The 72,089-nt window shown below is 45.8% G+C and overlaps 1 protein-coding gene across 1 annotated transcript; it reads right to left on the bottom strand.

The window, feature by feature from the left end:
* Positions 1-16,495: 16,495 nt before the first annotated feature.
* Positions 16,496-63,622, bottom strand: LOC119395804 (glutathione S-transferase B). Its single transcript, XM_037662811.2, has 4 exons — positions 63,381-63,622; positions 41,155-41,368; positions 28,401-28,592; positions 16,496-16,796 (listed from the first exon to the last, which is right to left on the bottom strand). The coding sequence occupies exons 1-4, from the start codon at positions 63,476-63,478 to the stop codon at positions 16,605-16,607; spliced, it is 696 nt and encodes a 231-aa protein (XP_037518739.1). The 5' UTR covers positions 63,479-63,622; the 3' UTR covers positions 16,496-16,604.
* Positions 63,623-72,089: the final 8,467 nt, after the last annotated feature.

Raw genomic sequence — 72,089 nt, 5'->3', positions numbered from 1 at the left:
CTTAACTGTGACTACAAAAACCATTCTGATTTTTGGCACCTGAAAATGCTTTTTAGGTCACTCTTGTGATATTTAAATTTACAAGCACGAAAGTTTGGGCAATTGAATTTGTGGTAGCAGCACTGTCTTCAAACTAAAGTTTGACTCATAAGCGCTGCAAACCGAACAGTGTTAGTGTAGTGCATGTGCATGCATTACGAAGCTCATCACGGTATTTACTAGATTTTTGCAGCACACCATATGCACTTTTGAGCGGACGTAGGAACAGTAGGACGCCAGCAGGCAGAAAAAAAAGGTGTTCTAAACTTTCCGCCTTGGCTGCGATCGGCACTAACACTGGCACACATGTACTCAATGACGTGGACGGGGAGACGACCGCCGCTGTAGCTCGAATGGTAGAGCACCAAACGCCTAATTCGATGGTTACAGGTTTGGTCCCGGCCGACAGCAAGTTATCTTTTCGTCCGCTTTATTTTCTTCACATTGTATCATAATTACTACAAATACCAACCATTGTACCTTCCTTGGCATTATTGTCTGTTACTCCTCAATATTATTAGGAGCCTTGGCGCTAACCAGGTAGTGCAAACAGAGCCGTCCACAGCGAATGTGCGTAGGTCACAATAGACCCCTCCTCTTTTGTTTGTATCGAGGCACAGTTTTCTGAAAATCAAGGACCTAGAAAGCTTATTCCCCTAATCCATGCTTCAGAAAGTAGGCCACAGCTGGACGGCAGTTCTTACCCAGCTGCCGGTTCTACCGCGACAAACCTGAGAGCAACGGTGAGCGTAGTGCGTCGCTTTGTCGGAACCTACAATTGTTCAACGATTAGTGCGTTTAATTTGCTAACAGGCCTACACACAGTGGCTTACGAAATATTGAACTTGGCAGGTTCCTTCCGACTCCAGAAAAGTTTACCACAGTCACATCAAGGTGCTTTCTTCTACATTTTAATGTACCCCTACAACTCTCCCGGCATGCACGCATTGCATGTTTGTTCTGAGGGAAAAAATCTATAACTGAGAATAACAGAGAGCTGACCTAATTAGTAATATCTGAACATCTAAATAGCGCGAACTTCAGGGACGAAAGACAGGAGAATGCGACACACACAAGCGCTAACTTCCACCTGAATTTTATTGAAGAAAACACATGAATATACAGGGTAACACCACGCCTGCGCAGCTTCACATCCACGTAAACACATTCACTCCTAAGTGATAAGATTTATCTCTCTAAAGGGACACCACCAGTTACATAGAACAAAATAAAAGTTAATAAATCACATACCACTATCTTGCAATATGCCCAAAAAACATAGTTCCTTTGCTGACAGAGCAATGGAAGGCACGCTTATACAATGCCTAACATCCTTGGCCATCTCTGCTGCTTCTACTATCTCTCGCGTTTTTTGGTCATCGTGAGCGAACAGTACAGCACATTTTTCAAATTCCGGCGTACACCCGCAGCTTCGGCAATGCGTCGCCACGTGACCTTGCAGACCTCCCCGGACATTGTACGCGTGCTCCCTGAGACGGTCGTTTAAGCAGCGCCCGGTTTGTCCCACATATCTGCTGCCACATGTTAAAGGAAATGAGTAAACCACTGCTTCTTTACATTCTGCAAAGCGTACTCGATGCTTCGTAGAACACGTGCGCTTTTCTTTGGCCGTTGGGCAAGTTATCTTGCAAAGGCCTGACAATTTCTTGGGTGCCGACATGACAACCTTGACATCTGCGTGCTGCCCACCTTCTTTAGATTATGGGAGACACGGTGAATATACGGAATTACGGCTAACCTTTTATTTTGACTTTGCACAGCTTCCGCGGTGGTCTGTCTTCGCGTGTTCTACGAAGCATCGAGTACGCTTTGCAGAATGTAAAGAAGCAGTGGTTTACTCATTTCCTTTGACATGTGGCAGCAGATATGTGGGACAAACCGGGCGCTGCTTAAACGACCGTCTCAGGGAGCACGCGTACAATGTCCGGGGAGGTCTGCAAGGTCACGTGGCGACGCATTGCCGAAGCTGCAGGTGTACGCCGGAATTTGAAAAATGTCCTGTACTGTTCGCTCACGATGACCAAAAAACGCGAGAGATAGTAGAAGCAGCAGAGATGGCCAAGGATGTTAGGCATTGTATAAGCGTGCCTTCCATTGCTCTGTCAGCAAAGGAACTATGTTTTTGGGGCATATTGCAAGGTAGTGGTATGTGATTTATTAACTTTTATTTTGTTCTATGTAACTGGTGGTGTGCCTTTAGAGAGATAAATCTTATCACTTAGGAGTGAATGTGGTTACGTGGATGTGAAGCTGCGCAGGCGTGGTGTTACCCTATATATTCATGTGTTTTCTTCAATAAAATTCAGTTGGAAGTTAGCGCTTGTGTGTGTCGCATTCTCCTGTGTTTCGTCCCTGAAGTTCGCGCTATTTAGATGTTCAAATGGAGTACCAACTAGCCCAAACATGCACCTTGCTAATTAGTAAGTATTCATTCTAAAAGACAGTGTTTGCAGACGCAGACACAAGAAAGAAGTAAAGACACCACAAACGCCGATTAAGAACCGAAGAGGCGCACAATGGCAGAAAGGAAAGAAGACGCAAAAACTTATCTGCGCATGCCTAGGTAATAGGCAAACCTATCAATCCAGCACGTGTAAGGTTCAACGTGAAAGATAGCTGTTAAAGCATTTCATTTCTTCTTTATGTCAATACTCAGCATGCACTAGCACTATTATCGATATGCCATGTCTCAGTCGTTAGACGCACTTCTTCATTGCTGCGCCTGTACAAAACTTATCATTCAACGCATTTTGGAGTGCACTTACGCCCTCGACAATGTAATATCAGAAGGTGAGCCTGCGGTTAGCGATCTCTTATGTTCCAATAATCTCTGGTTAACACAACGGCTCATCTATTCTACGTAGAAGCGGCCGCAGCTAAAAGGAACATTGTACACCACACCTGTACGGTAATCAGTTAAATTGTTGGTGTGTTTTATGAAACAAATATCAGTCGGCATCTTGTCTATTACTCGCTCATTCTTGCTCTGTGCTGCGGCGCAAACCTTATTGCTTAGCTTATTGGCAGATCGAGAAACAACATTAATGCCATATCTGCTTCCGACATTCCTTAGCCTGTCAGATACGACTGTGAAATCGAATGCCTTAACAGTGAACTTTCATCACGTAGACCCCCACGCGTGCCGGATTTATAGGTTCACCTATTACCCGGGCATGCGCAGATAACTTTTTGTGCCTTCTTTCTTTTCCCCCACTATGCGCCTCTTCAGTTGTCAATCGGCGTTTGTGCTGTCTTGTCCTGTTTCTTGTGTCCGTGTTTGCACGCCCCGTCTTTTAGATGCGAATCAGCTTTTGCTCGGGGCTGCGTCCGCCGGCGGTGGTGGCATCCGCGCTCCACTACGCATGCGCCTACTCTCTCTCCCTCTCTCCTCATTTACGGAGGTGTTCCGTCGCCTTCTGTCCTCTCTTCCCCCGCGCTGCAGCCGCGGCGCTACCTCTCCTCCCACGTGATGCAGCCACGCTGCAGCCACATACAGCCTGCAACCCACTCTCTCCTCTCCATCCCCCATTTCATGTGTCTTAAGCGCGTGCGCTTGGTCGGCTTTCGTCATTCTCGCTTCGCTGCCGTTCAGACGAGTTGTAACGTCAACGTCGGCACCACTCGTTCAGTCGGCGCTAACGAAAAGCGACTCACAAACACAACTTAAAGATAACACAAACACTAAATACAAACCTCACACACTATGGGAACGCCGAGTGGATGTAACGGAAACTTGGTGTGCGCCCCCAATGCTGGTTTGCATTCTCTCATGGTTCTCTTGAGTAGGAAATGGTGTAACTTTTTTATAATAAATATCTACAATGGCTGCTAGAAGGGCCCGCAAATATACATGTAGAAAGGTAAAATGATGTAGTCATGGGCTGCAGTACTGGCACCTGAATATAAACTTGACCACGTCGTCTGTGACATAGATCATATCTACAGGTAAACCTGCTAGACGTCGGTACGTGTATATTTAAGTGGGTGCTCTTTCACGGGTGCGTTTCTTCGAACGATAAGGTGTACGGCAAGAAAAAAAAGGCAACAATACGTTTTATATGAACATTTTCAACACTAAAGCTATATGGAAATACATAAGGTCTGTGTACGTGTGCAACGCGCACGCGTGCGTCTACGCTATACCCCAGTCAAAATCTCGCATCGACAACCAACCTATACGAGACAGGCACCGGCAAGCACTTCAGCTATGCCAACAATTTTTAAATGCGAAGCATTTCTTAGCGAACCTTTTGCACTTTGAACGTTTCTATCTACGTATCTATCTATCTGTCTATCTATCTAGCCGCCTACGTCTGGGTGCTCTCATGATCACCTCCTTAACTTGGTGTAGACCAAAATTGGCATGGGACGGTAAGGAGTTTTGACGAATATGACTGTCGGGTCATGACACGAATAACGCGAAAATCCTGTCGTGTACGTCGTCAAACCCTTTCCTTTAGACACGTGTGGCACATACCCGTTTGCCACTGCCCGTGGCGTACGGGTATGCGCCACAGGTGATTGACAGTTTACATCTACCCAGGAACGGCGAGAACAGACATTCGTAACTTAAATGGGAGAGCGTTAGGAAAAACCGAAATCGGAAGCGTTGACCCGACTAATGGAAAGAATGAAAATTATGATCCCAGCAGGAATCGAACCCAAGCATTCTGCGTGGCAATCAGGTATTCTACCACAGAGCCACGCCAGCCTACGCAGGCGTAATGGCGGTGCAACGTCAATTATGGTTATGGTGCTGGCTATCCGACTTTGCAAGAAAGCTATAAACATTACATGATACTCCTACGATACAGGCGTCATATCAGATTAACGCCTGTGGCTCCGGTGTTGGGTCCGTTTTTATTGCAGTCTAATAAACATTACATTTGCATTCCTATGATTCAGCAAGCTATATTGAAGCATTGCTCGACCCCGGAGGAATACATTAACGAAAGTTACGTATGATATCCACACCATCGCACTGTAAAGTGCACTTAGTCCGCCAGAACGGGGCAGTGTCCTCTTCATTTCTTACGAGGCTGGGCGATGGCCTCATGCTGACCGAGGATGATGCCAGATTGACTGACAGTCTCTTTGTAGACTAGGCTACGTAGGCCACATACGCCCAGGTAGTCTACGAATACGACAAACGCCATCCACTGATATTGGTCTACGTAGCACTATCCAGGCCTACCTACCTCGACCTCACCAAACCTCACCAAAGCTAAGGGTGACTTCAGGTTCCGACATGTCGCCGGCTCTATCGACACAATTTGTCGAGGAAATGACCGAGGCATGCACGATTTCCAACAGCCGCACTATACTCCTCGTCACCGTGATCACGACCAGATGCAATAACAAGTCACGACCAGCTGTTGTTGCTCGCTGACCACGGTGATGATACATTGTTCAAGAACTGTGAGGAACCTTTCCACACATGCACACGGAATCGTGAAACGCGGGTACGTTCTCCGCCATAAGGACAAGCACTACACATCAGCTTACTGCTTCTGGTTTTATAATGCCCACGTTGCCGTTGGCAGCGTTACCCAACTGTAAACAACTGACTATATAACACATATGCGGCTCTTCAGCGTATATATATGCGTATAAAATTTATACAAATCTTTAGCGTCACTTTGTAACGTTTCGCGCAGTACAAAAATTACGCTACAGTCACCTTCGCGCCGCATGCTTCGCATAACATCGACTCTCACGGTACGTGGGATCTGCCGAATTTTTTTATTAGTACATAACATAAATAGTTATAACCACTTTCAAGGTACCACACAACTATAGTTGAAAATAAATGTACGGCACACTACCCTGCCAAAGCGTAGGCAGAACCAGGATAGAAGCCCTGGATTTTGCCATAATCGCTTCTCCAATACGCCTGCACTTTCTTGGTCCTCTCAAAATCATCTTCGCTTTTAGGCGAAACGTTTTAGCAAGGCTGATGGCCAATATAGCCTTGCAGTAGTCCTCGTATTTTACGAATGCGAACACTTGTTTGTGCTCACGCACACCGACCGACCATGACACCATGGAACGACGGCCGCTACAGGCTACAGCTTCGTCTCGGAACGGCTGCGAATAGCTTCATCCGGTCAACACAGAGCACAAATCGGAACCAAATGTGTGTGAACAATGCCCTTCGTCCGATCTAGAAAAATAATTTACGCAAGTGACAGAAGCATAATGACTTCAGATTTATCGCATGTTTAAGAGAAACGAGTTAAATACTTGAAGGAAACATGGTTATAAATATTTGCAGAGAAGATGTCGTTTGAAAGGCCGGTGTTGTTGTTGGTGATGTTGACAAAAGCGAAGTCAGCGTGGGCGTTTATTGAATTATTAATGTAATAAATTGGGCAAGATACTGCCGTAGTGTAGCAAGTACCGACTGCAGAGTACGTGCTAGATGCTGATAGAAAAACGTACAAACATTTCTTCGTTGTACCATACGCCTGCTTGGGGTTGGACGTTCAGGAAGCGACATGCTGTGAAACGTACACTGACAAATTAAATCTAAAAAACATTTTGCGCGTGTTGAGTAATTGGTGTGCATGTTTGCCTGACGTACTACCTTTTAGGGAGTTATTACGCACACTGAAGTGTTAAAATTTTCGCGTGGCATTATGCGGGGGAACAGCAACAAAACAGCCAAGAGACACGCAGCAAATAATTTGTACCTGACAAATTAAACTATGCTTTTTGGCGGTTTGCCGTGTGCACGATCGTTTTTAAACCTTGCCCCAGACCAGGTACTGTTGTCCTGAAATAGCAATGCGAAGCAAAAGTGCAACGTCAGTGCACTACACGCACGCAAAACAATCGCAGTATATAATCGCTAACAGAAGGGCGGAAGGCGGGCGCGTAGAATTGTGTTGGGGTCGATCATGCGAGCGTTATCGCGCGCATGCACGGAATATTACGATTATTTCTTGCGAAAAAAAGTTCCCTTATTCTCGCGAATGGCAGTGAATGTAGCAACATGTGCTGCCCTTGTCTTCTTCACGGTAGCGCTTGGCATACAGCTGTGCAGGGCAAGCATATATGTTACGTACAGTTTCGAACTATATATTTCACGTTCGTTTTCAGCGCTGTCACATTTGATTCGGTCGATGGCGCACGCATTGCGGTACGCTGTCCATCTCCCGGTAAATGCTATCTATTTCAATCGCCTGCATAGGCGCCATATTGCTCAAAGATTTTGATGCAATTCGAGCAGTTGTCGCGTCACATCGAGTCACGCACACTCTGGGGTGCTTAAAATATTTTTCTGAGATGGAATCAGCTTATGGGAAGTCTTATACCTAAAGCTTTACGGGGCATCAACAGCAACAACCAACCATTCGAGGGTGGTGTGTCAGGACATATCGACCCTCCTTCTGGATATACCCGCGGGCATATGTTCCGCGCTGCAGATTGAAGTGCGAAAATCACTGTTATGGACTACAAGTCAAGCCTTCGATTTCGGAACATTGCTGTCTACACAAGTATTCAATTCAAACAAAGGAACATCGTGTTGACGTCTCCATCCATACATATTGCCGCCGACCGTGCTTTTGCACGTACGTACACATGTATGCAGTACGTGCAGAGGAACGGGCGGCGCAGAACGAATGAGTAAATAATAACCTAAACAGAATTCTTGCGCTGTGCCGGCTGGTTATTATTTTTATTCAATTATGGCTTTGTGCCCTTCGCTGAAGGCGCGCCGTTACTGTCAGAGCAAAGACATAAGGCTGTAGGGCTGAAATTCCGACATGGTTATGTTTGTGGAGATGCAGGGTACGCCTGGTAAGGTCTTTGGACAAAAACTGCGGGTCCATAGCACAGATAAGCTGTACAGCAAGGCCAGCTGCCTAATGTTACCACGTATCTTCAAAGCGTTGATTCAAAGTGAGCGTTCACTCTACAATCTATCCAGATGGTATGTGTATCTTTTATATCCATGCCGTTTTAACACCGTAATGAGCAGTAGGTGTTTCGCGCCCTAACCAAGTACATTTTAGTTAACCAATAACAAACGCAAAAACACTTGCAGCCGTACCATCTATTTATAGTCATTGCAGCGGCGGAAAGCTATGTCGCAAACCCACCCCATAAAACGGCGCAAGGTGTGCTTGTATCGCGACCAGTTCTTTGAAGTACCGGCGTCAAGTTTTTTTACAAACGAGTGAAGGACCACGCCGCAGCTACATCAAGTGGTGCTAGCACAAGTTGCTGCGACGCAGACAAAGGCTCTGTAGACGCTACGACGCCTAGTGTTGTACACAGCGACGACGACGGTGGCCGATATGCGTCCATTCCAGCGTAGACAGCGATGACCACTGTGGCAGTGACAGCAGAGCATTCTCAATGAGTGACGACTGGGAGGAAAATTGTGACGAATACTGCACTTTCGAGGATGACGGCGGCGATGAGGGCACACCAGAGGATGAAAACGACATTTTACCTCAAATTTCCGGCTTCAGCCAGCAAACCTTGCCCGGCTCCCAAGTAACCAAAGCCGGTGCAACTGTAGCGGTCATGGCATATGCCGTTGCCCATGGACTGATTTGGACCGCACAAGGCGATCTGTCTAGGCTTATTAACTTTCTCTTTGGTGCCAATGTCTCACTGCGGAGCGGTTAGATGTTTCGGAAACTGTGGACGAGAGAGACACAAGAAGTTTTGCAGTACTTCTGCGTCTGCGAAACATGCAGCAATGTAATAACAACGGAGGGCAAAGTGGAGAAGTGCGCATTATGCAAGTGAACTGAAAGCTTTCAGTCATTCAGAAAGTGAGGTTTATATTTTATCATCCTCTATGTCCACGATCAGCACAGCTTCCTGCTAGAAAAAAAATCAGAATCAGAACCAAATTTGGCAAAAGTGCAACAGCCTGAAACAACAATAACTGATATCACGAATGCCCAGTGCTATAGCAATCTGCAAACAAGACAACTGGGAAATGATGATTAGACCTTGACCATTACCACTGACGGTAGCCCAGTGTTTAAATCCTGCAAGACGTCTGTGTAGCCCCCACAATTCATTTTGAATGAGCTTCCATCAGATCTGCTAAAACATCCAGTCCCTGCAGGACTGTGGTTTGGGAAGTCCCATCCAAATATGCAGCTTTTTCTAGACAATATTGTCCGTGAAGTCAACAGTGCAAAGCAAGTCCAGTGGGTTTATAAAAATAAGGTTTCCATATCACGCCCTTTTGTGTTGTGCTGCTCTGTGGACGAGCCTGCGAGGGCAGCTGTTCAAAACATGGTGCCCTTCAACGGATAATTTGGGTGCCCATGGTGCCTTATCAGGGGCGAACATGTTCAAGGTGAGCAATGTATCATTTTTTCGTTTTATGTAGAACTAAGTGAGGGAAAAAAAAGCTCTGTGGAGGTGAAAAAAAAATGGTAGAGGCCCGTGTACTTTGTGATGTCAGTGCACATTAAAGAACACCACAGGGTCGAAATTTCTGGAGCCCTCCACTACGGCGTCCCTCATAATTATGTCGTGGTTTTGGGACGTGAAACCCCAGATATTATTATTATTACTGAGAAGAAAACTGTTTTTGGAGGATGAAACCAACAGATATTGAAGCAAAGGAAGGTATAGGGGACCTTAGTTCTCGTGTTCTGTGTTGTAGTAATTACCATATCAATGCGTAGAAGGTAAAGTGGATGAAAGGGCAACTTGCTGCTGGTAGTACTTTTCGTTCTGTATCAAGACTGTAACATGTCGGCCTTCTTGCATGGGCCCTACTTTTATCTCTAAACTTCCATAATTATAGGTCATTAAGCGCTCGGATTTCTTTGTATCAATAGCAGAATGCTGGAGACTTGCTGGAAAGTCCACATGAAATTTCCTTATATATATGAAAGTATATATGTAGTGTTAAAATGTTGCTACCCTGATAATTGGTTGCTTGAATATCATACGTAATATCAAAGATTAAGAGTGATAACGGAATTTCTCACATGATAACATGGAAAAATTTTTATTCAAATGCAAGCATCATAAGTACCAAAAACCAGATGGCCAAACACAAAGTTGCCAACAGTTGCATTTGGAGAAAAACGCATGTTAAAGATAAATTTCAAGGCTTTTTGATGAGGCAAGGACATGCCGTTATCTCTGGTTCTTGTTCCAGAGGAACTTGACAACCATGGTTGTTTTGAGAACATGAATTTGGTGAAATCACATGGACCACAATGGGAGACAACGGCGCTGTGTTGGCAGGGAGACTACAGACAATGTGCACTTTCGATTTAACGCGACCTTGCACTTTTTAAAGGCGATATTAACAAACATCCAGTTTCAATTCGACTTTGATATTTGTTGTCATCAAAATTGAGAAGCTGAGCGTCATTTCTTAAGTTCAGGATTTTTAAAATCCGTTAAGGTTAAGACGCTCATCTGCATTTTTAAATTTCCGGATATTTCTAATACTGAAGTGAAACTATCTACCTGGCTGGGAGAATTTTTTATCGACAGTGTGCTACACGTAGAAGGACACAACTGGTATAGTTTTGACATTTGACTGGAATTTTCTTGTTTGCTTGGGCCATAGTGATCTGCGGATCTTACACCGAATTAGAGAATTCTATTTTAAGATTTTCCGCTTTTTATTTTCTTCCACATTAGGCTTTTTTTGGCCAGTGGGTTAAGTCACATGAAATATTTTTTTTTCAAGGCTTTGACCTCGTGAATGGTATGAGTGTGGAGTACATGCATTGTGTTTTCCAAGGTGTCGCCGAACAGCTCACGGAGACGATCCTGTCTTCTTCGAACTCCAACGAGCGCTTCTATGTTGGTGATGTAGCACTTCGAAGCAATATTTTTGATCTGGCATTTTGAAGTAATATGCAGTTTCTTTCAGTTTACTTATTCATCGCGGGGCTATTAGAATATTTGACTACATAGCTTGCAGTGCAACATGAATGCCCAATTTTGAGAACTTCTGAACACCACTGATGACACATGTGCAATATGCAAGTACTGCAGATTGCGCGATTTGGTGCATTATACTGTCGTATTGCTATAGCGCAACTCAGTTTGAGCATGAAGAAAGAGGCAAAAGCGAAGAAGAAAATGACAGAGAACTGGACGAGCACTAAACTTCCAACATTGTTTATTCATTGACCCTACAGTACATTATATGGCTTGCCTTACAGCACGCGTGACGCCGCACACATGACCAAAAACAACAGCGAAATGTGTGCCGCAGCACATGTGACCAGAAAATGAGCTTAGGCAAGCACCAAATTAACACGTCAATGTGACAGGCGGTCAAGATGTGTTCAGGGAAGTGCTTATGTAGATGAGTTTATTTGATCATTGCCTAAACTGCGTTTTCTGGTCCCTTGTGATACACAACACGGTTAGTTCTTGTTTTTTAGGCCATGTGTGCGGCGTCACGTGGGCTGTAAGCGAGCTATATAATGCTCTGTAGGCTCATGAAATAGACAAAAATTGGAAGTTTAGTTCAATTTTGCCTCTTTCATTTGTGCTCAAACTTAGCTGTACTATAGCAATACAACATTATAATGCAGTATGCAGTGATGCCTAGTGCGCGAAACAGAGCGCTCACTACAACAGCTCTGAACTCCAAGGTTCCAGTTCGTTGGGTACTGCTGCATCTTACTCATAATCACCTTGAAATATTTTTTCGAGGTATACAAATGGATCATGAGGTGGTTCAGAGGAACTTATTATTTTTGTTTATTTCATTGTAAAAAAAATGTGGTGAACCAAAGGCAATAAGGCACTACTGCAGCGGCAGACAGGAGATGAGGGGGGAATTTTACATCGACTGCTAACACATTTCTAGGAGGCCAGTGTGAGAACACACACTCATCGAAACACATTAACAAGTTTGGATTCCAAAGGAATAGGAAAAGCAATGTGCTATATATGGTTATTTAAGGTAGGTCTAGTAATTAAGTGTACACGACTGCTCAACGCTTCCCTCTAGCAGCACTCATGCCTCTTGTACACATTTGCCTCCCCAATTGGTCAGTGCAGACATTAGATTTTGCTGTACGGTAACAAAGGACCGATGTAAAACTCCTGGCAACTTCTAAGCACGCTCTTGGAGCTATTGTGGAACATGCCATGAACTACGAATAGCATTGATCCGTTCGAGACTACACAAGTTTTCTGATTCCTGCTCTTGAAGTTGTAATAACAGCACTAAGATGGAACAAACAAAGGGAAAGACGAGGAGCTGCACTGACTATAAACTGATTATGTACTTGAAAAGCACTGCATTATATAAGGGGATGGTTCAGAAATTTAACACACAAAACCTATTATGAGGCGACAACTCATGTGACTGACATTTTGTATGGTATATTCTTATTGAATAGTTCTAGAGTTGACACGCGTGCAATGCTCACCCCTTCGCTGATAACCAGTGCCTTTCATGGTTGTGCTTAGGGATGGGAACACCACTAAAGGCTGGGGTGCAGCCGTACATTGTGTGGTGCAATGTACTAGTTTGCAATGAATTAACATACTCTCTAAGCCGATCGTTAATGCCGACCTCTCTGGCCCATGCATACCCTGCCCTGTAACCTATACAACAGTACATCAATGAGAATATTCCTACCTCCTAAAATGAGCATCCATAACACTAAGGGTGGTGCAGAAAATAAGCATGGGTAAATTTTCCATATGTACCTAATTTATTAAAGTGCTTGCCTATCAAACCGTTCTCTGTCCTTCTAGAAGCCTGCATTATATTAGATATAACACACGCACAAATTAATCGTCTACTCCATGTAGAAAAAGAAGTTGTCTTGATTGAAGTGTTTCGAACAAACGAGCATATCATCAGTAGCTTTTTTGTCAGTTCCCAATCCACGTTGCTCTCCGTTGTGCCCCATATGTTTCTTGAAGAAACCGTGAAACGATGCACTGCTGTCTTGCCACTGCAATCACATGTATTTCAATACAGAGCTAAGATCTTGCGACATCACTAATTTCATTACGGGTTTGTGGCAGAGTGGCGACATTTTAAGACTTCTGCAGCGGTTTCACAGCATGCTTTGCTTCAAGGTTGAACACTAAATATGCTGCTTACACGTGCTCCGACTGGACTGGAGGCACTCAATTAGAATGACGACCTTTTTTTCTTATTGCAACACACATTGCGCCAATGTCGTTCAAGAACTGAATTAAGAAGGCAAGTACACGTGTAGCCATGTACTATAATATACATAAATTACGAGAAATCAGGCTCACAATTTGACTTGGTGTCAAGCAGGTATGTGCCGCCTACCTCAATGTAAGCACAGTGTCTAGTCACATCTGACAAGTGCAGCAGGAAACAGGTAGGTAATAAATTAGTTCTTTATGTAAGCACAGTGTCTAGTCACATCTGGCAATTGCAGCAGCAAACAGGTAGATAGTAAATTAGTTCTTTTTGTAAGCACAGTGTCTAGTCACATCTGGCAATTGCAGCAGCAAACAGGTAGATAGTAAATTAGTTCCTTATGTAAGCACAGTGTCTAATTGCAGCAGAAAACAAGTAGATAGTAAATTAGTTCCGTGTTACAACATGGTGTTCAGTAATTTTTTGGTAGAGATAATTTACGCAACTATATTACTCTTGGCAGGTGCATCTTCAATTTTGCTAAAGTAGAGCCGCGGCTGCTAGCCATAAAGCCCACACACTGCGTGACCAGGTTGCCACGACCATTGAAATATCGTGGCCACTGGAAGGCATCAGAGTGGAGGCAATGGATTCTATGCACTCCTTGCCTTCACAGTATCCTGCGCCCCGGATATTGGAGGCACTTATCAATGCTCTCGGAAGCAATCCAAATCCTTCTTCGGGAAGAATTAGACCCTTGAGAGATCGACAAAGCAGGCAATTTTGATCCTACACTAAAATTCGTAAATATTGCATTGACATGGAACGAGCTGGGGAGTTATCTTGTACACGTTCTGTGATAGAACAGAACGAAACATCACAAGAGGACGAGAGCGAGCAAACAGCCAACAGGCAAAGGGCGAGCGCCCTGGAGGAGCGCATCACGTCTTCATCGTCTGCAGGGAGAGTACAGAAACGTATTAAACGCATGAATATATACATAATTATCTGACTGAATATTACTATCGGTGGGCAATGTCGTTCAAGGCTGGAAGCTGAAGAATGTGATGACATTAACACTTCATTTGCGTTAGTGGTTGATATAGCGCCATGTTGTGTCACAATCTCACGAGACATTCGGTGGGAGCACTGTCGCGATTTTTCGCGAACTATTGGCAAGGCACTGGAGAAAGCTAGACACAAAGCAGGCGAATTTGATTCTGCGGCCCAAGCGCTTACGTTTCAATCCAATTGAAGCCGCCCGGAAACCAATCTGTCTATTCTATCAAGCGAAACGGTGTCTTCATTCATTCTGTCTGTTTTGTGCCAAAATCATTGGCAGCGCTGCTCTTTCAGGTGCTGTTCTCGCGTCCGACCATCAGAGCCTCGACCAAATCCGCTTGGCGCGATGTCTGCTTGCTCACGTCCTCTCACAATGTTTAATTCTGTTCTAGCACAGATTGTGTAAAAGAAAGCTCCCCTGATAGTTTATTCTTGAACTTGGATAAAATCTAGTTACAAAAAGCTCCAAGCTGTCAAAAATGCGGTTTTGTACCAGTAGCATCCTTCGAAGTTTACAGTGCGGCATGCAGGTGTAAAGCTTAGTAATTAAGATGGATTGCAAGACATGTCGACTAAGGCCAATGGAAATGTAATCATAGAACAAAATGAAGTATGTTTGTTCTTCCCATCATATTTGCCTCATTTTAAGGTGCTTTCTTTTTTAGAGACACTCCTGGGTAATTTTGTTTCCCCCTGTGAGACACTACGGTACGTCAATCATGATGTTCAATGTGCACGCCTTGCAACACTACGGAAATTTTGCTCTGTCACTTGGTCCACTTTGGGCGCATTCGACCTGTGTCTTTGAGGGAGGAAATGGAGGCATAGTGCGCCTGGTGTCTGGTGCACATGAACTGCCACAGCAGATCACTGAGCGTGTTATAATGATGCAAAAGCTGCATCAACTTGTCGAAAGTTCTATTCTGTCCTCACCGGAAAAAGAACCATCCAAAACGCTCATTATGTACCCACCACTGAAAAATGCACTAAATGCGTGTAATGCGACTTTGCTGGGGAAGGGAAAAAGTGAGCTCTCAATGCTAGTGAGAGACACTTATGCAATCTTATGACATCTTCATAACACATGCCATGACTATGAACGTTTTAACACGAAGAAACAAGTCTTCCTCAGCATTACTTATAAGAGAGCATCAAAGTCTGACACCACGTTTGTCAAAACAGACAGTGGTTACTGTAAGTGTATTGAAATCATAATCTGTCAAAGAAGTGTGCATGTGTGCTCTCTTCTGCAGGCCACTAATCATTGCTGATACAGCTGCAGCACATCCTCACGTTAAGGAATGCTTCTTGTCCCCGGACAGAGATTTAGGGCTATTGTTTGCAAAGTAAGTGACTTACAGTTGTCTAACTTTTGCACGTTTAGAGAAGACATTCATTTGTGACTTGTCAAATAAAATCTAAAGAGACTGAAAGACTCAGCTGTTTTGCAGAGGTTTCCGGCCTTTTCAAGGGTGAGGGTTGTGTGCCACAGAATTTTTCTTCAACAGTTTTGTTATTAGTGCCAATGACATTCTGGTCGGTGATCGGGGAATTTTCAATAGTATTGAAATTTTAAAGCGTACCTTGCGTCCTCAGGTCATGTGCAAAACACACGAATGGCCCCACAATTATCTCGGAGTTGCACATCAAACACTGCATTCGTAAACCTTGTTCAATTTCTGAATGCAGTATTCATCAAATTTGTGTATTAGTAGTGGATGTGTCGCTCAGTGGCTAAGACCAGCGCCTGATACACCATTTACCGTTGGTTTTAAGCACAAGTTCGAGGTGCTTCAGCGTAGCAGAGGTTTGAATATCACCCGCGAGAAGACGTAAAGGGCCCACAGGCGAGCTAAATTTAAGCGACATAGCCCCGCCGTGTTTCGCCCAGCCGCAGGCATGGATATAGAAGCCGGAGGGCGTCCGCACATTGCGTTTCCCTGCGGCAGGGTTTAGATGTCAACCGAGGAGCCAAGGCAGGCTAGCGATTGAAAAGGCAATACGAACACTGTCAGATTACGCTATCACGTTATACTCTGGCAAGCGAAGCTTAAGCGTCCTCGAAGTTTCTGAATCATGCCTTGCCCACTTTTTTACGCACGTGCGGGATGTGCTCAAGGTTGTGCTTAGCGAGAAGTAAAAACTTCCTTGCGCTATCACACAAATTTGGACCAAAGTAACGGCGAGGGGACAGCGAATATCTGGAGATAGTTGGCGCCATTGCCAGAGACAAATCCAATACACCATCAAACCCTACTCAAAGCTGAGGAATATATCCCAGTTACGGTGAGAAAATGTTTATTTTAAACTGCTAACACAAGTGTTAAAGCAACGATTTTCACAAGAGCGGCCCCTCGAAGGAACGTTCCATAAGTTCACTTCGCCGCATCGCTCAACAGTCGTCGGCAGGAGGCTTGTTTTGAGCCGCGAGAGCCTTGGCGAAGGGGCTCCAGAAGGGCCACGACTTGAAGCGGTCAGAGGCCAGGTACTCCTTGAGTCCTGGCAAGGCTGCGACGCGTTGGCAGTACTCCTCGAGAGCGGGGAAGTCCTTGAGGAAGGTGCGCGGGCCCATGGTCTTGATAACCTGCAGGAATAGTGAAGATGCTACCTTGAAGCTAACGTTCACTATGTAATTGCGTAAAATCAGTGCATCATTCTGCTGGGACAAAAAAAATTGGGGGACCCTTAAGCTTCGCCTTTAAGAGTTGAACGCGATAGCGAAATCCGGCCCCTAGTGCGCACTTCAACCACTAAGTGCATACTTATTAATGTGTATTGTTACACACACACGCACACAGACACACGCGCGCGCGCGAATGGTACAGGTTTTTGATCTAAAGCAAGAATCGCATGGCCTCCAAGATATACGCCGCGCGCTCGCCATCTCGGAAGCCATGAAGAGTCTCACAATGCCTAACAGATGGCAGCACATTATCTAGAGTTTGCTGTTTGCTTGATCAACGTCTGCTCAAGCCGGCGTTGGCTTGATATGTTTTCCGCTAGATGGATATGGCTGTCCATTTTTGTTTGAAAGTTCGTGTTTGTTTTTAGCGGCGATGGCTGCACTATCCCGGCCTTTTTTGACGTAGTTTGATGGCCTCCCAAATGCGCCTACAAATCGCCGAATTGGCTCGTTTTCGTCATGACACCTGCCGAACAAAATGCGTTGAGACTCATTCCACTACATGGAATTTATGTAGTGTTTTTTTTCCGAAGCAGCTGCGAGTAACATCGTGGCTTTGTGGTAGGATACCTGCTTGCCACGCGCACGGCCCGGGTTCGATCCTCAATGAGACCGAAGATTTTATTCTTTATTTTATTTGCTTCTTTCTCTATTTTTCGGTCACGGACGATTTTTCGCTCACAACCAACGGTGCCGACGCCGAAGGCGGAATTTCTGCGATACGAGCTCTCTAACGCTATCGCGTTAGGAAGCACACAAAAGAAAAACTGGAGACGTGAACCACGCAAAGATAGACGAACGGAAATCTGGCACGCGTAACATAGGGAAGCAGTGGTGTGGATTAGACAGCAAATCGGGGTATTCGATATCTTGGTTGAGACGAAACAGCAAATTAGTGTTTCGCCAAAAACATGAGATCTGGTGAGTGACAGAATGCGGGGAAAAAAAGGAAGGGTACTTAAGAAGTGCATTGAGTCAAGTGGTGCGATGACATAGGGAGTTCGCGTGGTACAAACTCGATCAAGCTACGCAAAACAATAAATGAGAATCGCTTTCGTCGTTGTGAAGTGTGTAGCTGCTTCTGCATGAGTCACCTTGTGAATTCGCGCTATCCTTGTACCAACTATTTATGCGTGCTTCATATGAGGTGGGTGAAAGTGTTGGATAACCGAGTACAAATTTTCGGGCTGGTTGGTTTTTTGTGGTACTAATTGGGACCACAACACTGAAAGATTTATCAAGCGGTGTATTTTACCGACAATAAATAATCGAAGTAGATATTTCTCTCAAATATCCAAGGTCTTACGCAAGTGAAGTGAAGTGCTTCCCCTCCAATTACCATAAAATGCCTCCTTCCTTATTTAGTTTATGCCATTTTGGTAGTTACTCAGAGCAGGCTTTTCCTTCATCGTTGCTATCCAATAAATAGCCTAACGCTCTGTGGTGCTATATCGCTTACACTGCCAGCCGTATACGTGCTGGTGAGTATCCTAATTCTTTTTATCCACAGTGAGTCAACGCTCTTCCTACACATATACAAAAAACACCTTCTGTACCCATCTACTCTTTCATATTCCTTAGCCTCTCCGACTTATTTTGCTCTGCGCTTCCCTCACCTCGAAAGTTTTTCATCCCATACCGCACTTTACAGCCTCATTTTTTGTCTTCCACTGAGCGCCCCAACACGATGCGACCCACGGTCATTTGATTCACATCAAGTCCTGATTGCACCTCTGACTTCATGCACACCGCTGAGTTCCCAATTGTACTTTCCAATGTACTTTGAAATTTACTTTGCATACCTGATGCTTTTGATTGGCGATTTGATTCGAATGGCGTGCTTGGTTTGATGCGTTGTAAAAACGAGCGGTAGGTGCAATAAAGATGTCAGTTGCAAGTTCAGCGCTCCTCCAGTCTACTGTGTTCCTGCGTCCTCGTCCTTTATTGCGCTGTTTTTCCCCAGCTAAACCCAACTGTAAGCCCTGGAATCATTACACCTTTCCACAGACCTCGAGGCGCCTCGTACCCATTGTATATCAACGCTATGTGCTTCATAATTGAAGCATTCCTCTTTTCCTTTGCTGCCGAGGCTTTTTCGTGCACCCCATGTGCATGGTATTTGTATTGTCCTAGGTACTTGTATTCGCTTACACTGTGTATTTCTTGGCCCAGTATTGACACCGCCTGATCATTGGGATTATTAAATGTCATCAATTCACATTTTGTTACACTAAATCCTAGTCCTAAAGCTTTTCCTCCACTTCCGCATATATCCGCCAGCCGCTGTATATCATTGGGGCTGTCCGTAACGAAGAAAATATTGTCAGCATAACACAAATCTGGAAGAAGCTGCTCAATCATCACGCCGGTCTGTCTGTGTGAAGCATTAAAAGCAATGTTGCTACCTTCTAACGATTTTTCCATCCTAACCATGTACATCATGAATAACAGCAGGACAAAAAAGGACATCCCTGCCCCAGCCCCTTCCTAATATCAACGTTCTCTTTGCTACTTATTCCTTCCCATTCTACGCGAACTGAATTTTGCTAAGTATATCTCCCTCAAAAAATTGTATACTGTCGTCGCCTATGCCCATTTATTTCAATATATCCCGCAAAATTTACTGATTAACTTTGTCATGCGCCCAGTGATGCCTAAAAAAGCCACGTACAAGGGCCCGTTTTCTATTTTGGATATGTATACACATTAAGTAAGAACGAATGGGTTATCGTCTAACGGCCTACCGATTCAAAATTAATTCTTAAGTTCTCCCAAAATATCGTGTAATGTTCTGCCCACGTTTTCACGTTGAATTTTGCTGCTTGCATCGCCATCCTGTTTAGTACCGATATGATGGTTAGAGCAAGTTATCGTTTTCTTCCTTGCCTTTAGAGACTAATTTCATTCTACTTTTTCTTCAACTGTCCTGTATATGCCTGTCCTGTAAGCATTTTTCTACGGCTTTCAGTAGGGCTTCTTTAGTGTTACGTCATAGTTTGTTAATGAAGCCGAAGGGAACCCCATCTAAACCCGGGCAGTGCACTTTGGAATTTTTTCTTCAGCCTTCTTTCAGTTGGAATTCTAAAGTACCTCTTCCATTCTTTCGCTATTCATCATTTTACTCCCCGGAGAAACCCCTGCACGACCTTCCTGAATGAATCGGCTGTTACCTTTCGCACATAACATAGCGCTTCGTACGCTTTTAATTGATTTCCTCTTTCATCTACAATATGTTGTTGCATTGCGAGAGACTTCCTACCTAGCTCTATTATGTAGCTTCCAAAATACCATTTTCGTGAATCTCTGCGAGCCAGCGTTCGCTTTCACGTAAGATTTTTGCTTCGACCAATATCTGTACAAAATATTTTTTCTCTAATTACATTCTCGTATTTTCTTGAATTCACCCTGCGGCCGCTTCGTTTTGGTCTGTGTGTGTTCCCGCAGCGCATCTATGTTTTCAGTGCCTGGGCGAGCGCTCTCTCCTCGGGCCGTCGAGCGCGCGCTCCGCTGCCGCGTGGTGGTGCTGTGGAAGTAGACTACGGGAAGCTGGCGCTGAACGGCCGCGCGTATCACGAAGCTGACGAATTCGTGTTTGCATCCGAGTTTAATTGCATTTGTGCTTCTTGCAGGCTTTCACAGACACAGGGGGGTGGAAAGGAACGCGAACATAGCGGTGCGCTGTTTTCATCACGCTCTAACCGTGGTGGCAATAAAAAGATGCTAGATGGCCTTTTATTGTGTAATTGATGACGTCATCTTTTCATCAATCATAACCACTTGAAAATAAATGCGAAACAGCAAAGAATGCAGATGCCGCATGTTCACGTGTCTTTCCATCCCCGCTGTACGTATTCCGCAGGCAGCCTGTCAGGCCTTGCTGCCGGTTCGATGCTGGCATTCGAGTTTGACAGCATTCGCGTTTTATTTTCTCTTTAGGGCTATTGCAACCGCCCCAATGGCTTAGTATGTCATACTGTTGTGTTCCACTCCGTAAATGGAACTAAGAAACCACGATTGTCGTTTTCTTATTTCCCTTTATTGATGAAGAAAAAAATCTCACAGGGTCCCTTATGTACTCATCTAAGACGACTGAAAGGCGAAAGCCATCTTTTTCTTCCTCCTATATTTCCCCGCGATATTTATCCGCCTAACGTGGTTTTCCACCGGCCTCAAGTATCGGAGGCAGTGCAAGCTTCCTGCACAACAGCGGAGGCATGCACTGCCTCCGTGTATATGACGACGTCTCGTTATGTGACGTCACGATGATGTCACAAAATTTTATGATCTGTGACGTCATATGATGACGTCATCACGTAATTATTTTTTGCATCACTCGTGCTGACGCCGCCGACGATCAATTTTCGCATTTGATGAGGCATCTAAGGCTTTTGCCTTAATACACTGTTCGGCTGTCGTTCCATGAAGTTCCAGCTGCAGCTAGTGTTCGGTAGAGGTGGCTTGCAGTAATTAGGCGGGATATTTGGTCTCCTTGTACACCTTCAAACTACACTACAAAATGCAGCCATCGTTTACGACGCGAAGATTTCATAGAATATAAGAAGCGGCGGCTTAAGAAGGATGCAATAGCGTCACTCTTTGCAGAGTACCCTTGACGTTTGGAGCCCAAGGTAACAACTGAACGAAGCATGGCAAATATCCCTGAACGTGACCGTGTTGCGCCCGACAGTCAACGAATGCATGTAGTGCCAGTAGCAACGCTGCCTCGCGATCGCCGTCATGTGCATGCAGCGCTGACATTAGGTCCCGAAGCTGAAGAATCGGAGCCCATGGACACCACATGCGCTACCGATGAAACAACAGACAATCATTATTTACAGTGTCACAATAAGTGAGCGCACAAGGCTGAGCCGGCTGCCCCATGCGACGAAAGCGGCCAGGTCGACAGCCATTCGGCCTCTATACTTTGCTCACTACCGAAAAGAGCAAATGGAAGAGAAAAAAGATACCTCGGGAGCTAGATACTGTGGCTACAACAATCCGTCGACAAATACAAAGACGAGCTCAAGAAAACTGGCCATAGGCCGCGCCGTTTTTCACTCCTTTCACATATGCTCAAGTTGTGACTCGGCACTACGACTTTATACTTGAACGACAGTATCTGTTCACACACATCGGCCAGTCGTGAAGGAAGCGCGAGGACTATGTCGCTGTTTTTCGTACCACCACGATTTCACTGGTTTGAGCTCTGAAATGGTGGAATCACTTGGCATAGTTCCTCTTTTTCTGGCACCAGCAGTTGCTTTCTCTCGGTGGCTACAAATGTATCTCTCAAAAGCTTTACGAAGGGAACGGGCGATCACGTATATCCCTGTAAGCAATCTAGTGACATTTCATGCTATTTAGCGCATGAACTCCAGGCTTGCGTCTAGTGTGCTACACCAGTAGACAGTAGCACGCATCAAGGAACTCCAAGCTTTCAGTGTTAGCTCTTGGCAAATGCTGCTTTCGAAAATCGGCTTTCAGACAGTCAAAACCCGACTCTCAGTCAAGCGAACGTAACGGTGGCAAAACTTTCCGCGCATCACTGGCATGCGCTATTTGGTATTGGGCTAGCAGATGACGCGCAAGCGTCTAGATCAAATAGCCGCCAAAAACATATGCCTTCGAAATGGGCTGGTTGCCCAGAACAAGTGCTTCGTGATTCCAGTCAGCGCCTCCTCTATTTTTCTGTGCCTGGGCGAAGGAGCGGAGCGCAATGGTAACCGACCGTCGGCGTTAGTGCGGCTTTTAGCCGCCGGGAGCCGCCACCGTAGTAGACCAGCCGTCGCGTCGTCGCTCGCAGAAACGAATGCTGTGGCTACACTCGAAGCTCCTATATGGTTCAGTATTCGGCTGTATTCGCGTTGTTTAAAGCATAAAGAAAACTTGTAAACTGGAATCATGAAGCACTTGTCGTTCTGGGCAACCAGCCCATTTCAGTGATGCGCGGAAAATTGTTTTGTCACCGTTATGTTCGCTTGACTGAGAGTCGGTTATTGACTGTCTGAAAGTCGATTTTCGAAAGCAGCCATTGCCAAGAGCTAATACTCAAAGCTTGGGCGCTTAAGGTTCCCCGATTCGCGCTACTGTCCACTGGTATAGCACACTATACGCAAGCCATGAGTTCATGCGCTAAATAGCATGAAACGTCACTAAACTGCTTCCAGTGACAATGTACATAATGATTGTCGGTTCTTTCACCGGTAGCGCATGTAGTGTCCATGGGCTCCGATTCTTCAGCTTCGGGACCTAATGTCAGCGCTGCATGCACATGACGGCGATCGCGAGGCAGCGTTGCTACTGGTACTACATGCATTCGTTGACTGTTCGGACGCAACACGGTCACGTTTAACGATACTTGCCATGCTTGATTCAGTTGTTACCTTGGTCTGCAAAGAGTGACGCTACTGCATCCTTCGTAAGCCGCCGCTTCTTATATTCTATGAAATCTTCGCGTCGTAAACGACGGCTGCATATTCTAGAGTAGCTTGAAGATGTATTAGGAGAACAATTATCCCGCCTAATTAGTGCAAGCCACCTCTACCGAATACCAGCGGCAGCTGGAATTTCATGGAACGACAGCCGAACAGTGTAGATGCCTCATCAAACGCGAAAATTGACCGTCGGCGGCGTCAGCACGAGTGATGCAAAAAATAATTACGTGATGACGTCATATGACGTCACAGATCATCAAATTTTGTGACATCGTCGTGACGTCACATACCGTGACGTCGTCATATTACATCTTCGCTTGGTCAAAATGGGCAGATCACGGAGGCAGTGCATGCCTCCGCTGATGTGCAGAAAGCTTCCACTGCCTACGATCCTTGAGGCTGTAGGAAAACCACTTTAGGCACAGAAATATCTCGGAGGGAGGCACGAAATTCTCAATACATTGACTAGAAGAAAAAGAAGACGATGGCTTTCGCTTTTCAGTCGTCTTAGATGAATGCATAAAGGACCCTGCGAGATCTTTTTTGCTTTATCAATAAACGGATATAAAAAAGACAATCTTAATTTCTTTCAGTTCCATTTGCAGAGTGGAACACAACAGTATGGCATAGTACGGCATTGGGGCAGTTACAATAGACTGAAATAGAAAATAAAACGCGAATACTATCAAACTCGAGTGCAAGTATCGAACTGGCATCATGGCCTGACAGTCTGCCTGCGGAATACTTACAGCGGGGATGGAGTCTGAATTCTTTGCTGTTTCACATCTATTTTCAAGTGGTTATAGCCTCGATGATTGATGAGAACACAACGTCATCCATGACAATAAAATACCCTCTAGAATCTTTTTATTGCCACCACGGTTAGAGCGTGACGAAAACAGCGCGCCGCTTTGTTCGCGTTTCTTTCCATCCCCCTGTACCCGTGGAAGCCTACAAGAAGCACAAATGCCATTAAACTCTGATGCATACACGAATTCGCGAGCTTCGTGATACGCGCGGCCGTTCAGCGCCAGCTTCCCGTAGTCTCCTTGCACAGCGCCACCACGTGGCAGCGGCGAGCGGACGCGGAGCGCGCGCTCAACGGCCCGAGGAGAGCGTTCGCCCAGGCACTGAAAAATAGAGGTGGCGCTGTTCCAGTTTACAAGTTTTCATTACACTTTAAACGACGCGAATACAGCCGAAAACAACCATAAAGCAGCTTCGAATGCAGCCACGGCATTCGTTTCCGCGAGCGACGACGCGACGGTGGGTCTACTACGGTGGTGGCGCCCGGCGGCTAAAAGCCGCACTAACGCCGACGGTCGGTTCCCATTGCGCTCCGCTCCTTCGCCCAGGCACAGAAAAATATAGGAGGCGCTGGTTCCCGTGATGTTTCACGTCGCTTCTCGATCGCTTCCCGGATTTCCCTGTTCCACCAACTTTTCGGCTTTCTCTTTCCTTTGCAGGAAATGGTTTTTTTCTCTATTTTTTAACTCATCAGAAGTAACAGCTCATTGTACCCTCAGTCCTTACTTGGTATTTTGCCTGCTTCCTCGAACCTTGCGGCTATATTTGTTATTTGTTTGTCATATAAATACGATCTGCCAAACACTGATTCTACGCAGTCATCTCCACTTTTATATCCCATTTCTAATTCTTTGCATTTATGATCACCAGCAAAGCTGTTAATTTCTAACTCGTCTATTCTCACTTCTCGCAGTTTATCATAAATTCCTTTTTCATGAGGCAATAATCAATGTCCGATTGCCTGTTTCTGATTTCTCCCTTGATCTGCCCATCAGACATACGCCCCGTTTTAACCCTTTATTACACATTGTTGCATTTACGCAATATACAGAAAATGGTCATTAAAACAAAACTAAAAGCTTGTTTGAAGCCGCCTGTACAGGTTGTTGCATTTCCACAACACTCATTTGAAGAAGTGAACGTCTTGTGTTGACATCATTGCTCATCATGTACCACTGTTCCGAAAACGTTGTTGTTGCGCAAATGTAACAACGTGTACACGGGGTTCGTCTTCCTCAGAAATGGAGATGGGCCCTAAATACTTCTATGGCAAATTCCTTCTCATAGTGAAGACAGCGACCTTTCGCAACCGATGAAGACCGCGAGTGTAAATTCATTTCGACTCAACATGTGTGCAGCATGCTTTTAGGTCGTATGTCCAAATATTCTCAGAGCAGTTAGGTGTATTCGCTCGCTACTGTGTATCGTAGCGGGTGTGCCGTTACGTCCCTGCTTCTACATTCTAAACTGTGGGCCATGCTGCTAAAGCCTGTGCATCGTTCTCTTGTTTTCCTACAGATTCTACTCTGCCCTCAGTTGCGAGCGTCCCCGCCTCTCGTGATCTTTCGCTTCGTTCCTTGACCGAACCCAGAACGTGTAATAAAAGTAGTTCTGCCAGCTCTAAAAATACAGGCTTTGTTTGGACTGCGGCTGCGTTTAGCTCTATTATGCCACCAGTTTTATTCTCTTTGTTCCGATGTCTTTCCTCCGCCAGAGGTCCTATGCGCCATAACAGTGGGCTCGGCATATCGCCTGCATCATCTTGGAGACTTCGGACTAGGGATTCCTCCCATGCGCCTCGCTCAATTCCAATAGTAGTGATAAAAATGTTTTACTTTCTCTCCTTCAAATGTTCAAACTTACGTGGAAAGGCGCTGCAAGTTTCCTGGCGGTACATAAATCTCCGTGATGTACTGTTAGAAGTACGCAAACGAGCCTTGTTTCACAGGCCAGAACAACTGCTTGCTTTTGTACCACACAACATGAGTGCACCCACTCATTGTCATGTGCAAATAAATATTTGATTCGCATCGCAATGGCTATATTTGCCTTCAAATAGTTATTTACTTACTCATTGTTGCAAATTTGCAACATAACCCTTCTCTGCACACAAAAACTAAAAATGCACCAAATTTGTTTTCGAGTTTTCGATGGTAGTACAGCTATTTTTATGCTTCCGTGCTACTGCACGAATAATATTATGACCAAACAAAAATTCTGTAGTGAAGGCTTAAATATTTCAAGATAAATGAAATCAAGGCTTCGACGGATACCCGTCTCGTCGGGAAGAATCATTGAATAAAAAGTGGAGGACTGATTGTGAACAAGGCTCCCATTCTGGATGCCGAAACGTCAATACATTTTGATTCACTTGTGGTCGGTGTCCTCGTCTTTTTATCTGAAGACTATGTTCCACGCAGAGATCTAGCATTAACTTCCCATTAGTGTCTGAACATCCGTCAAGGTCACGTGTCGAGGCATTCATGTCCCCTAGCAGGATGACTTCGGCGCCATTAACAAATTCTTTAATATTCGTGCTTATGCAATTCACTATCTCCTTATTCTTTTCTTTGCAGTTATTCCCCGTCCACAAGTAAGGTATCCCTAGCCACGTTTCTTTCATGTGTAGCACCTGATTCACATTTCCCCATGTGTAGCGTCATCCGGTGAACACGCTATGAAGCAGGAACAGGCGTTGCACAATGTGCTCCTTCTGCATAGTGGAGTCTGCGCTCCTGTCTCAACTTGCTCCGTGGTAATCGTACACGTGGGACGGTTCCGAACAACAGATTGTTTGCCGTGATTTCTTCCAAGTAGGTTAAACATATTCCAGGTAACACCATTTTTGATGGCTGCTCCAACTTTCTCGTGATCTGTCTCTAAATGTCCTGTTTACCACAGTATGAATGAGTTCTTCCTCCGTTTTTCGGAGAGCCCACCGGCCATTTGTCGCTCATAGAAACTAGCCCATTACTCCAGCGCATTTATTACTGAGCGACACGGAGGTGATGTGCAATCGCGGTTAAGGGACGTATAGCTGCGTCTGGATTTCTTTGTGTGAATAGAGAGCACAATGTGCAAAAATTACCACCGATTGCGATTCTCCGTAAGAGAAACGAGAGCGCAGCTGTACGCGTTGTGATCTGGCGATATACCGAGGCAAATAATTTCGGATAGGCATTTACTTACGTACAGTTACATTTACAGATTACAGGTGCGCCTACTTTACCTTGAGTTTTATTTTCGAATGATAGCTTTATTTTGGGTCATTTATGTTCTGCTTACTTTATTTCCTTTTTTATTTCCTGATTCGGCGGCGCAACTGCGTTACATACAACGGTTTTTTTATTTATCATTTTCAGTGTTTTCCTACATAGCGCAATTTTATTTATATTTTCTGCTTCCACAGCGAAGGTTTTAGAGCAATTCAGCCGGCCATGGCAAAAGGAGAGCATCGCGTGGCTCGAGCGCGCGAAACAGGCGGATAAGGGACGACGCTCAACGGAGGAACGGGGGTCGAACACCTGCGCTCTAAAAAGTGTTCATGTGTAGTCCTTGGAGTGGTTCTAAATCCTGTGCTCAATGCAGCTGCACTACCTGGTTTGCTGAGGGCAGCGCGACCCGGACTGAGGACTGAGAGACACGTACACAAACAAGCGCTGACTGACAACTGATTAACCAGTTGTCAGTCAGCGCTTGTTTGTGTACGTGTCTCTCAGTCCTCAGTCCGGGTCGCGCTGCCCTCAGCAAACGATGGTCAACTACCAACTCGCCCAACTTGCCGTTTTGATGCACTACCTGGAAACCTAATGAACTGCGTAGCACGTGCTACATCAGGTCCGGAGGCGCGTGCGCTCGCTCCGTGCGAGCGGGCATGCGTAAGCAGCCCGGGCGTGCACTGGCAACCCAGCGATTCTCTTCGCAAAGACCGCTTGCCGAGGCGGTGGAGCCCTCTCTTGAGCGGCGCGGTTTTCAGCCGGGTGTCTCGGAAGATTTTTTAGCGATTTTAGGTAAATAATTGCAATTAACCATTGGTCATTTCTATAGTTTATATTATTTTAGACATAGCTTATTTTACACTGGTATTCAACGTTGTAAGCATCGTTTTAGGCCTGTATTGACTACTGCGTGACCATGCGACACGAGACAGTGGATGGAGGACAAGCCAAAGGACGCATGGAGCACAAAGGACGCACGGAAACTCGCTGGACGAAGGTGTACACAAAAACAACGCATAACATCTGCGTTTGTCGTAGGCACGTACCTGCAGAGCCTCGTAGAGTAAGAAGTCCACGTATGTGACGCTCTTTCCTGCGCCGAATGGCCCGTGCTTCGCCAGGTAGGCGTCGACCTGGCGCAACTTGTCGGCGATGTCGACGAGGAATTGGCGCCGCTTCTCCTCTGTGTACGCGGGATCGTAGCAGACGCGCACAGACGCCCATATGATGTCAGAGGCCTGCGGTTTGGAGAGGAGGCCAATATGTGAAAGAAATCACAACATATCCACGGAGTGAATGATGAGGAGTGGGCGAACCTGCGGAGTTTCATCGGTAAACCGTGAATCTTCCGTGAATTCTGCCCAGTACATCATCACCGACGTGAGATCGGGCGCGTTTATACTAAAGGTTCGATGAGAGTTATGACGACTTGCAGCTCACTTTAATTTTACATGTACGTTGTGAACTTTCATTGCCGTCTTTCGTTGGTTTATTTCATCAATCAACGGCGTTTTGAACAAAATTTTTATTGTTTAATCACGCACAGGAGAAATCTCACCAGGCACTACCTTGGAGGTAAACAATGGCTACTAATGGGAATTAGACACAGAAGAAGTCGGCTTTTAGCTAACACTTACACTTCTACTTCTACTAACGTTTCCTACTGGAACATGCCAATGGCTGCTAATGGGGAATGAGAGACAGAAGAATTCGGCTTTTATTGAACGCGCACGCTGCGAATTTTTTATTGTTCAACAACGCACAGGAGATATCTCCCACCGGCACTACCTTGGAGGTCAAGATCTGGTACTAGCGTTAAGACTGGTTACGCACTACAAGGGACGAACGGGTGCCGTTTTAAGGAGCTTCGCCCCTAAAAATGTAATCAGGATTACCATTTCCGTAGCTCGGTGTAGTACTGAAAGAAATCGGAAAATTGCAGTGGCTTAGCTCGGGTATGCCAGGATATACGTAGCGTTAGCAAAGGTTCAGCTGATTATTCTTAGCTTTCCAGATTGCCTAGGAATATTAGCCTTCTGTTCATTCTTCGTACACTGACCCGCTAATTGCCAGGCAACTACTTCGGGATCCGGTAAGAAGCTTCTCGGCTCTTTTGCGCCGTTGAGCAGCATTTGCGCTCTCCTTCTCAAAGGCGTTACCCACCTACAAACGCCAGTCAGAGGCGCTATCAAGCGGCTCCAGCGCTGTGTCAGACGGCGACTGCACAGCGAAGGCGAATAGCTGCGCGAGCGCCGGCGCCAGTGTGTCTGCCATGGTTACGACGTCACTCCTCTAGAATGCGCAGATCAGCAGCGGCGAGTCGCGCGCGGCGGTGGCGGAGTCGACGCGCGCGTCGGCGCCAGTGTGTCTGCCGCGGCTACGACTCATCGCCACCAAGACTTGGACGCCCAGCACAGCACAGTGCAGTATCGTAATATTTTACTCTATTAGACAGGGAGATAATCTTCAGGAGGTATGAATAGCGCGGAAAAATGGCGAAGCTTGCGCAAGGATTGAAACAGCGAAACTGGACGAAATCTCAAGACTAGCCTGGTTGATTCTAGGCTGTTTCTAGGCCTTAGCTAGGTGACGCAGGATGTGCCTAGCTTACTTATAGGTCGTTGCTAGGCTTTACATAGCTTCTTACATAGGAAATCACGTTGTAAGATTAGGTTGTTTCTACGTTGATTCTCAGCGCACGTAGCTTCCAGTCAAACCACAGACAGTCACGGACACGACAACGATGTCCAAACTCCAAAGACAAAACCTCGTGTTAAAAGCAAGCATTCGCACCTCCCAGGTTTACGGGCAGCTTATTCAAGTTGTAGTTAGGCATAACTTGGTTGTAGCTAGGTTGAACTCTGTAGAACTTGGCTATATCGAGGTTAAGCTTGGTGTGGCTAGGATGAACTTGGTGTTAGCTAGGTTCAGCCGGGTCTACGCCTAGGTGGTTATTCCGGTAGTTGCGACGCAGACAATCTATCAGCTTCGCTGTGTCTTTAGCTGTGTGCGCGAAGTGCAAACTTCGCGCTTTTGTTAGGCTGAAAGCCTAGCAGAATCACGTTCGACCGGTGCAACGCCTAGATTAAACCAGAGAGAAGTGTCGAGAAGTCTTTATTAGTAATCATCGTCGTCAAAGTCATCTGACAGTGCTGTCGGGTATTCTTCCGGTTCGTCGCCGCCATTGAAGACTTGCACCTGTTCTTGCTCTACCAGCGGCTCTTGTGGCAGCTCTGATTGCTTCTTCGCAAGCAGTTCCTTCGCTAGAGGAGAATCGAGATGCGTTTTAGCCGGTTCGTAACCAAGTAGCCAGTTGCTCCTCGTGAAACACAAGTCTTACTGAAGGTCCGGGGAGGCGGAGGTTTCCCAGGCGGGATTCACCAGTATCCGCACCATCAGATCCTTGTGATCGCTGTGGTATACAGCGAGAGGCTTGCACAACAAGGCGGAATGCACTCGCTTATCTAGCATGACGCTATCTGATTGGCGCGCGGCTAGGCGTGACGTTATTGCAGCTGCGGCTCCTCTCAGATCTAAACGCACGTCGTCGTTGACGTAGGCCCTCTGTTGCTTCGGGGTATTTCGTCGCTTCGCAGTCATTTGTTAGGCTAACTATTGGCCTTTTCAATGTTTAGTGGACCAGTGGTGAGAAGTGGGATTTACCCAATTTCTGTGGCACATACCCGTTCATGAGAGTTTTCGCGTAGGCCACACAAATTACGGCTTGGAGAAATCACGTGCCGCGGCGGTGCGGGCGGGTCCGGAGGCGGCTTCACGGAGAGCTTCAGGGATCCACTTGGCACCTTCAACGAAGTTACTTCGCACTATCAACTGTCAAGGCGGCGATACCCCCTCCCGCATTCCAAGCTTACTAGGCCGCAGTCGTCGGTTCTCCGGATGCTGCAGGCAGGTTCCTTCCCGTCTCGCAGCACGTTTAGCCACCTTGCTGAAGGCATAAATCCAGGATGTCCTAGCTGTGGGGCGGATAATTGCACACTCGCTCATATGCTCTGGCAGTGCCCGGCGTTACTTAGCGCTAAGTTCAGCACAGAAGAGGACTGGGAGAGGGCTCTTAAAAGCCACGAGCTCTCAGTCCAGCTGTCGGCAGTCCAGAAGGCCTGCGAACGGGCGGAGGGCCACGGTCTTCCAGTACCGGCGTGGGCGCGGCCAGCAACTGCGGCGGACCCCCCTTCGGGGGTTGTCTGATCGGGGTTCTCCAGGACCAAATAAAGTTCATTTCATCATCTTCATTAAGCAGCTTGGCTGAAATTCATTCTGGGATTTGGCGTGCCAGAAACTATATACTTCAGGAGCTACTTTTACAGCGAAAGCTGTTATGAGATCGTTTCAACGGCCGTTTTTGGCGCCGTAGTTGTCCGCCGCTGCCGGTGTCCGTAACCACTATCGCACGAAATGGGAAAAAAAGGAAATAAGAAAAAATTTCCAGTATGAAACGAGGTTCGAACCTGGGCCCTCTGCGTGAGAGCCCAGTGTTCTACCTCGGGGCCATGCCGGTGCTTGAAACTGCGTTGCAAAAAGACCCTATACAGGCTTCATCTCGGGAAGGAACCACATTAACATATGTAATGTAGTGTGGTAGAAGAGTAAAATAACCAGGCGTCACACAAACGCGAAATCTGTAAGCGGGCGTCACACAATGCAAATTGCGCAACGAGTGGGTTGTTGAATGCTTCCAACCCATTACAAAGGCCTCTACGATAATTCATCGTCATCAGCCACATCATCAACAAAGTGCATATAATGTCTTACATGTGTTTAGCGAGTACCACGGTTCTCAGCAGAATGACGAAAAATTGCATAGTGGCTGTTTCCCTACTTCACAAAAATTACGATGATTTATAGCGTAGTGGGTTCCTGGCAAGTGCACTTATATTGGTTGCCAAGGAAGCCCATAAGGCCCCCACGATTCATTTCCTCAGGCTCTCAATAAAGTTAATTCCTTCTCTCTCTCGCTCTCCGTTTCTCTGGTTAACTTGTGTTATAAAGCGTGGTGAGACAGTTAAATAACACACCGGGCGTCACACAATATGAATTACGTAACTAGTCGGTCGTTTAAAGATTCCAACCCACTACAAAGGGCTCAGCCATAATTCTTCATCGTCATCAACCACCGTAATAACAAAGTGCACATAATGCCTCACAGATGGTACCTAGCTTCTCCGCAGAATAACGAATAATGTCGTGGTGGGTGCTTCCCAACTTCCCAAAAATTATGATTTGTGGTGTAGCGGCCCCTAGAAATGCGGCTCTTCCAGCTTTCGCTGTGACTGTGCTGCGCTTTCCGCGCAGGCCTGGCGTTTCTTACTCCGATATTCGAAAACATGACCTTCATGAAAAAAGCAGTAGCTCAACTGCCAAAGCAGTGGCACCATCCACCCTTACCCCCCGAAAATTTTCGCCTTCCTGCCACCTTCCCTTGCCGCCCCAAGAGCGAGGAAAACCTGACGAAAGGTAAGCTGTATGCCCTTCTCCGCTACCCCTGAAGGAACTAGCCTTTTGTGAGCACTGAAAGCGCTTGTAGTGGACTTACGAAATACAGCTGTAAGACTGCGCCCGTCGTCTTTACCTGTGTCTTGCTTATAGCGCTGCTCTTCTAAACCCAATGTAGGAACCCGCTGGTCCAAACAAAAGCTTTATTGGTCATAAAATTCGTCGAGCGCATAAGAAGCGCCGGTGCAACATACCTTGAACATCCTGGAGCTATAGGGGCAACATAATAGTTCAATTACATCACACGTTGCCTGAACGAAGCCATATGCTCCTTCACGAACTCAACCACATCGCTTCCCTGCCTCTGAAAGGAACTTTCCGTTCAACCTGTTGGGACGTGACAGCGTCCGACATGGACGTGCTGTCGTCGCTAATGGACTGCGGAGAAAGGAGGCAAGAGGCCGAAGGGGAGCGTTGGCCGTGACGTCCTGCCAGCCGAAATCCCGGAGCGTCTGACTGCCTCGCGCCAAGAGCAAGCGGTGCTCGTCTTCTTTTTCTGAGGCTTGCTGGCCGCGACTGACGCGGTGCTACATAGGAAAGCTGGGCTTTCAGGCATGATGGAACGGCGCGCATGTGGACATCTGGCACAGAAGACCATGTGAGCGGGATGGTATGTTGATCGCCTACATGCGTTGTCGGTGTGCCATAAGCGGGCGGCTGCACCAACGGCAGAGCTGGTGCTTTGTCCGCAGTCAGCCTCTTGGTGGCGGTGTCACCGCTCGTGCATGAGGTGTCAGTTGCACGCCGCTTCCGTGAATACATGAGACATGCCGCAGGGTTTCGTACCATACGCGGTGTCAACAGGCACGTTGTCAGGCTCACCAAGGTCCCGACAGTCGACAGCTCACCTAAAGGCTGCACGTCGGATGGCGTAAGCTGCGACGCGTAAGGTGAGCCGGTGGCCGAGGGAACGTTGCTCACCTTGTCGTGGTGGCAGGGAGCCGGTAAGAATACAGTCATGGACAAACGCGAGATGGACAGCGTCGATGTTCAGGGCTTGGACGAGTTTAGTGCTGGGCATTTCGTCGTAGCACTGCAGTAAATACTGAAGCACGGCGTCCCTTATAGCTCATCGTATTGGCACGGGCGCCATGAGAAGTAGGTGAGGCGGCACTTCAGGTCCCGCGGAAGATGATACTCCAAGGCCTCGAAGATGAACTTCTGGAGCCAGATGTTGTCGAGCGCCAAGACAGCCTCGAACTCCTGAACCATGATTCGACGTGGGAGATCCGGAAGCGTGGCAGCGGCGGGTTGAATTGTGGCTGCCATTCTTGAGCTGGTTGGAACATGGCTGCGGAGCTTGGTAGTAGCGGTGCAGCGCCGGTCGCTTGTCCTTGTGTCGATCTTCATCAAAAGAGACTAAGATGGACGGCGGTGGAAGGAAGCGAGATGCCGGAAAGGAGCGTTTGCCGCGGCGTCCAGCCAGCCAAAGTCTCAGAGCGCTCCGACAGCTACGAGCCAGCGGTGCTCGTCTTTTTCTCAGGCTGGCTGGACGCGACTGACGCGGTGCTACAAACCGTTCGCTCAGCGATCGCTAGCTTCTCGTACAGTTTGTTTGCTTGCTAGTGTGACATAGGATGATAATGACAGTGTGTACAGACCATGCGTTTCCTTATGGAACCTAAAAACGTAAGAAAGATCGAGAACCATAAGAATGCATTCCAATAGCATGTGTTCGACATTGAATCGCATGAGCCAGGGACAAACACAGTAAACTACGTTAAAGTACTCATTCAATATTCATTTCGGGTACTACATACGATACTTAAATGTCAGTTATGAATCCTTCTGGGCGCGGGGCTCAATGCTGGAAAAGCTGGCGCCGCCGTCAGCGTGACGTGCTAGGCAGGATCAGCGGTTACGTCGTCTGCTTCGGGAGCACCGATGTGCGCTGATAATGAAATTTTAAAATTCCACCAGTTCCGTAATTATGGTTCAATTGGAAGGTACTGCCACTTTGGCTGCGCGCTTGACAACATTTGAAGGTGACTGTCTGGGCAGGTTGGTGCGACATTTGCAATATAATCAGCACGAAGGACGGGACGAAAGAACCACAAGAAGAGTATTGCATTCTTCTTGTGGTTATTGTGTCTTTCTTCCCGTCCTTTGTGCTGATCAATTTTGCAAACACTTGAAAGCTTGCAATATGCAGTGGCTGTCATTGAAGCAGTCTTGCACGGTACGCAGTGCAGGACGTACGCAATGAAGCCAGCCTTCACACGCGTCATCAGGGTAAAAAGCTGTATGAAGCTTGGATGTTGAAACTTCGAAGTTAGAAACTCTGCTCGGCTACAACACGCGCGTGGAGCCAGCACTTCCGCGAGGAGATTAGTTGCACTCTTAAAGTTGGTCCGTCTCAACTTTATTCGTTTTCTACAGAGCCGTGCATATATATATATATATATATATAGGACAGGTTTACGCTATTTGCGTTATGACACAATCTTGCTAGCCAGATTGCTGGAGATATTACCAAAATACATTGCGGTCTCTACGTCTTGTTTTTACATCGCTTTGCAGCTACTTGAAGCAATACACTCTTTTTCTCAGTGCGATTCTTAGCTCATTCGGGTACGTGTGTGCCGCCGTTGTAAGATGACAGACAAGCTGCTTGGTAGATATACATCTCAGAAACTTCAAGCGCGAAGTGCGACCGGCACAACTGAGGGAAGGAACGACACCAGCGCTTACTATCAACTGAAATGAATTTTAAGCAAGAGCGAACGTATACACCCAACCAGAGCATGTCACCCGCTGCACATGCGCACCGCTTCTAGGTGCGCATGTCCAGCAAGGAAGTGTCACTCCATAAGGAAAGGGGTTCGAAAATAGATAAGGTGTGATAGTGACTCGTGCTGCACCTAGAAACGGTGCGCATGTGCAGCGGGAGGCATGCACTGGTTGGGTAGATATGTTCGATCTTGCTTAAAAGGACTGTCTACCGTCCTTCATCGCTTTTCTGTTCACCGCAATAGAAAGCGTCCCGTCCGAAGTGTCCAACCTTCCAACGGTTTCTCTGGAAAGTGAGTAGAAATTTTTAAAACAGAACTTTTCGATCTGCGTTCGGTCTTCTTCCATTGGTGTGAAACATGCCCACAACACTGGTTGGCGGACGCGATGACGATTGTAGTGCCGCCAAAAAATTAAAACCGAAAGCACATGTGATTTCTGTAGGATTACTTTATTTTCGTTTAACACTATTGTAATGAATGTAACAGTCGTTTACAGCGCGCTAGCGGTTAAATGATGTCTTATTATACGATTACAGAACACTTGTTTTTCGGTAATCGCAGTCTATGCGTTTATTTTAGCACTGCTGCCGCGATCCAAGCCAAGTCGATTCATCAAAAAGAGACAGTATATGCGCGCCTTCGCAGCGCAGCACACGTGAGACATCCTAACAATACAGCGGCACAGTACGCCCAGCGCGGAGAGCCGCATGGCATAGCTCATGAATTGAAGCCGAAGAAATCGAAAACTGCGCCGCAAGCAGCGCCACCGGGCGCCGTTTTGGATCCGTGAGAAAAAAAGAGGCCAAAAATTACTCTGAAGCAGCCGAAAGGTGCCTCAAGTACGTATAATACAATTTCAAGTTACACATGTTTGTTTCTATGCAAGATTAGTCTACTTTCCAGGATTTCTTGCTATACCAGTGGATTGAACAACATCGCCGTTGGATGAAGCTAGCGGTCATTCTTTCGCATTTTCAACATCAAATTAAAAATATAATTCCTTTTTTATGGGGCAAAAGCATGCTCGCTGCGCCGATGTGGTGAACGATCTCATTTTCACCATAATCAGAAAAATTTTTTCCGAGCGGTAGACAGTCCCTTTAATAACGCTTTCAGTTGACAGTAAGCGCTTATGTCGTTCCCTCCATCTCTTGTCCCTGCCGCATTTCGCGTTTGAAGTTTCTGGGATGTGCCACCTTTGTTTGGAGAACTAGTCCAGTGAACGCTGTCATCTCATATTTGTTCGCCTTTGCGTTGCGCGATTCCACATGTTTCTCCTCATAGACTGCCTCTCCTAACAGCAGACGCGAAGCCTATGGTCTTAGTCTTTGTATCTTTTAATTCTATAGATACTAACAAGTTCACTGAAATAGAAAAGGAGTGGTAGGATCCATGTTAACGACGGATGCATGCCGCACTGCTTATGATCATGTTTGTCTTAGCACCAACGAATGAATGTACTAGATTAAAAAAACTGTGGGAAATTGCTCGCTGAGAACACCGATAAACCTGGAGTGCGACACCAATCCAGTAATTATGATTGGGTACGTCGAAGACCTTACAAGAAACAAAAAAAATCTTGCTGACACTGCGCACAAGTCGCCTTTCAATTTCCTTAAACTTTTAAGAACTTATTTCTAAAAGTTTTGATGGCTTCCACTCAACAGATGTTACTTGTCTATACTGCTACGGCCGCGCGAACGCTTGAGCCTTCATTCTGGTAAGCCCCATTTATTTATACAGATAGACCAACGTAACAGTGTGTACCACATAGCGCTTACTATCAAGCGCTACGTGGTACGTGAAAGGCAGGCATTCCCTCGGGTAATGCCTGCCACTCACGCAAGACGCTTGTTTGGTGAGAGCCCATCGAGGCGACCGCCCGCAGTGTGCGGTCGCTGTAAGTATTCTGTAAAAAATAGCACTGCTAAACCATTCAGTGCTTTCTTTTGTCAAAGAAATATTTTGACTGTGAGTGCATTCATATAAATGCCCAGGAAGGCTTGCTCGTGGTGTTTTCGTAGAACGCCGACAGCCGGACCAATGAGGAGCACGCCGGCGTTAGCCTACTGGCACGCAAGAGAGGCGCGTTCGATAGAGGGCGACTCCGTAACTCCTCGGCCCCAATACGTGACGCTGTTTAACCCTTTCCCGTAACCTTAAATTTGCAAAGAACCAGTCTTGTGCTGCTGCGCGCTCAAATAGAAAACTACCAATTATAGTACCGAAAATAGGTCAGCCTTTACTCAGGGGTACGAGCTCGAATTAAATTACCAGCACAGAAATAATCTACAGAAAACACCTTCACATGTATACTTATTTTTCACTTTTAACTCTCGCTGAGGCCCTCTGTCTTGCCGAAAAGACGCGGGGTGTAGATCGGTTACGCAATTTGGCACCGCAGGACAGATTGAAATCACGCTAGGAAATTCACCACTGAGCAGTAACGTATCACTCCGGGGGCTTAGTGTGGCTATGGACTCCCACACGGAAATTAGGGTTGTGTGAAAAGGTTTTGGCCACTTGCGATGGCCTATTTCTTATTGTAAACCCACTCAGAGTTCACTTCTACAATAGGTCGCCTCACTGCGAGTGGTGGAAGAGCTGCACAGACCCAAATGGTCCATGTCGCCCGCTTGAAATTGTTCACCCCGAGACAACTCTACTGGCTCGACTACTGGCGGCCTTCATCTGCGAGAAGAGGAATGTGCGCATATAGACGAGGAAGACGAAGATCGGTCAATGTTCTTGCCGTCCCGTGGTAGAGACGCAGAAGGATATTTTCAAACTAGCCGGTCCCTCCTGTGCGCACCTTCACGACCTAGCAAACTGCGCTTTCAGCCTTAGCGATCTCTGTTGAGCGTAGCAATAGACACATACACACACACACACACACACACACACATATGCATGTATATGTACATGTATATATACATATATATACACATATATATACACATATATATATACACATATATATATACACATATATATATACACATATATACACATATTAATACACATATTGCCGCGCCCGCTTCTTTTATTTTGTTGTGTTCGAATTTGACCAGCAAGGACGGTTATCAACGCTCGACGCTGGCCGCGAAGCAGCGTTCGAGAAGCTTCACGATTTTAGTAGATCGTTTTGTTAAGATTGCGCGCCGAACGCGAATGTTCCAGCTTTGTCGAGAGATAACGCCGCCACCAGCGATACTGCTGGAAAGTTCCATAGCGCCTGTATAAAAGCCGACGCGCTTGACCGCTTGTCAGTTGATCGACGGACGACGCCCTGTTCGCCGCTATTATTGTACAGCGTGTATTGCTGCAGTTCTAGTTCTAAGTTTCTCGGCCACAAGTTCCGCCAAATAAACAGTTTCATCTCGGACGTGCTGACTGTTGTCTTCGTCGACGTCACGACCACGTGACAATATATATACATATATATACACTGTAACGCAGAGAAACGAGAGACAGACACAACGCCTGTTCGCTAGCTGGCTGGTTCGTGGTAGCTGCGGCCTCCTCACGACACCTTGAGGCCAGCTCAGCCGAGAACCTCAGAGCTCCGGCGTGTCCTCACGCAGCTCTTACCAAGTGGCCTGCTTAGCGTCAGCACACTCTGGATTTTCGCCTGCCATGTTACCATTGCCGGCTGTCTGCGAAATACCGGAGTTTCGCGGCTTTCAGGACCACGTCGGAAATTGGGTGGCGACCGTCAACGCTGTGGGAGCGCGCGAGGCCTGGACAGACCAGCAGAAATAGTCGGTGGCCATCGATCACCTTCGCGATGCCTCCAAGGCCTGGCATGCCTACGAAGGCGTCCGGCAAGGATCTTGGCCGGAATGGTCAGCCAAGCTGATTATTCTTTTTCGCCCGCTACCACATGCCTGCGACCCCCTCCCTGCCGACCGAGTCTCTAACGAAGATGGGAGCTGTGAGGCACAGAATCTCGACGGCGCAGCTCAGGTGTTCACAAACCTGCCCTCTCTTCGAGACCGAGCTCCCGAGACGCAGCGCCCCTATGGTGCAGCTGTGCCCAGTGCCAACCAGGCTGTCTTCGCAGACACAGTTTGTGAAGGGCAGCATCTCGATCGTGCATCTGTTTCTCGCAGTCCCTGCGCAGACATGATCGCGGACGCGGAAGGCCACCCGCCCGACACGGATACCGGACGTGAGCAGGACTCCACGCCACGTATTTCATGCTCCGCGACGCCTCCTCCAGAACCTACCACACCAGACAAGGATACCAGCCACAAGGCCCAGCAGCTGGCGATGCGGCCTCCACGTTCGCCAGCGCGTGAGGACATGCACTTTCCAAATCTCCCAGTGCCTGACACGCTCCAAGTCAAGAAACCGGACAAGCCCACCACAACCATCAACATGCCCTCAGGCCCACCGGGACAGCTACCGCAAATTCGAGAGCAGTCACTGCCCGAATGCGCGGACGGTCACCGTGTGCTGGTTGAGATCCAGGAATCTAATGCGACGAACGCGACTAAAAACACCGACGAATTGCCCCTGCATTCTACTCCCCTCTCTGAGACAAAACCACAACTAGTGGGGCCCATAAACCTGACCTTATTGCGGAGCTCTACAACAACGGACGCCCCGATATGGCAGCGCCGTACATTCCGCCTTGCGCGCGTGATGGGAGTGCGTCGACGCGAAGCGGACGCACTTCTTCAAGCCTGCGCAGACGTGCCCGACTACAGAGGACACGGTCTGTCTTCGGCCACAGCACATCGATTCGGTCGCTCACCGTTCTTTGTGAATCCCTTGCCGTGCACTCGAAAATGCGACGCGCGAAGCGGCAGCTGCGGCCTTCCCGCAATAGCCAGTGCCGCCCGCCTGAAATACCTGCATTTCACCAAACACAGTCGCACAAGGACCGAAACCTGCAAAGACCAGCAAGGAACAGTCCATTCCGCCCACCAGAAACAGTGCCGCAGCGTGGCCGAGTGTAAGGAAGATAGCGCCGCTATTGCAAGGGCGCGCGCTAGGCAAGCGGGAAGACGAGAAAGACGAGGCAGAGAATAGAACAGCCGGCCTATTGAACAGGCGTTGTGTCGATCTCTTGTTTCTCTGCATTACAACACACACACACATATTATATCTATATATATATATATATATATATATATATATATATATATATATATATATATTGGTGAGAAGAAGGACTCACGTACGAAATGTACGTGAGTCCTTCGTCCTTCTTCGTCAGAAGGCTGGGGGGCCAGCCTTCTGACGAAGGCTGGCCAACCAGCCGAAACGTTAATAAAACTACATTTCGTACGTGAGTACTTTTCACTAAACTATCGTACCGGACCCATCGATCTTCATACCCAAAATATTATATATATATATAGATATATATATATATATATATATATATGAGGAAGAAAATTATCAGGACACGTAGCCGACGGGACTGCCTTCCTCAGAATACGGAAGGCTTGCACCCTTACCAGTGGTGGAGCGAACGCCCACCGCTACTAAATCTGGTTCACCCAGACCGGCTAGTATCTACGCCTATGGCTGCGTTTATGCAGATCACCTGGTGCTCGAGCATTTCGACCCTGCGCACTGTTTCTTCGTCCTTAGGTGCCAGGCCGTGCTTGCGCCCCAGGTAGCGCAGGATGGCCTGACTCTGAGTCATCCGAACATCGCCGTCGATGATGTACGGAAGGTTGGGGAAGTCAAGGTCCAGCTTGTACTTCACTGCAAGCCATTCGTCCCGGGTGGGTTCCGGTCCATCGCCGAAACCATACCTGCATTTACGACGAATACTCAGGATGATTTCACGTTCTTTGACATGCGAATCATTTCTTAGAGAAGCTAAGGCGCTTTGAGCGCTTTTATCTATCCATCCATCCATCCGTCCACCAAAATTAGTATGGGAGGGTAAAAGAGCTGAACGAATAGGACTGCCTGGTCATGACACGTGAAAATCCTGTCGCGTACGTTGTCAAACCGTTTCCTCCAGACACGTGTGGCACATACCCATTCGCCACGGGCCGTGGTGTGCGGGTATGCGCCACAGGTGATTGACGGTTTCTATCTACCCAGGAACGGCGAGAACAGACATCGGTAATATCGATGCGAAAGCGTTAAGAAAAACCGACATCGGCAGCGTTGACTAGACGAATCCAAAGAAACATCAGTATTCCAGCTGGAATCGATCCGAAGCGTTCTGCGTGGCAGTCAGGTATTCTACCACAGAGCAGTCAGGTCTTGAAGCTGCTTTGGAAAAAGGCACTTTACAGGCGTAATGTCGGCGCAACGTCAATTTGTGTGCTATGTTGGCTATATAATTTTATAACAAAGGAATAAACATTACATATGTATTCCTATGATACAGGCGTCATGTCGGGTTAGCGCCAATTGTGGTTCCAGTGTTAGCTCCGCTACTATACTACTATAGCAGTCTAATGAACATTACATTTCTATCCATACGATTCAGCAAGCTACATTGTGCGTTGCTCAACCCCGGAGGAATACACTACAGAAAAATACATGTAATATTCATATCATCGCACCATAAAGTTCACTTGATTGCGTTAATACTGATGTCTAACATCAGTGCTGACGTTACGTCAGACCATAAGTTCCCCTTTTAAAAGCCAGTGTGGTCGAAGTTCCTGGTAACACAACGCTGTGCACACAACTACTGCACCTACAAAAACACGTCCCTGCACCCCATAACGCTTGGCTCATAGCCTAAAAAATGTTAAAACCCGGTCACTGACCAATGTCAAAAAACAAGATGACAAATTCCTTGTTCACAATCTTTTTATCAATCAATTTTAACAATGCCTTTACCTGACCAGACGGTATTCCGTCGAACTTTCTACTAGCATAAAAATACAGCATCACAATTATTCGCCGACTGCTTCGCATGAAACCGATTCCCAGAAGGCGTGGGATCTGCCGAAATTTTTTTGACGTGTAGGCCTTATGACTTCAAAGTTATCGACACAACTATTAGCCACGTCGCCAAAACCAACAGTTCTTACACTCCAGTAAATCATGGTTTAAAATTGCATCTTAAAGCGTTGAAGTTTTTCAGTGATACGTAAACTTGTTCATCAGCGTGGCGGTACTTGATTGCGGTGTCCTGGAAAACCCGGCGTGCTGGAAAGCGGGCGTACCGCGACGCTCATCAAAGAGCAGGGGAATAAGTATAGGCTTAGCACATCAACTGGACGATTGACACATGCGTGAGAGCTCCATCAATTGTCTTACATGAAGATGAGTTTTCATATGTGGCTCAGATGTTTTTGCAACTATTGTGCGCCCGCGTAGTTCTGTGGTTTCTGCTTTATATTTGTGGCTCTAATAAGATTCTTTAGTTGATGGTGGGCGCTTGTGTTTTTTTTTAATGCTGTAAACATGAACATATACCAACTAGTCCGCATCTCGACGCTTCTACGTTACTAGTGACTGAATAATATTTGAACAGGTAAAGAATCACGAGCGCTGAACATTCTTGTTTTCAAGTAAAAGGAAGCTAATACACACGTGTCAGATTGTTACGTTGTACTTCACAGCGGCTGCATACTATACCCTTCAGTGCGGCCTTATGCTGCGTTCCTAGCAAGTGGCTGTGTTTAACTGGAATCACTGAGAAATACACATGACTCGCGCAGTACCTTGTTCATTTTCAGACAGCCTTTTGTCTTGCACGTTCAGGCGACATCAGCAGTTTCTTTTTCGCCAATCTTTATTCCACAGCTCTCTTATGCAGGATATTTAGCGCTCCATAAAGAGATACAATAAAATACCTGTGGAGAACGCCACCGAAACTATGCTGAGATGCGTGGAAAAAAAGGAAAATGCAATGCGCGAGCATCGTATTGCAATAGACAGGGTGTTTTTCAGTTTCAGACGTTTTGTTATAGCATGTAAAGAGTGCCTACAGTGTCAACATATTAAGTGCCTAATATTTCTGCATGATAATTTATAATTTGTACGTTACCAAAAATACCTTCAATCTGGTGCAACCCAATTCCAAGTAGTTTCATTACTTTTAGATAGTAATGAAAATCACGCCATATCCACGGAGTGAATGATGATTGAGGACCTGGCTCAGGTAATCGGGTAAACCGTGAATGCTCTATGCAATTCATCTACTGTCATATAAAGACATCACACATTTTTATAGTACCGATTGTGGTCAGGTTGTTGTCGAACCACAAGCGGTCGCAGACCTTGCAGCTGTGGCCGAGGAAATCGAGGAAATGTGGCTTTGTCTGCGTTGATGTCATCGTCAAGGTTCTCAAAGAACAAGAGGAAGACTTTCTTCGCGCGAGCGTGCGCATGCTACAGTTTGCTATGCTCTTTGTGGTTTTGCCTGCGTTATTATTATCAAGTCGCTCGAAGAAGAAGAACAAGACTTCTCTTTCGCGCGAGCTGCGCCTGTAGCGGTCTTTTTCATTACGGTTGCCTAATTTTCTTCTTATTTTTCTAGCGGAATTTTTGGCAATAATATTAGCTTTACGCAAGTTAAGTATTGCAGTTATAGTAGTTCCAATTCTAACCGACTATCTCTATGCTCTTCTCTTTTCGCATCTGGTGAAACGCCCATACTAAAGCTCTTTCAGGTATTAGCTCCCGCTCATCTTCAATATATTCATTTATTATGGGTTCCAGGACACAAAGGTTTGTTGCTAAATGAAATGGCTGATTCTTTAGCAAATGCGTCGCTTTTGGCACAGATTATTCGTGTTTTCCCAATAACAGCTTACATCACAATGGCAAGATTTCGCTCACTAACGTACAGAAAAAGTTTCTCGGACTCGGCATTGACTGCTTCTCCAGAGTATAAGCACCTCTCATTTTCTTGGCGCAGCAATTTATCCACGTCAAAAATAATGGAAGTAGTCATGGCGAAATTTCGTTGCCCCGTTAGCTCCCTCAATTTTTACTTACATAGAGCAGGTTTAGCGATTTCCCCACTGTGCCTCTTCTGCAATCAGGAGGGAACAATCGGTCATTTCTTTTGATCCTGTCGCCGGTTCACGACATTGAGGAAAATAATCATAGAACCACCTCTTCGAAACCTGGGCCTGGATGTATCATAGTCGGTTATACTTTCTTTTGGGGCCACCACTCTGGGATACAGCCACAGGGATGTTTTTTTCGCCATTGATGAATTCATTCGACAGTCTAAAAGAATATCTATCTAAATTCTGCCTGAGTAAAATATTTATTTACCAGTAATTCAAACATCAATTCATTAGATTAGTTAATAATAGCGTCTACGAACGACCCCCTTAAGATAATATTAGCAAAATTCACCCTCCACTCGGCCAATCCCCTGCATTGGGTATGTGCCATGCACAGAGGACAACAACAACAACTAAGGTTACGCTTAAGACGCGGGACATTGCCATAGCTTAAGGTACGTCACCACCTTCGAGAAAAAAATTTACAGTTGCAGTAGAAAAGTTTAATTATGATTTTGGCTTGTAGGGCTTCGGTAAATTTAAGCTTGAGAGTGACGAAACTGCTAAAAAAAGTAAAACACAAAATTTATAAAAAATCAAAATTTGCCAAAATATAGATGTTGCGCCAACAGTCATAACTACAAAATGGTTGTTGCGATTGAAACGCGACTTGGCAGGTACGTAGTAAGGACACTATCCTGTGCATCTAACCTCTACGATCACCCCATCTCTAAGCTAAGGCGCGTTATCGTAAAAAGAATGACAATGTTTATATTTTACAGGTTTGTTTTATACAAAATTGGCCACAGAACAAACCTTTATTTTCAATAATTGTGCTTGAATGCACAACTCAACCTATAAAGAAATGGTATGCAAATTTGTATATAAAAGTGTTTATCAGAATGTTCGCGTAAGTGTGGGATGCAGCAAAAAGTCAAGTTTTGAGAAAAATGGATTTAAATATTTCAGTCGAATGTACATATATTAAAGAAACATTCAATATGTCTGAAATTCTCGAGGATCATAGCTTGGGACCTCCTCTGAAGCGGCGCATTCTCCTTTTGAGCGAGCTGAAGCGCATATATTTTTTCTAGCTCATTTTGAGTCTCGAACTGACTCATCTATGTGCCCCACAGCAGGTACACGCTTGGTATATTGATTCCGTAACTTGCGTTGATGGTTCTTTTTTGTCCTGTATTTTGACATATTTCATGGAGTACTATAACTTTCTCCTTCATAGGCCACAACTAAGTGCAAGAGCTCGAAGTGGTGTACGAAAAAGCACAGGCAACCGAGCGAAAACACGCACAACCTAAACAGAGTGCCGCATCCGCGTAGTAGTAATTTTCAAATAAATCGAAAACATGCCCCACAAGCTTTAGAATGTACTTAGACACTTGGCATTATGTAATATGTATAAGAAAAAACATTGATGGCGACATGGCAGATGTTGTGGAATCAGAAACCTTCAGTTTCGGTTTCGAATGGGTCTTTGAGGTGGTGGAAAAGTGGTGATAACTTTCAAACGGCTCAAGATAACTATATAATTCTTTATGGTAAATATTCTTGAATAGAGAAGGAGCTTCAAAATGTTTAATTCAAAAGGATCATTTTTTAAAATCGTTTTTGAAGGTGGTGACCTACATTAAGAACCTGGCGAGCCAGCTCCTAAAAGATATTGTTGATTATCGTTCCACAAGCTTTAAGAATTTTCACACGGCCGCGGACGGCAAAGGTGGCGCAACGAAATTAAGAAATCTGGAGTAAAATGAAACCACTCCGCTCACAACATTCGAGACCATTGAAAGAAGCCTTCGAGCTGCAGTGGACATAACACGAGCTAATGATGACATTCGATATTATTCGAAAGCGGCTTTTTGCCTCATTTGTGCTCGGAAATTTCAATATTCGCACACCCTTGAAAATGTGAGTGTTGCATTAATTCAAGAAGGAAAACGCGAAGGTCCAACGGCGGCAGCGCTGTGCCGGCGATAGGTACGGATCACATTGTTTTCAAGCATGAAGTTGGGTGATTTTAGCTAGTTGAGACTATTTAACGCGCCTCTGTCGCATTGTTGTTGCAAACAAGAAGCGTTTATGTACCTGAAGTTGAGTGGACGCAGGAACTCTGCGTTTGAATTTAATGTTTGGAGCGTGACGTGCTAGTATGTCGGGTCTCCATGCCTCCGGTTGCCTCACCGCGCGGAGGACGCAGGAAAACTCTTTTTGCTTTTTCTTTTTTTTTTTGTTCCTCGCGGTGACAAAATTATATGCTGAAGGAAGGTATGGCCGAACAAAATCGTGATCGATTAAGGTTTCTTCGTTGAAGCATTCGGCGTGATTTTTTCCCTAGAGGACCACAATCTTTCTGACAAGTTCGAATAAATAATACTGCAAGACACTGGGAGTAAATACTAAAACCATATATGCCGCACCGAGCATCTGTGCTAATTTGCCAAGGCAGAAGGAAGAGACGCCACCCTGCTAGCGAATGCGGAGAGATCAATGCTCATAACAAAATTTCCAAAGAAAAAGATTGTTATGAATTCATGCAACAAAACTCAGTCTTTCAATTAATGCTCTTATTCTCTTGCACCTCTACAAACAGCCACCTAAATCAGCTTTTCTGGTTGTAGTCTGGATTTAGGGCCTGTAGGTGTATACATACCCCATATTTATTTGAAACTGCATTGGGTAACATTACAACATACGTTTTAATCTGCGGGACACTGAGGCGGCGGGTGGATAAATACATAAGGGGGACGGCTTTGGATACATGCACGTCCTTAAAAACAGTTAAACAATAAAATGGGCGAGACACTAGTGGACATGCTTATATTTCCTAGATTTTGAAAGGTACTCATTTTGCTGATATTCCACAAATGCAGTGCAACTGCATTTGTGGAATATCAGCAAAGTTGGGATGTTCCACAAATGCAGTGCAACTGCATTTGTGGAACATCCCCCCTTTTACTAAGTAAACCTCTTAGAGTACGAATAAAATAGGCTTAGGTAAAAATGCCGTGTAATCGTGGGAAGACTTCCGAAAGCTGACAAACACAGTGAAGCCAAAAATAGCACGTATTTTGCGCTACGCACTACAAGAGCGCTAGGTGCCCGATGAAGTTTCCGGAAGTAGCAGTACGCTCACCACCTGCCTATTTTATTCGAACTAGAAAACAAGCACTTCTAGCTCACCCAAATACCACCTGTATGCCCTGCATGGCACCTGCTGTGGGGAACCCACTCGGAACCTGCTTCGGAAACGCACGCGTTTTTATTTCAACGCTTAACGCGCTCCGTGCTCGTTAAAGTTATTGTCCCTGTAGTTTGATAACTGATCATAATCTCAAGCCACAAATATTAAATTAATGGTTCAAGCGAGCACCGAGTTCGGTTTCAGGCGCCCGCAGTATGAACGAGAGCGAGCGGCGCGTCGTCTGGCAATCGCTGCTCCTTGGACCCCTCGAGAGGGCGCTCGTGTAGTTGTCGCTACCTTCAAAATACAGGGACCTTATCGTGGATTAGTGGAAACTGAGCCACGATAAGTTTGTGCACGCAACGAGAACAGTTGAATTTATTTTGGAACTAACGCGCCCACGAATGATAACGCTGGAATCTTCAACGTCACATGAAGGAAATGCAGACGCGCCTTAGCGCAGATCAAATTACTCGACGGTAGACGACTGTTCTCGCCGTTATCAATGTACAGCGAGAATTGCTTCTACCTTGACTTCCTTTTCCGGGCACAAGTTCGCCCAAATAAAGCGTTCCGTATTTCCCAGGCCAGTCTTCATTCATTCATTTATTCATCAGATACCCCGCAGCGCCCCAAGGCGTTATAGCAGGGGAGTTACATCGATGAATGAGTTACGTTTTCGTTCGCACACAAATACAACTTTGTTCATACATAAATAACAAATACATCTTCGTTCTCACACATAATACAAATTTGTTCCCACATAAATACATCATCGTTCAGGTTACAGCACGAGTTTACAGCATTGAATAAAATACATCTTCATTCCCACTATGTGCTTGCTTTTCAGTTAGCCTATTCCAATGTTTAATTGTTGTAGGAAAAAATGAATTTGCATACATGTTCGTTTTAGCTGAGTACTCCAGGATTTTACAACTATGATCAAAACGTTTTGAAACGTAATGAAGTTTGTGTGGGTAAATTTCTCTGTTGATTCCAGTTTTATTATAGTAAATCATATAAAGAAATTTTGTTATCTCTTTATGGCGGCGGTCAGAAAGACACTCCCATCCTAGCTCAGCCTTCATTGCAGTGCAGCTCTACCTTCTTCCGTACCGTCCCAAGACGAACCTGGCTGCACGATTTTGTATTTGCTCAAGAGCAGCAATGAAAGTTACCTCAGCGGGGTCTTACACGACAACCGTATTCTAAGATAGGTCTGATACAAGTAGTGTACGCCACACGTTTTAAATTCACATGCTGCACCCTTCTTCGCTGTCACATCGACCCGGCAATATTCACGAAGGTAATTTCACATAAGGTAAGGGATACTTGGCTGATGTATACCTACAAAGCAAGCTGGCTTTAGGAAAGGGCAATATAAAATGTCGAATTTTACCTGCCGGCACGACGATATGATTACGAGGCGCGCGGTAGTGGAAGCCAACGGAAATTTCGACCGTCCGGTGTGCTTTAGCTTGCACTGACATCACACAGAACACGGACTTTTAACATTTTGCCTCTATCAATATGACACCACCGCGGCCGGGATTGAACTAGCGACCTTCGGGTGAGCAGCCGAGCACCGTAACCACGGCACCACCGAGGCAGACTTCAGGAAAGGGTATACCCTTCAGTGGATCGCAGCCATGGGATCAATAAAGTATCCGCACAACATGCTAAAAACAAGAAACCCAACCATATGGCGTTTATGTATGCGAAAATATATTCGGCTTACTTGAAATAGCAGAAGTTTAGGGAACACCGCGTAGTGAAAGAGTACTCGATACAGACGCGAATACGGTCGCCAACAAAGATTTCAGAGCTACCCGGCTTCTCCGCGAGAAGAGCGAAAAGAAAACTATGTTCGAGAAAAAAAGAGATAGCATCTCTTCAGTGTTGTTCATTGCACTTGTAGAGGTGCTTACAATACTAGATTGGGAAGAAATAGGCAAAATGGTTGACGGAGAATAGCTTAACTTAAGCTTCGCAGATGACATTTCGCTCTTCAGCTACAATGGCGACGACTCGCAAAAATAGGTATTGGAGACCTAAACCAAGAAAACTTGAAGGCAAGGTTGGGAATAAATATTCAGGAGAGAAATATAATTTTGCCGGGGATGAACGAGAGTTCATCACCAGCAACCGATAATTGAGATCTAAGAAGCGGGCCTTAGGATCTATACTGGTGTATGTATATTTCGATCAGTTTTAACAGGGAAGCCTTCTCATGTAATTGGAAGTCACCGAAGAATAAGATGTGCATACGGCAGATATTCATTCAGAAGTCAAGACCCGCCACTTGCTTCTGTCCCTCAAGCAAAAAGTTTACAACCATTGCGTTTGCCATTGCTAAAATGGGGGCATAAACTTTAATGGTAACGAAGAAACCCGTAATGTAAAGCACCACGCATCGTGCGATGGAACGGAGGAAATGACCAATTCTCTGAGGGCAACAGAATGTATACATAGGGATGACAGACACAGTGGAGGACAGCAGAAATATACGCATTTAATGAATTCACGAAGCATTTTTATCTGGAAAGAAGAGTATTTCCTCCACCACACAAAAAGCTGACGAGACCACAGGCGATGACCCTTAGGATGCTTCAAACTAATTCTTATCCGAATCTTGCTTTCATGCACTGTCTATCCCAAGTGACTTCAGCTCGCAATGCCCTGGCTGCGGGGGAACGTGCGATTTAGAGCACATGCTTTTGCGGTGCCCCTCGTTACGTGGGGATAAGGACCTCACAGAGCAGAAATGGAGCTCGGCCCTCAAGAGCTCGGAATATCAGCAACAACTCTGGGCTGTCCAGAGAGCCTGCGATGCGGCGGTTAGGCTAGGTCTAACTGTCCCCACGTGGGAGCGGCCCGCGGTGTCACCCTAAGGGGTGGCACTTCTCCGGATCTTTAAATAAAGTTCTTCGTACCGTATTCGCAGGCATATAATTGAATCAGCTCGCGCAAGACACCGTGAGTCAGAGACGACTAAAACAGGCCTTCATCCTGTAGTGGACATAAAGCAGGCTGATGATAGGGCAGAAATTGAATACATAAGACGTCCAACGTAATCTTAGGTGACCGCCCTATGCATGTCACTTGATACAGGGCAGCCGTATCTGTTAGTATTTCATGCATATGGTGTAAATTCATCCTTAGCTCAGTTGTAAATCAGGACTGACCCGACACTGCACGAGGGATGCCTGTTAAAAACAATAGATTGGCTAGTGGATCAACATCAATGCCTCTAGGCCTGAAATTGCAGTGGTCGTTTCAGGAATGTCTAGGAAAACTAATAATCAGTTCCAGACTGAATATTTCCGAAAAAGTAAAAAACACAGACCTGGCTAAATTGAAAGTAAATTCTAGCTGTGGAACATAGATTCCTATTCACAAGTTCTCAAATGTAGCACTAAAATCGTGTCACTCACGAGTAATGTTGATTTTTCCACGTATTTTCACAGTTGAACCGGTTTTACGTAGTCATCTAAGATTGATAGTTTGCGTCTGATTAATTTATGACGCAGTGCACTGAAACAAAATTAACAGCATCAGAACAGGCACAGAGCGAAAATACCAAAGCGTGGCGCCCCCAATGTTGCGTTTTTTTCGGCTCACTGGACCTCACGGTAATAATAGTCTTCTTATTGAAGGGCCCCTTGCCAATTAAGCAGCATTGTAGCTGCGCCTCGCGTCTGGTGGCTAAACAAAATCAGGGCCATCTTCTCCACGTTCTGTCACTTTTGTTAAGCAACCATTGCCTCTAGGCGGCTATGATCTGCGTTACGTGATTGTGCACTAGTTACGACGCGTGCGTTGCGAAAGCACTGCGACACCCGATATGCACAGGCAGCGGTAAGCGTACACGCGTTGCATTCCTTGCTATAGCGCGTGATGTCGCTCGCCCATCGAGGGCGTATTATGTTTCTTCCTGCGATCACCGCGGCCTTGACTATTGTGTGCAGGAGATGCGTGTCGACACGTCGATCCATGTAGAGGCACTAGGCCAGAATTGCACATGCTGCTGCAAAGACACTAGGACGTGCGCACGTGCTACCTAAAAGCCCTCCGTTATTTCTAGCTTTTCCCAATCAGAGTACATGGAAGATCGTGTACAAAGTACAGAGCCATCCGATGTCAGTATTGTGTGAATAGCGCACTTGAGCACGTGCAGATAGATCAAAGCCACAGGTAGGTCTCCGCCTGGTGAATGAGGCCGGCCACTATTCCACGTAGCCGTGCTGGTCACTGCTGCATTTTACTCGTTTTAGACAAGCTACCGAGAGTAATCTTTCTTTCCCGTTCGGCTCAGTTTAGTTATTTCTGTGAGGTTCAGATTAATTTCAAGAGCGAAAAGCACTGTTCAACAGGTGCGGCAATGTTCTGAACAGGTTCAGATTCGGGATAGAAAATAATACCCTCGCATAACGCCGGTAGTTAAAAAAATCACACGGTTATGCTGTAAAATGACATTCACTTCGGTATCGTGTAAAGAACAACGAACCATTGATTCGTATAGAGCTTTAATGTCACTAACAGCATTATGTATAGAGCTTTTTTCTATTTTACAATCAGCTGCCTTCGTTGGGCGCTGTGTGGATATACAATATCTTGTTCCTCTAAAATGTCTGCTTCATTTCGCATGACGAGCAACCATATTTGTATTCGCATTTCTAAAAGGCACGGCAATATAAAATAAGAGGTGCAGCTGTTTCTCGAAACTGTGCAAGCAAATTTAACGTAAGATTACTATTTATGTAGCTTCTTGATGACTCCATCACGTTAAATGCTTTATATGAAGAAAAAAATACTCTGGAAGCTATAGGAAAATACAACGTTAGCTTGCTGATGTCCGCATACGCAGCGAGAGATGGAAGATCTGTGGTGCTAACACTGCGCAGAGCTCTGTGCACATCGTTCCGCCTTTTAAGCAGTCCGGTTATTAGAACAGCATTGAGCATTCCGTGGCAATTGTAGTTTTATCGTGGCTTTCTTTAGATCATGTGCGGAAAGTTCCTCAGAAGAATTACGGATCTGAAAATGCTTTAAGTGAATTCCTAGAAGAGTTCGATCAGGCTACAGGAAAACAGCGGTCACTGAAGGTTTAGCATTGCAGATAGCTGGTCGAGGTAGTAGGGTATCAGGGTGCTTACAAGGTAGTGCAGTATTTACAAATACGACAGGAGAGAACGAAGGACGCGAGCGCCGATTCGCACATAGAAGTTATTGAAGCACACGAAAGCGAAAGAAAAATGCACAGAACCAACAGCAAACGTAATGGAGCTACACTGCGATATCTTGGTGGGCTAGTTGGTACAGCATCTTCAAAGTGTTTGTCCAGAAACACCTTTAGCGCATTTTTATTTGGTAGGATCGGGTATCAGTTCAACAAAAAGATCATGACACAAAGTTTAAATTGCTGTTAAAAGTGTTCGAATGCTGATGGGTTTCCAATATGGATTATTATTGCAGTTGCTTGGATTTATATATCGATGACAGTGTGCACACAATATGCCTTCCACTCGTATTCGTGGTGAAAATTCATAGGCCTGCATTACAATGACTACTATTTTAGGTACATAATTTTACAGAAAATCTACATTGCCGCAGACATCAGTGACGCTGGTATTGTCACGTACTCGTAGACACGTCGCTTTTTCTCTGCGGGGGCAACACTCCTTTCTAAACTGAGACTCCCTATCGTGTTCATAGCACTAACACCTAAGATAAGGCCACTTCTTTCGATAGAGGTCAACGCAGTGCTTGCGCGAAGCTCTAGGGTAGTCCCGTGAAGGTTTATCAGCGTTGTTTGTGCTCGGTTTCGTAATGGACGCCATAAAGACAGGCGAAAGCCTACAGTTGGTGCTTAACCTACCGCACACACCACTCAGTAGTGGCGGCGAAGCACTTGACCTCATTGCCAGACTGCAGAGATTAATCGAAGCCCTCAGAACTTCTACGCGCGTGATAGCAGCAGAGATGGCTGGCGGCACAGGTTGCACTTTTGCAGGCTGAAAACAGTTTACAACATTTAGAGAGGCGTTTAGCTCCACAAAAATTATCGTATTCCGACGTGCTTGCGTTTGCTTTCTTGAAAACTGCGCTCGTAACTTTGCTTTGAAGAATGCCATGTCACGCTCATGGCATTCGTGGCTTGGCAGTACAAGGCGCCCGGCGATAAGCGAATGAGTGATAATTACAGTAGCAGGATGGGCTATCTAAATATTACTGTATTGAGGTCAACTTCTCACTAAAGCAGATCACTTGTTTTTAAAGGACATGAGTAGAACAAGTGTGGGTAACGTGTAACCTTGAGTAAATTCACCCCAGAGCACTTCTCAATATTTTCATTCGTTTCACATTTTTCAACATAACGAATTATAGCAGATCACTATGAACCGAACATTGTTGTTCATGTCACTCTTCAGTGGGCAAAATTACTCCAGGGTCTCCCGCAGCAGCTCGCCTGATCATCATACAGTGGTTTTGGCACGCAAAACCGCAGCGTGTGAGTGTGTTTTGATTGAACAATAGAGATAGCTTGATGTGATGTTCTGTGGAAATGAAGTCATATGATTAATCGTTATCGATGTTGCCGCTGGAAATGTTTGGGCACAAGCGCAACAGAAGTTTAATGTGATACAAGTGCTTCGCGATACTCAGTGTTGCAACCGGTCTATTTTAAGGTTAGCTGAAACAATAGTGGCAACGCACGAGGTCCTTCAAAATTTCCACTCATCAGGATGTAAAATGAAAAAAAAAAAAAAACGAACTAATGTCATATAGTGAACGCACCGCACCCGATACCTCACTCTCACATTATCAGTGCCCTCATACTTCGCGTGACACGAAGGTAATGCGAGGTAATGCAAAGGGTAAGGCAAAATTTGAACAAAAAGAATCACTTTTTTTGCAACTTCGGAAGGGTGTCCTTTGCGCATATTTTTCGCATTTGTGCTTTTTTTAACTATTTCTGGGCTGAAAACCAGTTTTTCCGAAAGCAAATAGTGAGCGAAAACGCACCGTAGGACAAACCCTTCGTGAGCGCTTCGTGTTTACGGTCAATTTATCTAACAAAAAACTTCGTGTCGGAAAGCTGAAATGCACTGTAAACCACTTTCCACCCTTAAGGTGGTTTCAAGCTAGCGAAACACCCTTTTGCTTAGCCAACATTTGCAAAATTCGGGTGTAAGGGTGTTTTCACTGTTCAAATAGCCTTTAAGTGGTGATGATCTAACTTAAACACCCTTTAGAAGGTAAGGGTGTTATGGGTTATCGAAACACCCATGGCCCATACCAAAGCGTGCCATATGATAACTGGTACTCTCTGATTAAAAAGTTGTTGGATCTTAGGCGTGTTTAGATTAAAAGATATGTCTCTTTTAGGGCTAGCTACAAGCGTACCACATATTTTCGTCTACTCTGTTAATGTTCATTGTTCATTTATACGGAACAGGAATATCCCACCGGCACTGAACGGCGGCTATGTAAGAAGCTATGGCTATATATACCAGAGGGTTACCGTAAGGCTATGTAGTGAGTGCGCTACGTCCATAGGGTATTTTACAATACGCTCTATTGTGTGCACGGTTCGGCGCGTGCGTGCACCTTCTATGCTGATGTCATCTGTAATTGCATGTTCCCTGAATGGTAGATTTTATTTTTCACGTTTTTTTCATTCATAAGGGTGTTTAGGCTATTGGAAGCACCCTCTCGTATGGGTGTTTCCAATAGCATCCTTTTCCTAGGGTGTAAGGGTGGTAGTTATAGAAACGGTAAAACGCCTTAAGGGTGTAAACTGGATTACTGTGTGCTTGTCTGCAGTCAGCAACGCAGAGGAAATTGTCGGGTAACTGCTAAGGCAGTCCGAAGACGCTGTGCGCCTTTTTATTCGCACGTGTGCTTCGGAGCGCGCCTGTTCGAACAATTTCAGCTCCTAGCTTCATTACCAGATTTTAGGCAAATGCCTATTTTGTTCCTCACGCTCCTATTGCACCATTTTCATATATGAGCATGAATTAGAGGCTAAGGAGGGCTTTTATAGTGTTCTTATCCCTTTCAGTCACGAATTATGACGCACTGTCTGCAAATGCATCAAATTTACATGGCATCATTCCAAGGCACTCAGTATTACATTCCAAGAAATAAAATGAAGGAATGTGTTGTTTTGTGTGAGTTACAGTAATTATTATTATTTAGCGTGTAATTAAATATATAATTATTCTGCAATGAGTAAGCGTCAATCCTTGCATGAAAGGAATCAACGATTAGGCCCAAAATGCATGCACAGTTTGTTTTTGGTTGTATGCTTTTCGAGCGAAGAAAAAAAATACTCATGACGTCGGTCCTGGAACGTCGCACGTCGAACGATCGTCGAACATGGTAGTGTCTCTAGCAAAGTGATCATTTGCAGCAATAAGCAACATAGTGAAGTTAAATAACCACCAGTTGTCCACTCAGGAAGCCTGCGCGAATGTGCACACTAAGTTTCAGGCCATTCGAAGAAACACGCGATGCGTGAAGCGACTCCGAAGTTGATGTGTACGTTTGTACACACCGTGACTGAAAGGGTTATAGTGCTTACAAATGCTCATTTTTTGCGTTCGTACCTATATGCCTGTAAGGGCCTATAAATGCCTATTTTCACAAACTGGCGCCTATATGGACACTAACTCAAGTTTCGCGTCCCTGTGCATTTTGAGCCCCGTTATTCATCTTACTGCGCAACACTGACTGTACGGATCTTTTTGGCGTTCAACCTAGTCCTTTAGTTCAACCAACTCTCGGAAACAACCGCTAGCAGCAGTGAAATGGGACGCACCGGTGAGCATACGGCGCCGCGCTGACATGGCGCGAGCGATTGGCGAATGCGAAATTGCCGAGAGGCATCAGGGGAGATTCAAGAGCAAAAGCAGAAAGAAAAATGTGACGTGCACGCGGCTTTTGTTTGGTTTGTAGTTTACTTTTTAACCATTTCCTTACCGAAGACGAGCTGAGCTTGTTCACAAAGTTTGTACCGCTCCTACTAAAGACGAGCTGGGCTCGTCCATGGTGAAAGAAGCGTTTGCGGGCAGCGAAATTAAGCTAACCTGATTCATTGTGCTGAGTTCTCTTTGGCTTGAACAGGTGCAGTTAAAAAAATTTCGAAAACGCGCTCAAAGCATGTCTTTTCGCCCAAACACGACTGGATTCTGGTAACCGGAGTTACAAAATGGCGCCCTGCTCTGGGTGGCGCGCACCGGCAGTAGCTCTTTAAAAAAAAGAAAAAAAAAGCGATGGCTCGCCGAGGTTTTGTGGAATGAATAGTTTCAGTTCTCCTGCGAGTGAAGCAGCGACTTCACAGAGAAGAATATTTTTTTCTAAATAATGGGACTCCGACGAAGCCCGCGTCCCAACGTGTCGGCAGTAGGCGCCGATAGGTGTAAAAAAACCCCCACCGTCGCGCCCAAAGCTTTCTTTCACGGGCCACCTTGTCCCTGCGCATTATTTCTTAAATTTCAGTGACATTTTATGCACTGAACGCAGGAGAGGTTACCGCACTTTTTTTTTTGTGGTGTAGTGCAGCGAAGCCAATCCTCTGCATATTTTCAAAAAAATATTTTGCTTGTATCTTGCGAATAAAGCGTCTTTAAATAGTTTTTTACTTGTTTCAAGACAAGTAGAATCAAATCGGCGAAGAAAAAAATCCATATTTTTGTATCAGTTTTGCCTAAAAAACTCGGTAGGGAAAGGGTTAAGGTGTTCACCGCCAGGGGAGAAACTGGTTCTACGCGATCCGACCAAGCCAATAGGAAAAACCCCCTCTTTCTGCTCTTTTAGCGATCTGGATGTCTGCTCCTGCTCTACCCTTCTCAGTCATGGCGAAAAAAAAAAAAGCACAGAGGGGTGTGTTGATTCGTCAGCGGACAATTGACTCACCATGCTACAGAATGAGCGGAGAGACCGTGTCCTGGAAAGCGTGCCTGACAAAGGACAATCGCGCGGCAACGTTCAATTGAACGTAGCCGCGCGATGGGCACACAGCCATCAACAGTTAACTGTTCATGCCTGTGTGCCACCTTAAACAACATTTCTTGTTTTCTGTGTTGTAAATATACGTCGCGCACGTCTTCCTTTGAAATTATTTGCATTTATGTAGGAATTTATTGTGCCAATATTTACGATATTGGCGGCCTAATACGTTGTTTTGCCTGCCTATTTTGGGCGCCACAAACATGCTTTTTTAATGCCTAAAAATCCGGCCTCTATTCACCGCACCTTGTTTTTGTCGTGCTTCTCGATAAGTTGAGATGCTGAGGATAAAGAAGGTCTTGAGCAAGTGTAAACTTTGTGGCAACCAATATATTTTTTTTGTAAATGCCAATAAATGCCTGTTACGGGCTGACGTGCTCAACGCTGAACCAGCAAACTTCATCTATGAACCTCTCAGCCTTTTCGGTTTCCTTTGAGGGGAATCACGTGCAGGGTGACCACGGCTTTACCCTAATGGACGTGAATATTAGTTGTGATGCACATAGACTGAATTGCGCGTGGGAACTGTGTGATGCAAGGTTTGAGTTAATGGGATTTGTGTCGCAGAGTCATTGTTTAGGCTTCAGTTAAGGATTTAGACATTGGATGTTCTTTCGTTTAATGATGGGAGTATCGCACGAGCCAAAATTCTGAAATAATTAGGATTGCAGCCTGGCCAAAATACAGTCAATTTGCTGGAAGAAGTTGTCCACAATCGACGATACAATCCTTCTTTTGTGAGCTGCACAACAGCTCATTAAAGAAGCAAGAAAAGCAGGATGAGAGGCTCCAAAGCGAGTAACTGACTGGCATTGATTACCAAGCTCGTAGCTACTAAATAAAATAGTTGAACAGTGCTTGTGGCAAAGTATGTTCGCTTTTCAGCTGTTTGCTAACTTTAAAATCGATGGTATCAAAACCATGTTTTTTTATTACTTAGGTACCATTATTTCCGATGCATTCTAAAATAACCAGTTTGCTTATTTTTTTCTTCTATTCTGCATAAATGAATACAACTACTTCACCAGAATTTAAGTTCTGCACTCTACAGTTCTTGTGCTACAAATTTTAAAAGATGCAAATTAACTCAAAATTTAGGTCCTGGTGGTAAAAAATTCCCCAAAATTCTAATATTAGTCAGATTTAATTAAATCTTCAGTTAAAATAGCAGAAAATTTGGAAGAAAGTTGTAGATGCATTATGTCGATATATTTTCTGGTCACTGGGAAAAAGGTTACCTCGAAATGGCCAAAAATGCATGGGACGTGTAGGGCTTAACCTGGTGCCCTTAAGCAGGAAATGTAATTATTGTTCCAAGGCAAACGAAACCTCAAAATGTCAAAAACGAAACTTCCTTTACGCGCTGCTCGGTATTTTGGTGTATCGACGTCGTGGGCTTTTGTGTGACTCAGTGCTCTAGCCGCAAAGACTGTGCTGCCATTACACTCGTCACAGTGACGAATTCAGTAACGTCGCGCAAACCCCGCTGCCCAGCAACTCCAGATGATGGTGTGCCCACCTCTTGTGACCAAATGTTCCAATGAGGCATACCGCAGTGAGACAGTGGCTCGGCTGCTTTTCAAGTGACAAGCGCAGAGCAAAGTAAGTTCTGAAGATAAACCTAAGGACATGGATGAAAAGAAATGGGCGTTGAAGCGTAGTGGCGACAGTGATCGTGGTAGTTGGTAACAATGTAACGGGTAAGAAAATTACATACAGGCAACCAGGAGTTACCCAAGAAGTGATAAACGGAAATCTTACAGCTGCAAACGAAATACCATTGACGTTTACACATGTAAAAAAAAGAAAATTGAAGGGAAAATATTACAGTGCTTCCTATTCGAGACCCGAGCAGGTTGACTGAAGACAAACGTCCTAAGGGCAAATATGTCCAGCAGGTTCCTGCTGCAACAAAAGTCCGGAAACTACTCGGCGCATTGTAATGAAATGACAGGATATTCAGCCAGTAGTAGCTGTAGAAGGCGTCCACCTATAACATGCGTTGGTATTTAAAGCGCATTGAAGTACAGGCGCTCCCAGAATAATTCGGAACGCCGAGCATGCAGCCGCTCGCCGGCGGAGCGCACCGGCGGATAAATGCACGCATGGTGTGCGCATGCGCGGCCTCCCTAGCGAGCTAGTTTCGCTCCCTAGTGCATCTAGACTGGCGTTGTCTTGCACCAAAAGGGTAGCGCTAGGTGCTGTTTAGCATTATCACAAGGCGAGCGCGGCGGCGATGACGCAGCACCACCGTGATTCGGCTACTCGCGGGCGCTCTCCGCCTCAAGCCATTAGATGGCGCACCGCTCAACGGACCGACGACCGAACATTTTCTGGCCGCTTAGGCGCGCGCAGTGTCAACACCTGAATATTCTTACACCGTGTTCCAAATATATTCGTATCTCCTTATCAATCTGGCCACCGATATGTTCACGGTTGCATCAGATGAAACCACCGTCCTTTGCGAGCGCTAGTCACAGTCGCCTATCGGAAATAATCTGATCAAATAATAAATATGAAGTAAAGTAGCAAAAGAAAAGTGTCATCCAAGCACACGAACACGCACGACGGCTCTGCTCCAACGCGCGTGCATGCACACACGCGGCTTCTCACAGACACCACCCACCCAGCGCCCTTTATCAAAACGCTAAAAGACACACAGGGCACCGTTTGCTTGCTAGGGAGACCGCGCACGCGCAGACCATAGTACTACTTTTCTGCGCGCATACTCCGCCGGCGCGCTGCTGCGTGTCCGGCGTTCTGAATTATTCTGAGAGCGCCTGTACTTGCTGGTCAGCGAAAGAAAAAAGGTTAGTAAAATGATAAAACCGCAGCCCCTGCTAAATGCGCATTATGAAGAACTTTCGTAAAAATAAAGATTCAGACGCCTATTTTGCGCCGTTTTAAAGAGCCCCTGCATGCCAATAGAAATGCACCACTGACAGCAGAACCCGCCACTGCGCCCTGTGTACGTCCATTGCAGGGCAAAGGCCTCTCAGGTTCCTCCACCAGGCCTCGTGCTTGCTGCTATTACCTTAACCTCGCGAACTTAGTCTCCCCTGCCCACCTAACTACAGCCTGGGCTACGCACCGACTGGGCTAGACACCTACTTGCGGAAAACAAGTATAGGCACCGTGCATACGTTAGGAGCCGCCACAGTCGCGCGCAGCCTCCAGCGCCACAGCGGCCACGGCAGCAAACTTGACGGGATATGGGAGCAGACGACGCAAGCGGCAGCAAGCCTCTGCGCCGTGTTCTGCTGCTTCGCTCGACGCGTTTTCGTTTCCGTTCGCTTTCAAAAGACGTTAAATTGTTAGCAGCTGCCACAGACCCTCGATGTTAGAGGGTATGCTTCTTTTCGCCAGACCTCGTGCACCCTCAGGGGAACGCGGCAGCATAAAATGCATGAGCAAGGGAAGACGACACGGAGGCTACGGGCTCGTTGAGCGAAACTGCGCGCCACTTCGTTCACTAAACGATCACAGCTTGTCACCCTCAGGCTAACGTGGCAGCAGACTTGGCGGCTGCTTGAAAGAGACGACAACACCGGCGATTGCATTGCGTTCACTGCGCCGATTTCAACCAGTGCAGCCGAGCGGTCGTCACAGCAGATGTTAGCTAGCCATGGCACTGCAAAGCGTGTCAATTATTATTACATTTGGGTTCAGAGAGCTACGTGCTATAGATGGTTTCTTCCGAGGAGCTAATCTAAATAAGGGCAGAGAGCTTCTCGATCGAAGCGAGGCTGGCGAGGCATGTTCACGGCTTCGTGGAAGAGACGTTGCACGGCGGATCATCAGTCACGGGGAAGTGCGCACCACAGATGCGAATGAACGCGCTGGGAAAATCCGTGAAAATCGAGGTATGTCGCTTAAATTTGCTTTTTCTTAGTTACAGGTCATGTAATGTTTCCTTATCACTTAAAGCAGGGACATCCGTGCGGCCAACTGGGAGTGCTGTGCCGGAGTCGCAGGAAAGTATAAAACCGCCTGAATAAAATTACTTGCGCATCGAAGACAAGTAAACCGCGATAATGGGGCTTTCCTTTAATTAAAAACGTCTGCCCGAAACGCTCAACTGTGGCAATCACACAAAAAAAGAAAAAAAGTGAGCGATTTTTTTTTCTTCTCTCCTTTTGCCAGCTTCAGTACAAATAATGTGGAGGAACTTCTACCTCTACAGTTAGGGCAAAGAGCATCGACGTCGAGCACGTGCTGAGGGTTTTCGGCAGCACTGAGTGCACTTTGTCTGACGTGCTCCGGGCAGAGGCCAGCGACGCGGCATCGCAGTCCCACCTCGTGCTCCTTCCTGCCTCTACTCAAACGCTGAGCTTGTTTGTTTTGAAACGGATTATTTGCTCATTTTTATGTAGGCTCTCAGGCAAGCTGCTGAGTATATACAAGCAGTATGTCGAAGTGCCACATCAGGAAGTGGCCGAACTGTCAGCATGCATGTTATTAAACAGAAATGCTTCGGCAAATGAGCGTTTCTGCATAATTACTGCGACAAAGGTGTGAAGTAATACCTTTTGGCACTTCGTCTTAGCAATGAGTCTGCTCTGCGATGTACATTTAGTGCACTTATTTAGGCCGGCACATCTTTTTTTCTTTTTTGTATCTCCAAGGCGCACAGGGTAATTGACATGCTAGGCAAACGTGCAGATTGCGTATGGTCTCTGATTAGAAACCAGTAAAATCGCGTACCTGGAGAATTTCTGTAGGTGTTACTGCACCCAACAACGCAGCAATTATTCTTTGAGTTTGGCATAACCGACACAAAACGAACAGCCCGCGAGAAGGCCGCGCGCCGTCATCGCGGAACCGTTGAGCGAGCAGGGCGAGCGGGTGAGAGTATCCCGTCAAGTCTGCGCTTGTTGCCGCTAGGGCCGCCTTCATTGGCGGCGGAGTTACGTCTGCACGGAGCCTATACCCGAATCATAAGACCGCGTAGCACCGGCGTCACAAAACGAATGTAAAAGGACAATTTCTTTAAACGCTTCGTTTAAATCTTTCGTGGTGGTCGAAATAAGCCCTCCCTGGGACACGATATAAAGTAGACATGCGGCATTGTACGATTCACGTAAATTCCAACCTTCCGAACATTTACTGTGTTGGCAGACAAGCCTTCTGCGAGACCGTTCCTGGTGCTGACGAAAGATAGAAAGAAGACTGAAGGCTGCGTACCAATGCAGCCCGTCAACAACGTGGCACGCAATTTCACAACCACGCAGTGGCCCATAATAAACTACGCTTACGCATAACTTTGACTACTCTCAAAGTACATTCCGCGGGAGTTGTTTTCGTAATGTAAGCAGCACCGCGGGCCTTCTTTTCCTGCCTTTCAGAAAGATACCTTAATGTGGCTTTTTTTTTTGTTTATGATGTGAAAGCGCGGCTTGCAGTTTTCTGCATATCTGATACGATACTAGCACGGTATTTTCTGCCGGCGTAAGCATTTCGGTTCAGCGTCCCGCCTAATAGAAACACGCCGCGGTGCTCTGCCACCGTGTCATAATGAAATGCTCGCTATCTCCGCCGTTTCGACCAGTTTCGCAAGCCGCAACCGGACGAGGCGAGAAGCCGGCATCCGCTGTCGCGACGTGCCGAAAATTTTCCGCATACCTCTTGTCCTCGTAGGGCACTCCGGCGTGGGCCAGCAAGTAGCGGATGGGCTCTGCGAGGCCCCGGATGTCCCAATAACCGAGCACTAGGGCTGCCATGGCTCTCTTCTGCTCTCGCGACTCGGCACGTTCACGCCCACTAATGGTAACAGTCGCGGACCCTGCACCCCTTGCCAACCACTTTGAAAGCGCCGCCGACACTGCCACCTACGATAAACGCGCTCTCCCTTTCCACTTGTCGCGAGCAAAGCGACACCAGGCGCCCTTGCCGGAACGCGTAACCGGTGGCTTTCCAGATGTCGACGGCAGAGAGCGGGGCAAGCGCCGCCGCCGTCGGAACTGGTTTTTTACCGAGCGTTTCGCATGAATATTTCAATCAGAGCTAGACGCTCTTGAATACCATGACCTTGCCCTCACGCACCCTTTGCAGTACGTTTCGTTGAGCAAGCAAACTGTGCAGTGACGGAGAGAGAATAATGCGCTGACATGTAAAACTGACAAATGAACAATATTTGCCCCCATTGCGCCGTGCGGGTCCTGCATCTTCTTTATTTAGCCTGTATTTGGGATTATCCTTTGTCGATGTGGTCTATGTGTATTGGTCGAAAATGTATGAATAAAAAAAAATTGGAGCCCTTCACCTCTCGGGCAAATGGTGGGCAGCTAAACTTGGCATGCGCTTCCCTTACCTACTACTTTTCTTTCTTCCTTTCGCATTCGCGATGCTCCCTCCTAATATATTCCTTGCTCCACGCCGGAAATCGGACCTTAACCCACATGCTTCGCAGCGCAACATATCTGTTACTGCAGGCAAAAATGGTCATGCGTACAACAATGATGTGCAAGGCTGTAAGGGAATAGTGAAATGCGGCGATTGAAATGACAAGTGACCGCGATGAAAGATTAGATTCTATGTCAGAAGCGGCTGATGGACGACATGCCAACGTTTCAACTAGCGACAAAGCATCAATCGTTGGAAACCGGCGCATACAAATACGCGTGCGACGGACGCATTCGCACATCAGGGCAGGGCAGTATCGTGATAGTATTTCGGAGATACTTGTGAGTATCTGTATTTCTGTAACGAGATACATTTGAAAAATGTATTTGTATCTCAGTAATGAAATACTTTCACGGTGTGTCGTTTGTTTCGCGATACTATGCAGGACACGGTTATCGTTGGTAACATTTTTTTTTGTCGGAAATAGGTTGAGGCGCGTTTCCAAGAGGTAATCACAGTTTTTTGTTTGTTTGTTTTGGGCCAAGATATAAAAAGGCGTGCCGCAGGTCACCGACAGAAATGGCGACCACGGTTTCCCCTCAAGCACGGAATGACCCATGTGGTAAAGTGCGCGACGCCGCAGACTGCCAAATCGCGGAGGCAGTGTTGTCGGCCTATGCCGACAAAAGTCGCTGTCTCTCAAGGTCAGCGAAGCACGCCTCATTTTTTTCGGGTGGCAAGCCATTACCTCGTGACCCCCTGCGCTGATGCCGCCTTGTCACAGAGGTTTTGCAACGCTTCGCGTGCGTTCAGTTCTCAAAGCGGCGGCACTTCCAGAAGCAGTTCCCGTTGTCGCGGTGGAGGTGACTAGAAGATGGCTGCATTTGTCGCGCTTTCATCATCCTCTCCAGCGTGCCAGGATGCGTTCCTACTTGATTTACAAGCATGAAACGGTCGTTTGTGGTACCAGGCTCCCCTACCGCTGGAGCCGACTTCGCCTGTTTCGGCGTGTTGACATGGGTGCTGGTAGCATCGGTGGTGGTTACACCTTCATTGAAGAGGGACCCTTTCGGACCAGGCGACCAGTGCTTGCTGTAGTTTCTGGTGGGGCGCTCTGAGCAGCTGTCCCTGTTTCCACGTCTGTTTAGAGAGCTGCTAGGGGCGAGTTGGGAGGGATTAAACCCTCTCACCCCCAAAGAACGTTTAGGAAGCCAACGTGTGAATTGTGCAGTTGTCACATAATAGGCTGCATTGTGCATACGTAATTGTGGCCGGCCTATATGGGCAGCGAAATCCTCAGCCGTGTGACCCGGCTTTTGAACGTTCAGAATGAGACCAACGTGAGGGCGGAAGTGTTTCGGTACCTCGGTGACCCGAGAAGAGGTATCGCCATGCTGCAGGACTGTCCGGCTGTGAAGGCGGTACTTATTCACTATAACAAAAAAATTGTGCTTGTCTGCAGCGGTAGCCTTTTTTGCTTTCGCAGGTCTTGTGCTGAGGCCGAACCGACGCTGTGTAGAAGACAGCCTACTTGAAAAGCTCATGTTGCTTAAGTACAATTAACACAGCAGCCGTCTCAGCAAAGCATATCTCATGTGCAAAATAAGTGTACGCTTTTTCTCAATTGACTGGTGTTGATTAGCGAATCGACTGATTTGCTTGAACTATGCTATTTCTAGCATATAGCGCATTTTTTTGTCACCAAGTATGTCGATGTCGGTGTCCAATGCTTAGTACTGTTGCTTTGAAATAGTGTACTTTTTATTAGAATTGATACGTGCGATTATGCCATTATTTCTAATTATGTAATTTGTAACCCCGCCCCCCCCCCCACCTCTCTACCGTATCAACGGCGCTGAGGGTACTGTAATAAATAAATGAACGGAATGTTTCAACGCACTGCAACTTCATATACAACATTATTGTGCTCAAAACGAAAGCGATCATTTTCAGCCCTAAGGGTAAAACTGTATCATTTTGACTTATAGCTCCAAAACATAGAAATCGTAACAGCATTTAAAACCCTTGGTGTTTGGTTTACGGAAACGTTGCTATGGGATGTGCATTTGGACCACGTGTGTTTAGCTCTCGCACGTTTTGTTGGTCTTTTATACCGCAATAACTGCGTTCTTCCAACTAATATCAGTATTTGCTTTTCAAGTCTTTGTTTATGTCTTAAGTGAATTACTGCCAATTTGTATGGGGCACTGGCACGCACACAGCCCTAAAGAAGCTCTACATCCTACAAAGGAAAGCTTTGCGCATCATTTATAACTTAGCCAGAGATCATCCTTCTGCACAGCTCTTCCCAGCTGCCGATTTCCCTGCGTTTTTTAATACTTATAACTTGCGCCTTATTCTTGGAGATAAATATGAAATAAAGAACAATATTCCAATGCTTGCATATTTGGCAGAGTTAGTTGAATACTCTTCTTCGTATCCCTTACGGCTCATGAGAAAGTACGAAACAAGAACACCACGCACAAATTACGGGGCCCAGATGCTAAGAATAACTTTGCCCTCTGTGTTGAATCTTTTATCCCAATATGATTTTGATATTTTTTGTTGCAGGCCTGCACTTCATGCTTTTTGTAGCGTTAGCTACACTGGCCTAACCGAGCCAGTTTCGCGTGGTTTCTCAAGAGCCGTGCTGCGCATGCGCGAGGATTATTGATGTCACAGCTGGCGCATCGGAGCCGGCACCTCCCGCGCACTCTGCCGCTGCCGCGCGCGACTCGCTACCGCCGGTCTGCGCTTTCCAGAGGAGTGACGTCGTAGCCGAGGTAGACGTACTGGCGCCGGCACGCGCGCAGCTATTCGCCTTCGCTGTGCAGTGGCCGTCTGACACTGCGCTGGAGCCGCTTAATAGCGCCTCTGACTGGCGTTTGCAGGTGGGTAACGCCATGGAGAAGGAGAGCGCAAATGCTGCTCAACGGCCCAGAAGAGCGGAGAAGCTTAACTCATCGGATCCAGAAGTAGTTGCCTGGGAAAATAAATATACATGTGCCACACAATATGTATACCTTCTGCGTGTCATTAGAGCAACAGTAAGCATGGTAGTAAAGCTATTCCTAGACAATCAGAAAAGCTGAGAACAATCAGCTGAACCTTTGATAGCGCTGCGTTATCCTGGCATAGCCTAGCTAAGCCACTGCAACATTTTTTCGTCAGCTGATATCTAAAATGTTAGCTTTTAACTTATCTTTGATGATGTTGTTTTTTCCTTTTTTTTCTCGCGGAATTGCGTGTACCTGTTGCGTTCTTTTTGGTGACTATGCGCAAGAATAATGTATGCTGTCTGTGTATTTATACTTACGTACGCCAGTTTTTGTATACCGTCACTGTATGCTGAACTATAATCGGCTGGGAAGCCTAGTCAAGCTCACAAGAGCTCTTTCTTCCCATGCCCTCTACTACAGGAAGTGGTAAATAAAATGATTGATTGATTGATTGATTGATTGTTTGAGAAATGTCTTTGCGAAGTAGGAGCTTCCTTGAAATAAAAAACAGTATTTCAGTATCTGTATTCTTGTATCTGCATTCCAGAATACTTTTTTTTCTTACTGCAAGAGTATCTCCGAAATATCCCGTGACGTCGAAGGCAAATGTATCTCAGTATTGGTATTTTGGGCTTCTAGCACATGTATTTCGATATCTGTATTCCGGAATACTTTTCCGAGTATCTCTGCCCAGCCCTGTGGCACATTCATCACACAGTAGTGAGTTGCCAGATGGACTTATTTTTTTAGGAGAAAGAATCTGCCAACGTATCTCCGCCATTCACTGGACATAGCGACCTTCCAATGGAACCCATTTCACTGGACTTTTCTGGTATCAGCTTCATTATTAGCAACATAATACGATTTTCCTCGTGCGGTATCCATTGTGTCACTACGAAATTTCTGTAGGCGACTGCCGAAAATAGTTCCTTTATACTAAACCCTATTTTCACGAAATCGCTGAACAACAGCTTTGTACCCAGAGACTGGAAAACAGGCAAGGCGGTTCCACTTCACAATTCCGGTGACACTCACTACCCTCATAACTATAGACCTAATTCCTTGACATAAATACCTTGTGAAATATTTGAACACGTCATTTTTTCGCGTCTAGTAAACGTTTTGGAATGAAATAGGTCTTTTCATAACAGTGAGCATGGGTTCCGTAAGTCTTTCTCATGCGAAACGCAATTACTAACATTTTGCAATGATCGTCACGCATTTTTAGACTCCGGCATTATAGTGGACTGTATATTTTTAAATTTTGCAAAGGCTTTTGAGAGAGTTAACTACCACTTACTCTTAATAAAACTCAGCCAACTAAATATTGATCCCTTGGTCTTTAACTGGATTCGAGAGTTTCTTTCAAACCGAACGAAATATATGAGCAATAATGATACTGAGTCTCCTGAAGTACCGGTAAGCTCAGGCGTACCCCAACACTCTGTTTTAGCACCCTTACTTTCTTTAATTACTATCAATGACTTTCTAACCGAATCGCAAGTACTCCTTGTCTGTTCGCCGACTATTGCGTCATATATCGCGCGAATGAAAGCTCTAACGATACGGTAACCCTCCAGCATGATCTAAATAAGACTTCAACATTGTGTAAGCTCTGGGTAAGGGAACTTAACACGTCTAAACGCAAAACAATGAGACTTTCCCGTAATCAGTCAGCCTGCCCTACTTACTTGCTTAACAACACTGCCCTTGATCAAATACTATGCTATAAATTCCTCGGTGTGCATATTACTTACAATATTTCATGGAAAAACACATCGAACACATAACGTCGAAAGCTAACCGCATGCTTAGTTATCTTAAACGAAACTTTTGTATAGCTCAAGCTAAACTAAACAAGAACTTCACATCACTTATGTTATATCTAACATTGAATATGCATGCTCGATATGGCACCCTGGCCATGCTACTCTGAAAGACATAATCGAAAATGTGCAAAATGGAGTGGCCCGTTTCATCCTTAACAATTACCATAGATCTGCTAGCTTCACTAATATGAAGCTAACATTTGGCGTTCCTCTCCTTTCTTCTCGTAGGAAGTTAGCTCGTCTTCCCACTTTCACCAAATTTACTATCACAACCACGAGCTCAAGTCCCGATACATTACACCAGCAACTTATATCTCCCCACGTGTCGATCATCCTTGCAAAGTTCATGTACCTTCACGGCGCACAGTCACCAACTCATATTAATTCTTGCTGAAAACATGTCACTAGTGGAATCGCTTACCTGCGTCACTTGAGGCTGTCAGAGAGAGAGAGAGAGAGATCGTTTCCGCAAAGCACTAACAAACGCGTTATAAGCCTGCACCAAGCTGCTTCACTACTGCATTTGCGATTTATTATTTGATTGCCACTTACCTTTTATACTACGTCTTTTTTTGTTGTTAGTCAATATTGAATTTTGTTTTGCTTTGTTACTTTGTATTCATTTTTTTGTCATTCTTGTAATCCCGTATTCTTTTCGTTCCTCTTCCTGTATCATAACTTTCTGTATTTATTTTGATGCACCAAAGTACATAATTCGATTCTTGTGTTTTGTATCCACTGCCATTCTGTGTTTATCACTGCTTTTTTATATCTTGCGTCGTATTTTCGTTAGCTGATATATAAATATATTTTTCTTTGTTACTATTTCTGCTCGCTTACCCACACTCTTATATTTTCCTTCCATTATAATATTGTTTTTTGCTTTATATTTCGTTATATTACACATATTTTTTGCATGTATCAATTTACCTTAGCCCCTCCCCACTGTAATGCTTCTTGTGAGCCCTGAGAGTATAAACAAATAAATAAGCGTATGCCGCTAGGACACTGGTGCCTCTCCAGGTTTATACTTTAGCAGCTGTTTGTACATAATGTTTAGTCACACACGAAGCATTCAGCGACAGTTCACTTATATGTCTTTATTTACCAAAAAAAAAAAAACGCCAGGCCTGCGCTGAAACCGCAGCACAGTCACAGCGAAAGCTGGAAGAGCGGCGTTTCTAAAGCACCGTTGTAAGCTCTCTTGGGGCTACTAATACAAGTACACTAGCAAGGTACCCACTACGCCATACATCACAATTTTGGTGAAGTTCGGAAGCACCTACTAAGCCATTATCCGTCATTCTGCGGAGAAGCGAAGCTCCAGCTACACGTCTGTAAGCATTATGTGCACTTTGTTGACGCGACGACTGATGACGATGAAGAAATATGGCTCAACCCTTTGTAATGGGTTGGAAGCTTTAAACGGCCCACCAGTTATGTAATTTGCATTAGTTGACGGCCGGTCGCTATGTCCCTCTCACGCCATGCTGTATAACATACGTTGACGTGGGAGAGAGAGTTGGGGGGGGGGCGAAGAACTTTACTGAGACTCCGAGGAAATGGATCATGCGTTTATGGGCTTCCTTGGCAACTAATACATGTGTACTTGCGAGGACCCCACTATGCTATAAATCATCGTAATTTTGAGAAGTAGGAAAGCCGGCATTATGCCATTTTTTGTCATTCTACGGAGAGCCGTGGTATCTGCTAAACGCATGTAAGGCATTATGCGCACTTTGTTGATGCTGTGCCTGATGACGATGAAGAATTATGGCGGAGCCGTTTATAGATTTCAAAACAGGAGAAAGTGCCTCAGATCAGGCTGGCCGACGTTTCGATAGGGGACCTATCTTTGTCAAAGGCGCCTTGTCATCCCTGGCGTGTTAGTTTTATGGGGTTAGTGATGACGTCATGTCCAGCGGCGGCGTGTCTGTTGCTGTTGGTAATTGATGCCTGGAAAGAGAGAAACTCGAAAGCAGAGGAGTAAAGCCCTTGCCACATTTCAAGAGAGTTTGCAAACACGTTCGGGTCTGCCATGTCAGAGTTCAAGGTAGCTGCAAAGAAAGAAAAAAAAAAGAGAAAAAAAAAAGAGGGGGGGGGGGCGGGTACAACCAAGCGAGAGGACGAGTGCAGCCATCACAAAGAGCTGCAGAAGGTGGTGAGGAAGGGAACTACAGGCGGGGAGAAAAAAAAAAAAAAAGAGAAACCGGGCGGTTTACGTTTAAATGTCCGCCAAGGAGCTGCAGAAGGTGGTGGGGAAGGCAGCTACAGACGACAAAAAGGTACTCGGGCGGCGTACGTTTAAAATGCCGCCTGCCTACTTTAAGTGATATTGAAAGGGTTGCCTGAAAAGCAAGCTCCTGCTTAATGGGTGAAGTAATTGGCTGGCATATGCATCCAGTGTCGTCGGTGGTTTCCAAAAATTGGGCGCCCGTCAACTAAGAGGGTGAAGTAATTGGCTGGCATATGCATCCGGTGTCGTCGGCGGCTTCCAAAAATTGGGCGCCCGTCAACTAAGAGGAAAAAAAAAAAAAAAAAAAAGTTGAAAGGAACGAGGGGCGGCCGGGGGGGAACAATCGGAATAAGACTCTAGAACTTCCTGAGAAAGCGAGGGCTGTGACAATGCTGGCCAGAAGCGGCCTTTGGAGCGCGGAAAGGGGGAAGGAAACCGTGGCTCGGATTCACTAGAAAATGAAAATATCTTAAGAGAATAATATCTACACGTATGTGCACATTTTTACATGCAAGGTTAAGAGATATTAAAAAAGAATATTGATAGTGTATTATGGGAGCTGGTCGGAATTTTATTTTGCGAATAGGTTAAGGTTTTTGAAAGCTGAGCGTACTTCATGTCTCTTAATATTATAGGAATCATGCTATGGCTTTTAACGATTCCAAATTACCACGAGCTAGATTTATTCCTGATGGGTGTAGGGATTGAAATTTGTGTATCAAATACGATTCCATGTATTTCCTCTCACGTGGTGACCGGAAGTTTGTTTGTAGAATGTAAAGTTTGGCTTGATCGAAATTGTGGTCTTGTTGATTGAAGTGGCTGGCTACTGCTTTTGGTAAGTTGTGCTTTGTGTCTGCGCGGTGGCCGTTCAGTCTTACATGAATTGGTTGTCCAGTTTCGCCTATGTACTGTTTTTTACAGG

The sequence above is a fragment of the Rhipicephalus sanguineus genome, chromosome 6 (genome assembly GCF_013339695.2).
Source record: "Rhipicephalus sanguineus isolate Rsan-2018 chromosome 6, BIME_Rsan_1.4, whole genome shotgun sequence".
NCBI lineage: Eukaryota > Metazoa > Arthropoda > Arachnida > Ixodida > Ixodidae > Rhipicephalus > Rhipicephalus sanguineus.
Note: the sequence above shows the minus strand (reverse complement) of the source record. Positions and strands in the feature narration are given on the sequence as shown.

What these genes read in the sequence shown, in the direction of transcription:
- LOC119395804 (XM_037662811.2), bottom strand. Translation starts at nt 63,478, where the DNA reads ATGGCAGCCCTAGTGCTCGGTTATTGGGACATCCGGGGCCTCGCAGAG. An exon ending in GTGCCCTACGAGGACAAGAG is followed by an intron (nt 41,369 to 63,380) that starts GTATGCGGAAAA and finishes TCGTAAATGCAG; the next exon opens with GTATGGTTTCGGCGATGGAC. An exon ending in TCGAAATGCTCGAGCACCAG is followed by an intron (nt 28,593 to 41,154) that starts GTGATCTGCATA and finishes TCCAAACCGCAG; the next exon opens with GCCTCTGACATCATATGGGC.